The sequence below is a fragment of the Salvelinus sp. IW2-2015 genome, linkage group LG23 (assembly GCF_002910315.2).
Source record: "Salvelinus sp. IW2-2015 linkage group LG23, ASM291031v2, whole genome shotgun sequence".
Lineage (NCBI taxonomy): Eukaryota > Metazoa > Chordata > Actinopteri > Salmoniformes > Salmonidae > Salvelinus > Salvelinus sp. IW2-2015.
The window spans coordinates 29922350-29993320 of NC_036863.1; the positions used below are offsets into that span (position 1 = coordinate 29922350).

The 70971-nt window shown below is 42.8% G+C and overlaps 5 protein-coding genes across 7 annotated transcripts; 1 reads left to right on the top strand and 4 right to left on the bottom strand.

Moving 5' to 3' along the window:
- Positions 1 to 9795: 9795 nt before the first annotated feature.
- LOC111950866 (transgelin-2) lies at positions 9796 to 23089 on the bottom strand. Its single transcript, XM_023968784.2, has 5 exons — positions 22907 to 23089; positions 11091 to 11278; positions 10801 to 10972; positions 10480 to 10582; positions 9796 to 10363 (listed from the first exon to the last, which is right to left on the bottom strand). Exons 2-5 carry the CDS (start codon positions 11268 to 11270, stop codon positions 10210 to 10212), a joined length of 609 nt encoding a protein of 202 aa, XP_023824552.1. The 5' UTR covers positions 11271 to 11278; positions 22907 to 23089; the 3' UTR covers positions 9796 to 10209.
- Positions 23090 to 33842: 10753 nt separating this feature from the next.
- LOC111950683 (tubulin polymerization-promoting protein family member 3) lies at positions 33843 to 37662 on the bottom strand. 2 transcript variants are annotated; one of them, XM_023968472.2, is made up of 4 exons: positions 37563 to 37662; positions 35040 to 35236; positions 34748 to 34901; positions 33843 to 34579 (listed from the first exon to the last, which is right to left on the bottom strand). In XM_023968472.2, the coding sequence occupies exons 2-4, from the start codon at positions 35228 to 35230 to the stop codon at positions 34388 to 34390; spliced, it is 537 nt and encodes a 178-aa protein (XP_023824240.1). In that variant the 5' UTR covers positions 35231 to 35236; positions 37563 to 37662; the 3' UTR covers positions 33843 to 34387. The 2 variants fall into 2 exon arrangements, with proteins under 2 accessions (XP_023824240.1, XP_023824241.1); XM_023968473.3 differs by having other exon boundaries at positions 35040 to 35231; positions 37563 to 37652.
- Positions 37663 to 38072: 410 nt separating this feature from the next.
- LOC111950682 (tripartite motif-containing protein 16) lies at positions 38073 to 43843 on the top strand. Its single transcript, XM_023968471.2, has 8 exons — positions 38073 to 38163; positions 40756 to 41337; positions 41487 to 41582; positions 41820 to 42053; positions 42255 to 42411; positions 42512 to 42568; positions 42677 to 42730; positions 42817 to 43843. The coding sequence occupies exons 2-8, from the start codon at positions 40777 to 40779 to the stop codon at positions 43365 to 43367; spliced, it is 1710 nt and encodes a 569-aa protein (XP_023824239.1). The 5' UTR covers positions 38073 to 38163; positions 40756 to 40776; the 3' UTR covers positions 43368 to 43843.
- A 3726-nt stretch (positions 43844 to 47569) lies between these two features.
- Positions 47570 to 50004, bottom strand: LOC111950994 (zinc finger and SCAN domain-containing protein 23-like). 2 transcript variants are annotated; one of them, XM_023968945.2, is made up of 3 exons: positions 49917 to 50004; positions 48728 to 49407; positions 47570 to 48551 (listed from the first exon to the last, which is right to left on the bottom strand). In XM_023968945.2, exons 2-3 carry the CDS (start codon positions 49390 to 49392, stop codon positions 47663 to 47665), a joined length of 1554 nt encoding a protein of 517 aa, XP_023824713.1. In that variant the 5' UTR covers positions 49393 to 49407; positions 49917 to 50004; the 3' UTR covers positions 47570 to 47662. The 2 variants fall into 2 exon arrangements, with proteins under 2 accessions (XP_023824713.1, XP_023824712.1); XM_023968944.2 differs by lacking the exon at positions 49917 to 50004 and adding an exon at positions 49656 to 49739.
- A 3559-nt stretch (positions 50005 to 53563) lies between these two features.
- LOC111950733 (NF-kappa-B inhibitor alpha) lies at positions 53564 to 56608 on the bottom strand. The gene is made up of 6 exons (XM_023968580.2): positions 55658 to 56608; positions 55451 to 55568; positions 55024 to 55225; positions 54795 to 54883; positions 54368 to 54598; positions 53564 to 54177 (listed from the first exon to the last, which is right to left on the bottom strand). The coding sequence occupies exons 1-6, from the start codon at positions 56146 to 56148 to the stop codon at positions 54136 to 54138; spliced, it is 1173 nt and encodes a 390-aa protein (XP_023824348.1). The 5' UTR covers positions 56149 to 56608; the 3' UTR covers positions 53564 to 54135.
- Between the last annotated feature and the right edge of the window lie 14363 nt (positions 56609 to 70971).

The window sequence follows — 70971 nt, forward strand, 5'->3', positions numbered from 1 at the left end:
GTCTATGACTAGGGTGGCTGGAGTCTTTGACAATTTTTAGGGCCTTCCTCTGACACCGCCTCATATAGAGGTCCTGGATGGCAGGAAGCTTGATATACTGGGCCGTTCACACTCCTCTGTAGTGCCTTGCGGTGGGAGGCCGAGCAGTTGCCATACCAGGCAGTGATGCAACGAGTCAGGATGCTCTCGATGGTGCAGTTGTATAACCTTTTGAGGATCTGAGGACCCATACCAAATCTTTTCAGTCTCCTGAGGGGTAATAGGTTTTGTCGTGCCCTCTTCATGACTGTATTGGTGTGCTTGGACCATGTTAGCTTGTTGGTGATGTGGACACCAAGGAACTTGAAGCTCTCAATCTGCTCCACTACAGCCCCGTCGACGAGAATCGGGGTGTGCTCGGTCCTCTTTTTCCTGTAGTCCACAATCATCTCCTTTGTCTTGATCACGTTGAGGGAGAGGTTGTTGTCCTGGCACCACACGGCCAGGTCTCTGACCTCCTCACTATAGGCTGTCTCCTCATTGTCGATGATCAGGCCTACCACTGTTGTGTCATCTGCAAACTTAATGATGGTGTTGGAGTCGTGCTTGGCTATGTAGTCATGAGTGAACAGGGAGTACAGAAGGGGACTGAGCACGCACCCCTGCGGGGACCCCGTGTTGAGGATGTGCATGGCTGATGTGTTGTTACCTAACCTTACCACCTTTGGGCGGCCTGTCAGGATGTCCAGGATTCAGTTGCAGAGGGAGGTGTTTAGTCCCAGGGTCCTTAGCTTAGTGATGAGCTTTGAAGGCACTATGGTGTTGAACACTGAGCTGTAGTCAATAAATAGCATTCTCACATAGGTGTTCCTTTTGTCCAGATGGGAAAGGGCAGTGTGGAGTGCAATAGAGATTGCATCATCTGTGGATCTGTTGAGGCGGTGTGCAAATTGGGGTTGGTCTAGGGTTTCTGGGATAATGGTGTTGATGTCAATTAATTAATCACATTTATTTGTAAAGCCCTTTCTACATCAGCCAATGTCACAAAGTGCTATACAGAAACCCAGCCTAAAACCCCAAACAGCAAACAATGCAGATGTAGAAGCACGGTGGCTAGGAAAAACTCCCTAGAATGGCTGGAACCTAGGAAGAAAACTAGAGAGGAAAAAGGCTCTGAGGGGTGGCCAGTCCTCTTCTGGCTGTGCCGGGTTGGAGATTATACGAGTACCTGACCAAGATGTTCAAACGTTCATAGATGTCCAGCAGAGTCAAATAATAATAATCACAGTGGTTGTAGAGGGTGCAACAGGTCGGCACCCTATTAAGGGGGCTGAGTCACTGGCTTACTGGTGCTCTTCCATGCCGTCCCAAGGAGGGGCGCCAACCCGGACAGGAAGATCACGTCAGTGACTCAACCCACTCAAGTAACGCACCCCTCCTTGGGACGGCATGGTAGAGCACCAGTAAGCCAGTGACTCAGCCCCCTTAATAGGGTTAGAGGCAGAGAATCCCAGTGGAGAGAGGGGAACCGGCCAGGCAGAGACAGCAAGGGCGGGTCATCGCTCCAATGCCTTTCCGTTCACCTTCACACCCCTGGGCCAGACTACACTCAATCATAGGACCTACTGAAGAGATGAGTCTTCATTACAAACTCAAAGGTCAAGACCGAGTCTGTGTCTCTCACATGGATACCTGAAACCCCCACCTCTTTAAGGAATACCTAGGATAGGATAAAGTAATCCTTCTAACCCCCCCTCCCCCTTAAAAGACTGAGATGCACTATTGTAAAGTGGTTGTTCCACTGGATATCATAAGGTGAATGCACCAATTTGTAAGTCGCTCTGGATAAGAGCGTCTGCTAAATGACTTAAATGTAAAATGTAAATGGATAGACAGGCCATTCCATAAAAATTGAGCTCTATAGGAGAAGGCCCTGCCTCCAGCTGTTTGCTTAGAAATTCTAGGGACAATAAGGAGGCCTGCATCTTGTGACCGTAGCGTACGTGTAGGTATGTACAGCAGGAGCAAATCGTAAAGATTGGTAGGAGCAAGCCCATGTAATGCAGTGTAGAGAGGCTAGCACTGGAGTAATATGATAAAAAAGGTTGGTTCTAGTCAAGATTCTAGGATCCGTGTTTAGCACTAACTGAAGTTTATTTAGTGCTTTATCCGGGTAGCCAGAAAGTAGAGCATTGCAGTAGTCTAATCTAGAAGTGACAAAAGCATGGATTAATTTTCTGCATAATTTTGGACAGAAAGTTTCAGACTTTTGCAATATTACGTAGATGGCGAAAAGCTGTCCTTGAAACAGTCTTGGTATGTTCGTCAAAAGAGAGAGTAATGCCGAGGTCCTTCACAGTTTTATTTGAGGCAACAGTACAGTACAACCATCAAGATTAATTGTCAGATCCAACAGAAGATCTCTTTGTTTCTTGGGACCTAGAACTAGCATATCTGTTTTGTCCGAGTTTAAAAGTAAAACATTTGCCGCCGTCCACTTCCTTATGTCTGAAACAAAGGCTTCCAGGGAGGGCAATTTTGGGGCTTCACCATGTTTCATCGAAATGTACAGTTGTGTACCGTCCACATAGCAGTGAATGTTAACATTATGTTTCCGAATGACATCATCAAGAGGTAAAATAATAGTGAAAACAATAGTGGTCCTAAAACGGAACCTTGAGGAACACCGAAATGTACAGTTGATTTGTCAGTGGACAAACCACCCACAGAGACAAACTGATATCTTTCCGACAGATACCAGGCCAGAACTTGCCCATGTAGACCAATTTGGGTTTCCAATCTCTCCAAAAGAATGTGGTGATTGATGGTATCAAAAGCAGCATTAAGATCTAGAAGCACGAGGACAGATGCAGAGCCTTGGTCTGATGCCATTTAAAGGTAATTTACCACCTTCACGAGTCCAGTCTCAGTGCTATGATGGGGTCTAAAACGAGACTGAAGTGTTTCGTATACGTTGTTTATCTACAGGAAGGCAGCGAGGATGGCATTCCTCTCAACTTTTTCTAGAAATGTTGAGAGGAATGGGAGATTCGATATAGGCCAATAGTTTTTTATATTTTCTGAATCAAGGTTTGGCTTTTCAAGAGAGGCTTTATTACTGCAACTTTTGGTGAGTTTGGTACACATCCGGTGGATAGGGAGGCGTTTATTATGTTCAACATATGAGAGTCAAGCACAGAAAGTAGCTCTTTCAGTAGTTTAGTTGGAACAGGGTCCAGTACGCAGCTTGAAGGGTTAGAGGCCATGACTATTTTCATCAATGTGTCAAGAGATATAGTATTAAAAAACTTGAGTGTTTCCTTTGATCCTAGGTCCTGGCAGTTTTGTGCAGACGCAGGACAACTGAGCTTTGGACAAATACACAGATTTAAAGAGGAGTCCGTAATTTGCTTTCTAATGAAGTTCATGAATTTATCACTGCTGAAGTGAAAGCCATCCTCTCTTGGGGAATGCGYCTTTTTAGTTAGCTTTGCGACAGTATCAAAAAAAACATTTTGGATTGTTCTTATTCTCCTCAATCAAGTTGGAAAAATAGGATGATTGAGTGGCAGTGAGGGCTCTTTGATACTGCACGGTACTGTCTTTCCAAGCTAATCGGAAGACTTCCGGTTTGGTGTAGCTCCATTTCCGTTCCAACTTTCTGGAAGCTTGCTTAAAGGCTCGGGTATTTTCTGTATACCAGGGAGCTAGTTTCTTATGACAAATGTTTTTTTGTTTTTAGGGGTGTGACTGCATCTAGGGTATTACGCCAGGTTAAATTTAGTTCCTCAGTTAGGTGGTTAACCGATTTTTGTACTCTGACGTCCTTGGGTAGGTGGAGGGAGTTTGGAAGGGCATCTAGGAATCTTTGGGTTGTCTGAGAAATTATTGCACGGCTTTTGATGATCCTTGGATGGGGTCTGAGCAGATTATTTGTTGCGATTGCAAACGTAATAAAATGGTGGTCCGATAGTCCAGGATAATGAGGAAAAACATTAAGATCCACAATATTTATTCCACGGGACAAAACTAGGTCCAGAGTATGACCGTGGCAGTGAGTAGGTGCGGAGACATGTTGGACAAAACCCACTGAGTTGATGATGGCTCCGAAAGCCTTTTGGAGTGGGTCTGTGGATTTTTCCATGTGAATATTAGTCATCCAAAATTATATTAATATTATATGTCATGACCATAAGGTTCCGATAGGAATTCAGAGAACTCAGTAAGGAACGCTGTATATGGCCCAGGTTCCCGATTCTTGAAAGCAGCAGCTCTACCTTTTAGCTCAGTGCGGATGTTGCCTGTAATCCTTGGCTTCTGGTTGGGGTATGTACATACAGTCACTGTGGAGACAACGTCATCGATGGACTAATTGATGAAGCCAGTAACTGATGTGATGTACTCCTCAATGACTTCAGAAGAATCCCGGAACAGATTCCAGTCTGTGCTAGCAAAACAGTCCTGTAGCTTAGCATCTGCCTCATCTGACCACTTTTGAATTGAGCGAGTCACTGGTGCATCCAGCTTTAGTTTTTGCTGGTAAACAGGAATTAGGAGGATATAACTATGGTCACATTTACTAAATGGAGGGTGAGGCAGAGCTTTGTATGCATCTCTGTCTGTGGAGTAAAGGTGGTTTAGAGTTTTTTTCCCTCTGGTTGCACATTTAACATGCTGGTAGAAATTAGGTAAAATGGATTGAAGTTTCCCTGCATTAAAGTCCCCGGCCACTAGGAGCGCCTTCTCTGGATGAGAGTTTTCCTGTTTGCTTATACAGCTCATTGAGTGCGGTCCTAGTGCCAGCATCGGTTTGTGGTGGTAAATAGACAGCTACGTCATTCAGCCACGACTCTGTGAAACATAAGATATTACAGTTTTTAATGTCCCGTTGGTAGGATATACGTGCTCGTAGTTTGTCTATTTTATTATCCAATTATTGTACGTTGGCTAATAGGACTGATGGTAAAGGCAGATTACCCACTCGCCGTCGGATCCTTATAAGGCACCCAGACCTACATCCCCGTTATCCCCGTCTCTTTCTCCTGCGAATGACAGGGATGAGGCCTGTAAATCCTTCACGTCCAACTCGTTAAAGAAAAAATCTTCGTCCAGTACGAGGTAATCGCTGTCCTGATGTCTAGAAGCTCTTTTTGGTCATAAGAGATGGTGGCAGAAACATTATGTACAAAATAAGTCACAAATAATGTAAAAAAACACACAATAACACAATTGGTTAGGGGACATAAAAGGTCAGCCATCTCCTCCGGCGCCATTATTATTCTATTTTTAAAATCTTCTCTATACCACCCCTACCATGTCACAACACAACTGATTGGCTCAAACGCATTAAGAAGGAAGGAAATTCCACAAATTAACTTTTAACAAGGCACACCTGTTAATTGAAATGCATTCCAGGTGATTACCTCATGAAGCTGACTGAGAGAATGCCAAGAGTTTGCAAAGGGTGGCTACTTTGAAGAATCTAAAATCTAAAATATATTTTGATTTGTTTTACACTTTTTTGGTTACTACATGATTCCATATGTTATTTCATAGTTTTGATGTCTTCACTATTATTCTACAATGTAGAAAATAGTAAAAAAAATAAAGAAAAACCCTTGAATGAGTAGGTGTGTTCAAACTTTTGACTGGTACTGTACATTTTCAAAAAGTTGCGTTGTTTAGAAGGAGTGCAAGGGCAAATTGCATATTTTCATTAGGGAACGCATACTCTGTGAAGTGTGCATGTGCAATAACTACATGCACACTTCACAGAGTATGCGTTCCCTAATGAAAATATGCAAATAAATGCTAGAACGCGCAAATAGGATCTCACTAGCTCGTACTTGGCTCTGCCCACCACCTTGCTTGTTCTGCCCATTATGATTAATTTGCTCCCATTGGAAACGACAGGCTCTGGTCTATATTGAGTTAGTTATAAATATCTTTGGTTAGGCCCTAAAGCTTAAGCACAAGCACAAGCACTAATGCCAGATAGCCTAAAATAATGAAAGAAAAACCTCAATGTTGCTTATAGATATAAATTGCACAAGGTATTGTTTTCTCTGTATTCAACCCTCCCGCCACCCACCCGCCCTTCATCCACACAATATTTAATGACCCTAAAGCCGCCACCCCACGGGTAACATATGTGTTCTGCTGTGATAGGCTAAAACAAATGCTGATAGTGATCACCAGAGAGAGGAAGGAAGGAAGGAAGGAGGGGAGGAAGGAAGAGATGAAGGAGATGTAGAGGAGGAGCCGACACTGACTGCTTTGCTTACTGTTGTTTGCTGTTTCCCTGGTGACCAAGCCATATCTGATGATGTCATGGGCTGCGAGGGTGTGTGAGAGTGACACTGATATCGTAGACACTGTCTTTGGCTGGGTCATAATATAAGCTTCGTACACTCCACCCAGACCCCTCCCTCTTCAATTACAGTCTTATCCACATACACTTTCAGTCTTCCCACCTTTTTAAAATCCTAATAACACCTCATTACAACTGTACAGGACCCCCGCCTCCATCCCACCTCTACTAATGTCTTCCCAGGCTCCCCACCGCCCTCCCACTGTGAGGCAGGAGCGTTGAGGTCAGTATAATGTTGCTGACATGACATCACAGAGAGAACCAGGAGAACTGACACAATCTTCAAAACGTTGCCACCATACCGCAGTCAGAGAAAGGGTCAGGACATGTATATAGCTGTATATAGCCTCACTATTGTTATTTTACTGCTGCTGTTTAATTATTTGTTACTTTTATTTCTTATTTTTTACTTATCTATTTTTTACTTAACATGTATTTTTCTTAAAACTGCATTGTTGGTTAAGGGTTTGTAAGTCAGCATTTCATGGTAAGGTAAACAGGTAAACCTGTTGCATTCGGTGCATGTGACAAATAAAATTGATTTTGATTTGCATGACTGGAGTGTTTCTCAATCAGACAGAAAACTGAAACATCTCATATATCCTTTCTGTCACCTCACCTCACTTCACCAGTTAGTTCACACCTACTGTTACTTTCTACCGCAGCTAGAGGGAATAGGTCACACCGCTATATGCCTTACTTTGTTTCCATGGTAAACATGTCAAAACATATTTATGTTCGTTAAAGTGTGTGTACTTTGGCTGAAAAATAGATCTCTTCGTCTACGACTAGGGCATAGCATCATATGCTATTCAGAGGTTTAATGGTTTTACAGTGGATCACACTGTGTCCTTTACAGCTATTGTATTAATGGATTATTAGCAGATGTGGTTGACGCCACTGTTTGGCACACAGCTCTGGGACACACCTCCTTTCAGTGGAGGCTGCTGAGGGGAGGATGGCTCAGAATAATGTCTAGAACGGAGTAAATGGAATGGCATCAAACCATGTGATACCATTCTATTTATTCTGCTCCAGCCGTTACCACGAGCTCATCCTCCCCAATTAAGGTGCCACCAACCTCCTGTGCCTCCCTTTCTACATTGTACCTCATCTCACCTTCTATATTCCCTCCTCTTTTCTAGAACCTCTGAGAACACCGTGAACCTTTTATGTAGATTGAAAGGAGAATAGGGGCAGTAGGAAAATGTTCTTTCTTTTTGAACTGTGAGTTGATCCAGTTGGTGTGTGTGTGTGTGTCCAGCCAGGTCAGAGTTGATATGAGGTTAGCTGATATTATTTAGCTGGTCAAAGGTGGTGAGACTGTATTCCCCACACTGTGTTACTGTGTGTATACATGCCATCTCTAAGAAACGGAGAGAAAGAATGAGAGAAAGAAAAAGAGGTGGTCCCTCTCTCTGACCTCCCCCTGCTGTGATCAGTCCTTTTTAGGAAATGTTCTCTGATTCCAGACACTGTACCCCAATGTAGAGAGAGCTATCACTCTTATACATCTCTATTCATTCTCCCTATCTGACACCATGTAGAGAGAGCTATCATTCTTACCATCTCTATTCACTCTCCCTATTGCACACTATGTTAGAGGCTACACTCTTACATCTCTATTCATTCTCCCTATCTGACACCATGTAGAGAGCTATCACTCTTATACATCTCCATTCACTCTCCCTATCTGACACCATGTAGAGAGCTATCACTCTTATAAATCTCCATTCACTCTCCCTATCTGACACCATGTAGAGAGCTATCACTCTTATACATCTCCATTCACTCTCCCTATCTGACACCATGTAGAGAGCTATCACTCTTATACATCTCCATTCACTCTCCCTATCTGACACCATGTATGCCCTAAGTACCCTCATGTTCCAATATCTATATATATTGCACTGCTCCTCTCTTCACCATCTCTTCCATCTCCCTTTCTTTCTCTTTCTCTCCCGGTCTTATCCCACCTAACCTTTCCTGTTCCCAGCCTCCTTTTCTCTGTCCCTTTTCTCTGTTTCTTCCTAACATCATGCTGAACAGCTTAGTCGGCACTCAAGCTGAACACAGTATAAACAAATCCTTGGCAGGAGAGAGAAGGGTAATACTCCTCCACTGAATCCCTCCCCTCACTCCTGTTGTCCTTCGTCCTCTCTCCCTGCCTCACTGTCAGTTATAAAATAATATGTGTGCTGGCAGTCAGGGTTAGTGTACCCTGTTAGAAAGACTTAGTATAAGCAGTTAAAGAATCCAGCCAATACCTCTCCCTTCCACCATACTAGTCTGATTTTCATATTTTGTAATAGTCTTTCCTTATCACATACCTATATCTCCAGGAGTGTGGAGAAAGGGCCCCGCCAAAGATCCCAGAGTTCTCCTGTAATGACCAACCGGCTGCAGCAGGGTCAGATGGCAGAGAGTTGGATTTCATTTAAACTAGGCCTTATCAAATTGTTTTAGTCACATGTACCGAATACAACAGGTGTAGACCTTACAGTGAAATGCTTACTTACGAGCCCCTAAACAGTGCAGTTTCAAAAAATATGGATAATAGGAGAAAAGTATGTTACTATGCTGCATATTAGTTCTGTACTTTTTCATCCGGACTGTACCAATCATTTTGAGAGTAGCCTACATCAACTGTCCTAACCTCAATGTATATACCAGTATATAAATAAACCCCAAAATCCCAGTCTAACTATACTGAAGAAAAATATAAAACACATGCAACAATTTCAAAGATTTTACTAAGTTACAGTTAAAGAAATCAATCAATTTAAATACATTCATTAGGCCCTAATCTATGGATTTCACATGACTGGGCAYAGGCCCAGCCAATCAGAATGAGTTTTTCCCCACAAAAGGTCATTATTACCCACAGAAATACTCCTGTCCAGGTGGCTTGTTTCAGACGATCCCACAGGTAAAGCCAGATGAGGTCCTGGACTGGCATGGTTACACGTGGTCTGTAGTTGAGGCCATACTGCCAAATTCTCTAAAAACAGCATCAGAGGCAGCTTATGGTAGAGAAATTAGTATTAAATTCTGGCAACAGCGCTGGTGGACATTCCTGCAGTCAGCATGACAGTTGCACACGCCCTCAACTTGACATGTGGCATTGTTGTGACAAAACTGCACATTTTAAAGTGGCCATGTCTCCAGCACAAGGTGCACCTGAGTAATGATCATTGTTTAATCAGCTTCTTTATTTGCCACACCTGACAGGTGGATGGATTATCTTGGCAAAGTAGAAATGCTAACAGTGCTGTAAACAAATTGGTGCACAAAATGAGAAATAAGCTTTGAAAATGTCTGGGAGTCCATATTTCAGCTCATGAAACATTGGACCAAAACTTAACAATGTTGAGTTTATATTTCTCATTACAGTCATGGCGCAGTGTAGATCTTTGGTATCAATACATTGTAAAGAATGAGAAGCATTTTTCAAATTAAACTGAACTTTATTTCAGAATCAACATACAAGAAAGAGAGCTCTTGAAAGGTGGCCTAACATCTTTATTATTGACAGCATCTTACTGCATCTTTGCCAGTACAAACCCAACATTGAGACTTATTACCATCAGAGTGCAGTTTTAAAAGCAGTATCTAAATGAAATGTCTGTTTCTTTCTTATGTAGCCATGTTCGGTCGACATATTCAATTTAACATGATTTTAGACTTTGGTCACTAGGTTTGTGTGCAGGAGTATGTTTTATAGTCCCTGTTTTGGTCCAGTTTGGTCTTACATTTTTTTTTGTCTCTCCTGTTTGAGTTAGAGAGCTTCTGTCTTCAGTGACTGGCCCAGAGAGGGAGAAATGTACTGAGGTGTGGGGTGACAGGACATTGTCATGGTTTTAGGGGTTGTTGTTTAGGATCTGCCTGGGTCGCCCATACCCTGTCATGCCAGCCTGAGATGCCCCCTTATTGGTGCCCATCTGCAGGCCGATGACGCTCTTGCCTTCATTCAGCTGGTCCTCTGAGAAATCACGTCTGTTCTCCATCGATTTCCTGCAGACAGACACCGTCATGTACACCACACTACATTTATAGTCACTGTTCATGTAAGCAAACGTTTCCCTTTGAGATCAGTTTAATGACAGGACAAAAATTAGGTTCTGACTCACTTATGGAACCAGTTGGGGTCGCCACGGTAAGTCCCATCGTCCCTGGTGACAGCCAGGTTTCCCAGGGCCATCAGGGTCCTCTGGACAGCAGCCAGGTCTTTCCCTACAGACATTAATACACTTTAGTAGGAGGGACTGCAACTACTGTACAGCATATTCTATGAAACAATGAATGTAGATCCTTTAGACATGGTGAATAAGCAGCATTCGTATTTTAAATGCTCTGTATAGCATGCTAGTTGAACTGAGGATAGAAGTGATTTGTGTATTTGGTGTAATGTGGGAGGGTACAGCTGACGGCAGCTGGCTGGATGTACATACCCTCCCAGAGGTCGACTGTCTGGAACATGTCGGTCTTGGTGATGCCGTACTTCTCAGCCGCGTTGAGGAACTGGGAGATCTGCTCCATCTGTTTGAAGGCCATGCCGGAGCTCTGGATCTTCCTGATGGGCTTGTTCCCACTGGACAGGCTGTTTATCAGCTCACACAGCACCTGGAGAGGGGGAGACAGGGAGAGGGTAAAAGTATTCACTACCTGTGCAAGACTGGCAGACAAATTCAAGCAGACAGCTACATCTACCTCATACAAGGTATGAGAAAGAGACACTCACACATCCGTCCTTGAGCCAGTTCTGCCAGCCGGTCTTGCCTGCCTCGGGTTGGCCCACTCCAGCTCCACACTGGGCGATGATCCACTCGGTCAGCCTCTCCTCCAGATCCTGGTCATACTTTTTATCGATCTTACTCTGCACCTCACGGCTCAGACCGTAGGAGGGACCTTTGTTTGCCATGACTGTTCCTGCAAGGAGAGATATTGTTTCAGATAGGGCAGGCAAACATTGGTGCGTTCTCTTTGTTGTAGGTGGTATTTACCATTCCATACACTTGACTTCTATAGAAGCTAACAAAAAGGTAAAGACAAAGTAAGGCCAATTCTTTTACACTAACCCATAGTGGTAAGATTTATTAGGATCCCCATTAACTGCTGCTTACTTCCTGGGGTCCAAACAATCACAARAAAACAACAGCCTACATAATATACATCATACAAGATATTACTCCTTAAACAGCTTTAAAGATTGATAAACTGTTCAAAGGTAACATTTCTACACATTAAACATGCATTTTCAGAGCTAGGTAAAACCCTAATACATCGGCAGCTTAAAACCATGGCTCACCTGGGTTACAATACAACCAACTGAAAACAATTTGGGCACACCTATTTAAAATGGCAGGTGACCTAATTACCAGGAATAAAATCAGCTGTTTCAGTTAGCCACATCATTACTGCTTAGCCATTATAAATAAATAAATAATTAAACACATGACCACAATTTGCTGTAGAGGTTTGATATGGTGGACAAGTAAATGTAGAACTGTGGAAGTGACTGACTGAATAAATACATACAAAAAACACAACTTGCTCTTAAATAAATAACTTGAAGAAATATATATACTTTGAGTAAATATGATAAACCAGAAATGTCTGTAGGTGAGGAGCAACTTCCTCACATAGAGAATTCCATGAATACTGTGATAGGTTTTCTATATGTGTAACAGTGGCAGTGTAACTATTTTTGGTTTTGTCTTGGCTCAACAGGGACACTTAATAGATGGAACAGCACTCACATTCATGTCCCTGGCCTGCCGACACCCTCAAAACTGGCCCTGAGCCAACACAAATAGCTCCGTAATCAGAGTCTGATGATCTCTTTCTCTGTCTGTGTGTGTGTATGTGTGCAAATATATTTGTCAGGCCCTCTGATCTGGAGTTCAGAACTTATAACAGAGACCCTAAATGCCTACCAACTTGAAGACTACTATGCTAGGGGGGCACATAGTAGTGTGGTCTCCCGAGTGGCGCAGCGGTCGAAGGCACTGCATCTCAGTGCTAGAGGCGTCCTGGGCTGTATCACAACCGGCCATGATCGGGAGTCCCATAGGGCGGCGCACAATTGGCCCAGCGTCGTCTGGGTTAGGGGAGGGTTTGGCCGGGGTAGGCCGTCATTGTGAATAAGGATTTGTTCTTAACTGATTTTGCCTAGTTAAATAAAGGTTAAATAAATAAATAAATAAAAAATTAACATGGCCATAGTACAGACCACAAGATGGAGACTTCAAATCTAGACCTAATTCTTGGACTGTAGAATCGAAAAGTCTCAGCACCTGTGCTGGTATCTTGAATCATAACTATTACTGAACATCTCAGAGCTGAGGGTCAAAGGTTAATGTCATCTCTCTGTGAGCCTGCTGCTTTCATTGGCTCCTAGCTGCTTCCTGTCCTCCCCGGCCACACCCTGCTGTCTACATCCTGTTTGGCTTAGTCCTCCCAGCTGTCTCTCCTCTGTCACTTCCTTCCTTTCTCCCTGGGGTAGCTGTTACAGTTAACCTTCATATACGTACTCACTCTGTTATGTGTTTTGACTCTTCTGCGTATTAGCAAACCCTGTGGCCCAGTCCATACTATGCAACGTCTGTAAATGCACAGAGCATAATGCTAGCTAGATGAGATTGTTGGGCTATATGTCTACATCCGCAATTACCTTATGATCTTACTGTATGTCTCAAAGTGAGGCATACTGAATATCCCCTCTGAACAGGACATTGTTCAACAGATGACTCATGTTGCTGCATGGTGAGTAAAACATATGCGATATTAGTAAGAGATATTATCACGAGCAGCTAGAATTAACAGCAACATTCTCCTCCCCTCTCCTCTTTACTTGCCTCTAAAGTAAACATTCAGGTATCAGTTATCAAACCACATTAATTCATGCTATCACAATAGTATTCAATCAGGTCTTGTGGCTGTATAGCAGTGGAGGCTGCTAAGAGGGGGACGGCTCATAAGAATGGCTAGAATGGATCAAATGGAATGGCGAACACATACAATACCACGTGTTTGATACCATTCTACTCATTCCGCTCCACCCATTACCACAAGCACGTCCTCCCCAATTAAGGTGCCACCAACCTCCTGTGCTGTATAGGGGTATCAACGTGCAAAAGAAAAGGACAAGCAATTTAATACTGGCTTAATACTGTGTTTGGAAAGGAGGTGGAGGCACTGCTTGAGTGCATATGTCAATGTCAGTGTGTGTGTGTAGGAGCATAGTTGTATATGAAGACAGGCCCAATATAACACTGTAGCATGCAGGTACACGTCTGTTTTTTCACAGATCTTGTAAGTGATGTTTGAATTGGCACTGGCAAACCAGACTACAGTGAAACTGGAGAGCACATTCTCTTCCTTAAGCACCTCAATGCTCTGCTTCCTGTTTTTGTGCAGAGTGAGAGAAACATCTGTGAGAGATCCTCTATGATCTCTCTGGCCTTAGCAACGACACACACACAAACACGAAGATTGATTGTGTCTAAAATAGAATCCAAGACAGAATTTCAGATTGGCCATGCTTGCATATTATTTGTGCAATCCATTGTGTTAATAATTCTGTTTTGGCCGGGCCACAACTATCTTGATTCTTTCACAAGAGGTGTTACTCAATATGAGTGGTTGCGTGCACCGCTGTACTGTTTGTGACAGTTGTTAGCATTTATTGATGTTGGTCAGCTCTAACACAGAGAAAGCATTACTTCCTAATCCTAGTTCACTAGCTGTCATCCAGTAGCTAATGACTCCCAGACCAGAGCTATTAGAGCTAATAGCTAATAGTTCCATGTCAGTGTCTCTCCTCACCCAGAGAAAAGCAGAGCAGTGTAGGGTTATTATTACATATGTCATATGGGATGTAGAGGAAGGACCTGTTGTTCTCTTATCTGTCAGCCTAGTTATGTCACAACCAGAGTTTGTAACAGGATGCGACACTCAAATTAGTAGGATATGTTACGTTTGGTCTGGTTACATAAGGTTACTTAAAACTGTAATATGTAACTTTTGGGGTTATATGAGTTATAGATCTGTCATTCTCATTGAAAACAAGTCTAAGAAGTGGTAGACTGGTTCTATGTGCTCTATTTCTATGCTTCCCTTTTTCTAGTTTATTTTTTGCATCTTTTACTTTTGGTTTTGTTCACGAGCTTCAAACAGCTGAAAATACAATATTTTCGGTTATGGAAAAGATATTTCACAGCTGTTTAGATGGTACAATGATTCTCTACACTATACTTGCTAGTTTAGTCACATATACGGAAATTAGGCTAACTATTGTAATTTTAGCAACCAGGAATTGGAGGAGCGATTTCTGCATAGTACATCTTGAAGGCAACAACAAGAGTAGGGTGGTTGGTCAGGGTATAACGCGAATGTCCAGCAACCCAAAGGTTGCGTGTTTAAATCTCATCATTGACAACTTTAGCATTTCAGCTAATTAGCAACTTTGCAACTACTTAGTATGTTAGCTAACCCTTCCCCTAAACTTAACCTCTAGCCTAGCTAACGTTAGCCACTTAGCTAACGTTAGATTTAGCCTCCTAGCCACCTAACTAATGTTAGAGCCACAACAAATTGTAATTCGTAACATATCATAAGAAATGGATCATAGACACCCACAAATTAATACATGCCATACGAAACGTAAAATATCATACTAGTTGGAGTGTCTCGAATTTACATTTACTATGTTACGTCTACCCCTGAGTCCAGTTTGCATTTCCATGTAAAAGCCTTATGAGCACCAACATGTGAAGTTCATAGGAACACATCAAATGTGGTGTCAAATGAAAGCTAAGAGTCTATCTTTTTTACAAATTAAGGCATATATATTGTATATATGTAAATTTTTCTAAACATTTTCCATCCTAAACATTTGGAATAAGCAAAGGCTTTGAATTCTGGTCAAACAGATGGAAAAGTGATCTTAGAAAACATTGAGTATAATTTTTTTAAAGGTATTAGAAATACATCTAAGCAAAATAATGTTGATGTGTTGACCCCTGCAAACTAATACCAACAATTATATTTAGTTTTGCTGAATTCTTTGGCCTTTTGTAAGTTTAAGAAATATTGCCTAATGTCTTGTTATTGCCTGTTACCAAAAACCCAGATATCTTTAAAATGTTTTCTAATTTCTCTCCCTCATGATGAGGGAGGGTGATGAAATTAAACAGAATTAGCAAGTATAGGTAGACCTACTAAATCATTAGTGTTTTTACTGATAACATTTGGTTTATGATTTATTAAGTGATTAAAACACATAATTCTGTTACCAAGAAACAGAATGACTGCAACTTAAATGGCTACAAGGGAAGTTCATAGTAGTCACAAACCGCAGTTGGGTGACCTGCTACTATCAGTATAGGTGATGTTAACTGCAGAGAGAGAGAGACAGAAAACAGTTATGAGCTGAACATAACAGTATTCCACTGGCATACTGTTATGTTCAGCTCATAACTGTTTTCTGTCTCTTTCTGTCATCTGGTGGTCAAAGCAAGAGTGTGAAAACAGTCTGGACAACCCCTCCCTCTTTCCTTCTCTCTTGTCTCTCTCTCTCTCTGCAGTTAACATCACCTATCCTGGCTCTTACTGACACCTACCCATGAGCCCCCTCTCTTTCCATTTACTGTAACCAGTCCTCACTGTAATCACCCTCTCAGCACCGACCGACACCAGGCGTCCATGGAAGTTGAAAAGTAGTGCTAGTTAAAATTTGTTCAGTCCAAATCTGAACCAATCTGTTTCACAAGTTTGGACAGTACATTACAGTAAAGACAATTAGAGTAGAGTATAGATCAGTACATTAGTAGAGTTTAGTACAGTACAGTAGAGCACACTAGAGTAGAGTGCAGTATAATTGACTGTGTTGTAGTGTACTGTACTTTACTGTAGTGTACTGTACTATACTTTGCTGTGCTGTACTCTACTCTACTGTGCTCTACTGTGCTGCACTGTGATGTCCAAACTTGTGAAACATAGATGTCTATGATTGGTACAGGTTTGGTCTTGCTTGGGGGCGGAGCTCATTAGAATAATAGGCAGTGTGTAGAATAATYCCCAAACATGCAATGGATTATTTAAACATTTTCTACCTTTGTGTACTTATTCAGCCACCTAAGCCATACTGTTCACTCTGCTACCGTCCAGCAAACAGTACCGGAGCATCGGCTTTCAGATCAACAGAGATAGCTTCTACCCCAAGCTATAAGAGTGCTAAATAGACATAAAACTGCTAAATACAGTGCCTTCAGAAAGTATTCATACCCCTTGACTTATTCCACATTCTTGTGTTACAGCCTGAATTCAAAATAGATTAAATATATTTTTCTCACCCATCTACACATAATATCCCATAATGACAAAGTGGAAACCTGTTTTGAGAAATGTTTGCCAATGTATTGAACATGAAATTCAGAAATATCTAATTTACATAAATATTCCCACACCTGAGTCAATACTTTGAAGAGGCACTTTTGGCAGCTGTGAGTCTTTCTGGGTAAGTCTCTAAGAGCTTTCTACATCTGTATCTTTGTAGAGACTGGGTGTATTGATACGCCATCCAAAGTGTCATTAATACACCATGCTTAAAAGGATATTCAATGTCTGTTTTTTAAAAATCCATCTACCAATAGGGGACCTTCTTTGCGAGGCATTGGAAAACCTCCCTGGTCTTTGTGGTTGAATCTGTGTTTGAAATGTACTGCTCGATTGAGGGAACTTACAGATAATTGTATGTGTGGGGTACAGAGATGAGGTAGTCATTCAAAAATCATGTTAAACACCATTATTGCACATAGAGTCCATGCAACTTATTATGTGACTTGTTAAGCAAATTTATACTCCTGAACTTATTTATGCTTGCCATAACAAAGGGGTTGAATATTTATTGACTCAAGACCTTTCAGCTTTTCATTTTTAATGAATTTAAAAGCATTTCTAAAAACATAATTCCCACTTTAACATTATTGCGTGACAAAAACATCTCAATGTCAACCATTTTAAATCCAGTCTGTAACACAACAACATGTGGAGAAAGTCAAGGGATGTGAATACTTTAGTCAGGCACAGTAGTGAATTAAATGGTTACCCAGACTATCTGCATTGACTCTATCTGGCTATATGCACTGGCTATATGCACACTCACAAGACTATATATACACACACTATACAGTATACACACTCACTCACACACACTACACTGACACTCTCACACAAAAACCACACACATTCACGTAGTGTATACTACATACGGAGAGACGCGCATACCGACACATGCGAACATACACACATACACACTTTCACACTCATCATATGCTGCTGCTGATCTGTTCTTTATTCTTACTCGTATTATTATCTATCCTGATGCCTAGTCACTTTACCCTGACTTTATGTAAATATCTACCTCAAATACCATATTATTATCTATCCTGATGCCTAGTCAGCTTTTACCCTGACTTTATGTAAATATCTACCTCAAATAGATATTATATCTTCCTGATGCCTAGTATTTACCTGACTTTATGTAATATCTACCTCAAATACCATATTATTATCTATCCTGATGCCTAGTCACTTTACCTGACTTTATGTAAATATCTACCTCAAATACCATATTATTATCTATCCTGATGCCTAGTCACTTTACCCTGACTTTATGTAAATATCTACCTCAAATACCTTATTATTATCTATCCTGATGCCTAGTCCATTACCCTGACTTTATGTAAATATCTACTCAAATACCATATTATTATCTATCCTGATGCCTAGTCACTTTACCCTGACTTTATGTAAATATCTACCTCAAATACCTATATATTATCTATCCTGATGCCTAGTCACTTTACCCTGACTTTATGTAAATATCTACCTCAATACCATATTATTATCTATCCTGATGCCTAGTCACTTTACCCTGACTTTATGTAAATATCTACCTCAAACTATATTATTATCTATCCTGATGCCTAGTCACTTACCCTGATTTTATGTAAATATTACCTGAAATACCTTATTATTATCTATCCTGATGCCTAGTCACTTTACCCTGACTTTATGTAAATATCTACCTCAAATACCTCGTACCCCTGCACATCAATCTGGTACTGGTACTCCCTGTATATAGCTTAATTCTTGTGTATTGTATTCCTCTTATTTATTTATTTTTTACTCTGCATCGTTGGGAAGGGCTCGTAATCAAGCATTTCACGGTACAGTCTGCACCCGTTGTATTCGGCGCATGTGATAAATAACATTTGATTTGATTCAGGATGCATCACCATGAAGACAATGACATTCATAATTATGCATTTCTGTATAGTACAGATCAGGGACCCATGATGTCATTATGTTAATGGGTGTTTATCCACTTCACTTACAGTAGTTCAATAACCAGAATAGATTTTTTCTCAAATTCAAGGTGTCGTATCATAGCTGACACCCAATTCTGTCTGCAGACATCTTTGAATCTTAATTCAGAGTAGATATTTAACAGAGTTTTTGGAAAATGTGATCACATAAAAAACTGAGGGAGAGAAAAATCACTCTTTTACCAAACTGTACATCCGCACTGTTCTTCGAGTAAATGTGTTTTTGTAAAATTTTCTGTGGAAATTGTTAAAAGTAGTCCTTTTGCATAGAGTTGCATGGTTTGTTTAACTTTGCAATCAATGGTTTTTGTTTGGCATACATTTAAAGTGAAAAGTCGGAGTCTCCACGTCATTCTCTTACCATGGAATTGCCCGACAACAACTCTTGTAAATATCATCATAAATACCAGATTCTGCTCTAACCTGAAGGGCTGTTTCTCAATCTGATGATCTGCCTCAGAGCACTGTTTTAGCATGCCCAGAGAGGATCCGCCTTCAGCTCAGTACAGAGTAGTGATGGACATTCCGAGTATTTTCAGTGAGCCGGCTCATTTGTCTCCGTTCAAAAAGAGACGTTAATTTGGCTCCTAACCGGGTTTCGTTCAGTAGCACTTAAACATGTACCTGAAACCATGAAAAAACTGCAAATGTAAAGCCTACATAGTTGCCTGCCATTATGTCAGGTCGTGACGTGAGTTCATATACATTTGTACCTGARCAAATTATTAGATGGCCTGCCATTCTTTTTACACACTCCAAAAATGTGTTATCTGCAGATAATCGTTATCTGGACCTCAAAAAGCTGTAGTAACAGAATGCAAATCAGGGAGCCAAATGAACGACATTTCATGCAATTCGGTTCCCAACGTTCAAAAATAACCGTTTGTTTGCGATTAACGCATCACTAGTACAGGCACACGTCACTGGCTGGATCAGGCCTTCTCAACATGAGTGCTCTTGATTGGCTGATGAGGACTGTTATGGGTTGGCAGGGGCAGTTAGATTACTACAGATACCCCTATCCTTCCCAAACCTCACTCAAACCTTATAGAAAGTTTATAACAGGTTCTATAAACTGTGTGAAACGCCGTGGGTTAAACCTGTGTGCTGCGTCAAAGAACCGGAATACATCCATGTGTGATTGAGAGTTCATAAATCTGTTTACTGCACTTTTCCCCAGGAAGGGAAAAGAGGAAGGAGAGGAGGGCTGCTAGCATAGTCTGCTATTGTATATGCATGGAGTGGGAGGAGGGGGGCAGGATAGAGCTGTTGGCTCCTGACAAGGCCAAGCCTTCTGCTACAGGCACAGACCAGGCTTCTCAAAACAACAGTCTGCCCTTACTCAGCCTGTAAAGCCATTTGTACCTCCTATTACCCAATATGTGCTCTGTGTCCTCATTCAAACATGGCTCAATCATTGCTGTTACAGGTGACTTTATTACAGGGATGTGAAACAGAGTGTGAAAGCTACTGGGGTCACTGCACAAAAGATCCATCATTCAATGTTTCCAAAGCAACTTGTAAATGTCATGTCACAGTGTTTTCAGGGAATACACTTAAACATCCCTCACATATAAGGTTTGACTCCCACACCACAGCTACACTAAGGTCTGGTACCGGCAGATAGACAGGAAATGAAGAGGAACCATGTATTACACAACACTCTCTGACCGCATGTTGAGATAGATAGCCCTTTCTCCATCTCAAAGATACAGTACATACATCATGAGAAAGAAAGCCCCTATATCATTCCATGAATTTGTCTTGCATGGAGCTGCCCYTTTTAAAAAGGGGTGTAGCTAGTGTGTGCAGCCAGGTCACCCGTGATACATATCAGTATTCGACGTCCATCCATGTCTGAGGACGTTGGGAGATGACGTGYAAACCGGCCACTAGGGGCAACAGTGAGCGTTGTTACCGTCAAGTAGGTTTTGGTTTAGCTAGGGTGTTGTGGAAGGGGGTGGTGGATGGGTGTCAGCATCTGCTTCTGATTCCAAAGGTTGCAAGTTTGAATCCGGCGATAMAAAGTTGTTTTTGAGATTTTTGTTCTAAGCCTATCCCAAACCTTAACGCTTACCTTAACCAGTCGGAGTTAATGCCTAACCTTAAGATTTCGGAGTTGATGGCTAAACTTAACCTTAAACACTTCAAAAACACTTCGCAACCTTAAACACTTCGAGCTAGTTGAATGTGTGTGTGTGAGAGTACTGAGAGCAGGACTTGATAAGAAGCAGGATCTGATGATGCAGGATCTGATAGTGAACAGGATCCATATGATAGAGCCTCTCTGGGCAGAGTGAAGTACAAATTGATGCTTAATTTCTGTGTAAGTCTATGGAAGGGGTATGGTTTGTTTAACTTTGCAATCATTGGTTTTTGTTTGACATTCATTTTAAAGTGAAAAATCTGAGTCACAGCATCATTCTGTTATTGTGGAATGAATGAATGAATTAGATATATGCCATGCATAGACGGAGTGAGAGAGGGCAGGATGTGTGTGAGTCAGGGAAGACCATCTTCCTCAGTGAATTTCATAAAAATAATAATATTGAAACATTTAAAAAGTTATCATTTTTAAAACTATGCTAAATATATTCACGTCACCAAATAATGGATTAAAACACACTTTTTTGCAATTAAGGTCTACAGTAGCCTCAACAGCACTCTGTAGGGTACATTGACTTCAATACAAAAGCTAGGAGGCTCATGTTTCTCACCCCCTTCCATAGACTTACACAGAAATTATGACAACTTCAAGGGGACGTCCTCCAACCTATCAGAGCTCTTGCAGCATGAACTGACATGTCCATCCAATCAAAGGATCAGCGAATCAATCTAGTATTGAAAGCAATAGCTACAGCTAGCTAGCACTGCAGTGCATAACATGTGGTGAGTAGTTGCATCAAAGAGAGAGAAAGACAATAGTTGAACAGTTTTGAACAACTTAATGTCTTCAAAAATGAAGGAGAAGCAGAAAAAAAAGAAGGATACTTTCACTTACTTAGCTGGCATATGCAGCTAGCTAGTTTAGCCTACTCAAACACCCGGCTCAAACAGAGGGATGCTATGTTAGCTAGCTGGCAATGACTATCCAACACAACCCTGGGACTCTTCCAAGTCAAGGTAAACTTTTGGTTTTACTAGTTTATGGCCACCAGGCCCGCTGGTGTAATTGCTTACCGACTGTACTGCATAACTGTAGTAGGTTTACTAACTCGTTAGTTCTATTAGCTATGTTGACTATGATTTTACTTTAGCTAATATGGTGACAACGATGTAGGCTGTGTGTAGCGGTTATGAGATGGTTTGTCTTAGAAAGGTTTTTTCGCCTGGTCACATTCATTGAAGTCCACAGGTGAAGGGAAAAGGTGAGAGGAGGAGAGCGCATAAATGTGAGAAGGAATACAACGTGGCTGCCATGAAAGTGATCTGTGTTTACATGTGATCAGGGGTGTATTCATTCCGCTGATTCTGTTGACAAATGTTTAAATGGAAGCAAACGGAAAAAAACGAGGATAAACATACCTGAATTTGTCCAATAGAAACTCTTGTTTGAAACTGTTGGACTAATGGTTACACCCTAGACCAGCTAGATGCAGGCAAGAGTGTACAAGGCAGTATTGAATGTGTCACTGTCTGTCACCTCAAATTTTCTCTCGACATGTGTGCACCTGCTGTATGTTGTAAACTTTCATTCATAAGCTAGGTTGTAGCAACCTCGTGATGGAATTATGGAAAAGTTTAGTATCATGTAGTACCCTAAACTAATCAATGTTACATTGAACTGGGTGAATGGAATATGAATGACAGTCATCTAATGTGCTGTAATAGAAATAAGGCCATACTCATTCATTTTTTTAAATCCTCGCTCATCTTAAACGGCACCGACCGCCACTGGTGTGTGTGTGTGTGTGTGTTTAGAGGTTGAATATAAAAAAGATGAAGGTGTACCCCATGTGAGTATGTCTACAGCCTTTTCGCCCTCTCTCTCATCCATGTAATCCTAAAATAGACTGTCCAAAACTATAGAACGCTGTCAGTAGCAACTTACCAAGCATGCTAGAGAAAGTACTAGACACCATTTTGACAATGTCTGATACACCAGGAAATGTAACAGTATGAATTAGAGACAAATGTGTTAAGAAGGAGCCAGGTATGTACTTACAGTGCTTAGTTGGGAGCAGCTTTAGTTGTTCAGATGCGTGCAAGTGGCTTTGGGCCTGTGTTTCTGTGAGCTGGTGAAAAATAGTTCCTCTCTTCTCCTTTACAACAGAGTACAGAGTCTGCTCTCAGGGAGTGCCGGCTTAAAAAGAACAAACACGTTTGTCTTAAATGACTTCACCACATTCAAGAGAAAAAGTGAGTGAGAGAGAAAGAGGGGCGGAGAGGACAGAAGYGGAGGAGGAAACCACAGCCMTAAAAGGATATGGACTTTTTTCTCTTTTTTTCTCTTTTTTTTTCTATGAGCTTCTAGGACTCTTATTTCATTCTATGACACATCTTTTTATTTTCTCTCTCTTTTCACCCCTGTAAGTGTACCTCCTTATTTGGGAGAAGGACAGGGAGTGAGAGCGCCGCTGCCAAAGGGGTTGGTTTGGTCAGCTTGAGGAATTCTCCAAATATCTCCATCTACCACTTTGTCTAGAGAACAGACGGAGGGAGAGAGAGCGGGAAGGAGGGATGAATGAGGAATAAAGTAGAGAGTACGGTGGTTTAGGGGGACCAGGGGGAGGAAGATGCTTTCAGTAATTAGAGAGCGTAAGGAAGGAGACACTTCTAGGGGAAGTTGACTTTATTGCCTCTATATTAATATTTTGTTATTTGTGGTTTAWGTCTTTCATAAAAGGTAAAAGAAAACATATGGTAGCCATGGAATGTACTTTTGTTCCATGAGAGAAGTACAGTACGATAAGTACGTAAGTGAGGGCTTGAGCAAATGAGAGGAACCATAATGTAAGCCTGTCAGTCAAAGTGCAAATACTGCTGATTTGTTTTGCTTTGTTGYGTGTTTAGTTCCTTATCCTTTTTTGAACGTTTCCCTGGTTCTAAAGAACATAAACCCCAATCACATATAAACACACCCATGCCAGTGGTATATGACAGCATTACAGACACACTCTAATTACTGAAAGCATCAAAGCTGGGACCGAGAGACTGAAAAACACCCTCTATCTCAAGGCCAATAGACTGTTTAACAGCCATCACTAACAATGAGTGGCTGCTGCCAACATACTGACTCAAATCTCTTGCCACTTTAATAATTAATAATTGGATGTAATAAATGTTTCACTAGTCACTTTAAACAATGGCACTTTATATAATGATTACACACCCTACATTACTCATCTCATGTATATACTGTACTCGATACCATCTACTGCATCTTGCCTATGCCGCACGGCCATCGCTCATCCATATATTAATATGTATATATTCTTATCCATCCCTTTACACTTGTGTGTATAAGGTAGTTGTTGTGAAATTGTTCGATTACTTGTTAGATATTACTGCAATGTCGGAACTAGAAGCACAAGAATTTCGCTACACTCGCATTAACATCTGCTAACCATGTTTATGTGACCAATCAAATTTGATTTGACACACAATCACACCCTCAACAGCCTTGGTGGGGCATTCTATAGCTTGAGAGGCCATTGAGGTTAAACATTGACATCACAGAGTGCATCACTGGGAAGAGTCAGCATTAGTATGAAGTAACTGTCTGACCCTAACGGTCATTCCAAGGAAAGTTATTGGGTAATGTTGTATCAGTGCCACATTAGCCTCTAGGCTATTCTGTGTAGAGGTGCCATGTGTGATTTGTCTATATTGTCTATTGTTCTCCATTAAAGGGCACCAGACTGAAATATATCTCTTTAGCCACCAGTCCTTGGGCTACTGAGCTAGTAAAACTACCAAATTGTTTAATGGAAGTCCTTACCCCATCCTAAACTGAATTGGTCCACTGAAGACCCTAATTATTCAGATGAGATATTCCAGCTTTCCTGGGTTGGCTCAGGGCATAGCCTTGATCTATTTACAGTGCATTTGTGAATGTAGCTTATTGCATTGGAAAAACAAAGGTTACTGATGGACATTTGTATGCATTGTTCAGGAAGCCATACTCCTGAGGTACTGACCTGTTGCACCCTCTACAACCACTGTGATTATTATTTGACCCTGCTGGTCATCTATGAATGTTTGAACATCTTGAAGAACAATCTGTTCTTAAATGGCCATGTACTGTTATAATCTCCACCCGGCACAGCCAGAAGAGGACGGGCCACCCCTCAGAGCATGGTTCCTCTTTAGGTTTCTTCCTAGCATCCTGCCTTCCGAGAGAGTTTTTCCTAGCCATCGTMCTTCTACATCTGCATTGCTTTCTGTTTGGGGTTTAATGCTGGGTTTCTGTATAGCACTTTGTGACATCTGCTTATGTAAAAAAGGTTTTATGAATACATTTGATTGATTGATTAAAATGATCCTATATAAGGCAGAGGATGACAGACAGATAGATTGAGGGATGGGGGATGGGGGAAAATGCACAGGTAGAGGAAAGATAAGCAAACAGTGTGTGTGAACATGGCCAGCCAACCTGTGAATGGTCCCAGTGCACACCGATGAGAAATACCACGTGTGTATGAGACCTGAGTCCTTGAGCTGGTGGTAGTAGAGTTCTTCTGCTGAGTTAGCATTTATTCATGACCGTCCATACGTTTAGCAACCAGCAGCACTGGAGCTAAAGTTAATGACTACGTTTAATGATTTCCGTTTTACACTGTATATTATGCTAAATCACAGCAACCTTTTTGCTTTGGTGATGTGAAATTAAACAAAATTAACAGCTGGATTCTGCATTAGTAAGATTATTATTATTATTTTTTTAAATAATACATAGAAAGTGTTTTTTTAAGGAGTATGATCAGTCAACTGCAATGTATGTGTTGGTATTGACTGTGAAGTACTGTTGTATGTGGGAGTGTACACTACATGACCAAAAGTATGTGGACCCCTGCTCGTTGAACATCTCCTTCCAAAATCATGGGCACTAATATGGAGTTGGCCACCCCTTTTCTACTTTAACAGCCTCCACTCTTCTGGGAATGCTTTCCACTAGATGTTGGAATACTGCTGAGGGGACTTGCTTCCATTCAGACACTAGAACATTAGTGAGGTCGGCACTGATGTTGGGTGATTAGGCCTGGCTCACGGTCTGCGTTCCAATTCATTCCAAAGGTGTTCGATGGAGTTGTGGTCAGGGCTCTGTGCAGGCCAGTCAAGTTCTTCCACACCGATCCCGACAAACCATATCTGTATGGACCTCGCTTTCTGCACGAGGGATTTGTCATGCTGAAACAGGAAAGGGCCTTCCCCAAACTGTTGCCACAAAGTTGGAAGCACAGAATTGTCTAGAATGTCACTGTATGCTGTAGCGTTAAGATTTTCCACTGGAACTAAGGGGCCTAGTCTGAACCATGAAAAACAGCCCCAGACCATTATTCTTCTTCCACCAAACTTTACAGTTGGCACTATATATTGGGGCAGGTAGCMTTTCCTGGCGTCCACCAAACCCAGATTTGTCTGTTGGACTGCCAGATGGTGAAGCATGATTCATCACTCCAGAGAATGCGTTTCAACGGCTCCAGAGTCCAATGGCGGCAAGCTTTACACCACTCCAGCCGACCTTTGGCATTGTACATGGTGATCTTAGGCTTGTGTGCGGCTGCTTGGCCATGGAAACTCATGACATGAAGCTCCCAACGAACAGTTCTTGTGCAGACGTTGCTTCCAGAGGCAGTTTGGAACTCTGTAGTGAGTGTTGCAACCAAGGACAGGCGATTTTTACATGTTATACGCTTCAGCACTCGGTGGTCCCGTTCTGTGAGCTTGTGTGGCTTACCACTTCACGGCTGAACCGTTATTGCTCCTAGACGTTTTCACTTCACAATAACTGCACTTACAGCGCCTTCGGAAATTATTCAGACCCCTTGACTTTTTCCACATTTTGTTACGTTACAGCCTTATTGTAAAATGTATAAAACATTTAAAAATCTACACACAATACCTCATAATGACAAAGCGAATGTCACAATTCCAAAAGTGGTGATGAAGGAGTCAGGCGCAGAGAGCAGGGTAGTGAGAAGCAAGTGGATTTAATATTCCAAAAGAATATAACGAGACGGCTACGCCACACATACAAGGGCGCGTCAAGTAACAGTCCAAAACAAACAAGACAAAATCCACATGGAACAGACACCACAAGAAAATACGACACCACAAACAGAAAAACAAGCCCGCACAAAAGTCGGCGGGCCAACTGGGTTTAAATAGCCCACAATGAACCTAAACACAAAACAGGTGCAACAAATCAGACAAAACTAAATGAAACAGAAAAGGGGATCGGTGGCAGCTAGTAGGCCGGAGACGACGACCGCCGAGCGCCGCCCGAACGGGAAGAGGCACCATCTTCGGCGGGATTCGTAACAGCGAAAACAGAAACACCTTATTTACATAAGTATTCAGACACTTTGCAATGAAACTTGAAATAAAGCACAGGTGCATCCTGTTTCCATTGATCATCATTGAGATGTTTCTACAACTTGATTGGAGTCCACCTGTGGTAAATTCAATTTATTGGACATGATTTGGAAAGTCTATATAAAGTCCCACAGTTGACAGTGCATGTCAGAGCAAAAATCAAGCCATGAGGTCGAAGGAATTGTCCGCTCCAAGACAGGATTGTGTCAAGGAACAAATCTGGGGAAGAGTACCAAAAAATGTCTGCAGCATTGAAGGTCCCCAAAAACACTGTGGCCTCCATCATTCTTAAATGGAATACGTTTGGAACCACCAAGGCTCTTCCTAGAGCTGGCCGCCCGGCCAAACTGAGCAATCAGGGGAGAAGGGCCTTGATCAAGGAGATGACCAAGAACCCTCCCATGCCACTGACCACAGCAGAGAGAGAAGAGACGGAGGGAGAGAGGAGGGTTYAGACATTAATGTAGCCTACTGTAACTGATGTTGAATGATGCAAAGTAGCTACTTTAACACGTGTTGATTTGTAATTTTTTGGAAACATATACAGGGATTTCAGTACTGTTTTACAGAGTATAAAGTCCCAGAGTTCATAAACTTTCATAGGCATGATGATGATGAACGCTTTACCTGCTGCTTCCTTCGGGAAGGAGGTCTGGACTCTCACATTGAGATACAGCGCCCCCAAGAGGAACAGAGTGGACACTCATCTGAGACCCAAAGGACACAGACAGCACTGGAAAATGTGGGGAGAAATATCATTTTATAGCCCTAAAATACAATGTGATCTTGCTTATAATATAGAGTAGAAAATCTACAAACACAACATCCATTTAACATGCACAACACGGCAAAAACAGTAATGCAAGTTATTTTCCTTTCTGACACACCCCACTGCCAGCACAATCCCCTAAATCCCTTTCCACACACACTTCCAATCCCAGGTCCCTGGACAGGACACCCAAACTAGGTGTGAAGGCAGGAACCTGCAGGGTCCACTTAGATTATCAGGCAGTGTGTAATGTGTACAGCTACTGTAGCTGTCTGTGTGTATTATTATTATTAGGTCACTGGTGGCAGGTGGACTGATAGCATCAGTGAGGTTGTTGATTATGATCTGTGAGTGGGTTCCTCCTGGTTTTGTCTCAGTCCCAGTGTTCTTGGGTTTCAATTGGACACTGATAATGCCTGATCAAGGGGGGCATAGTTTAGGGGATTGTCCTTCCCCCTTTCCTGTCCTACTCACTCATTCCGAGGGTTCATTCGTGTGGTGACATAAGTAATGAATCTGACAGTGAAGGTGTCATGGTTTGTGTGAATAATGCGCTGGGCAGGTAATCTATCTATTGACATCTTATCCTAGCTCACTGTCGTGATCAGTGTCACCGCATCCAATTCACATCAAAATGGTTCTGAGGGGCACATTGTTCTGAGATTAGAATCTTCTGAAAGCTGGCACAGGCTGCGCTTGAATTAAGATTTCTGGAGGAAAGCTAAAGTTATGGACACCAAGCTCTCTGTGCTATAATCCCCTTACCTTTCCCTGAGAACACAGGACAGAGAGAGGAGTTGATGGACCTGAGGAACTGTTATTATCTTCACTAATCACCTCAGTCACTACCTCTCATGATAATCATATTAGAGAGAGAGGAGGAAATGGAGGAGTTACACTCCCATGTAATATGATCCCTGTGCAAAGTGCTGCTATTCTGGTGAATTGTCTGCAGACTAAACTCATCCGTTTTAGAAGAGTGTACATTACACTTATGAAGAAAATACAGACGTCCATGCTCACATACAGTACCAGTCAAAAGTTTGGACACGCCTACTCATTCAAGGGTTTTTCTTTATTTTACTATGTTGTACATTGTAGAATAATAGTGAAGACATCAAAACTATGCCAAGAAAATGCCAAGACTGTGCAAAGCTGTCATCAAGGCAAAGGGTGGCTACTTTGAAGAATCTCAAATATAAAATATATTTTGATTTGTTTAACACTTTTTTGGTTACTACATGATTCCATTTGTGTTATTTCATAGTTATGAAGTCTTCACTTATTATTCTATAGTGTAGAAAATAGTTAAAATAAAGAAAAACCATTGAATGTGTAGGTGTGTCCAAACTTTTGACTGGTCCTGTAGGTAACTGGGTGGTTAACTGTTGGAACTAAACTGTTGATAAATCTGATCATTTATAAACATTCCTTCCTCCATTGTCCTCCTGCTGTGCAGTCATCCATTTAACTAATGATGTATTTTATAACCCCCAGATCAAAAGCTCCAACACAACTTGATATCAGCTTCATCTAAGCCTGAGAAAAAGGCAGTAAAGATTGTTAATATTCCTCTATCACAGTCCTGTGGTTTTCCAATAACTTATTGCCATATCTGATCACTGATCAGGTAACTGAGAGATCACACCCCATTACTAAATATGAGCCCTAAATATGAGACAAAAATATAAGGCCTGAATATGCTTGCTACCTGGCTGGTTGTGTTGTTTTGGAGAACACAATGCTGCAATGAAAGTGTTTTTGAGTTTATAAGTAGGCTAGTTCTGGTTCATACTCAAGGTTCAATTTCAGGATATTGTGCCTGGTTTCGGGTGTCTTAGGTATAAATATGTGGTTAACACTTGGTATTTCATCATTGAATCATATTCCCAGAACAATATAAAAAGCCTATCATTGACATCTATCTGAAATAAAKACACATTTTTGACACCGTTGATGCTGACATTTTACAGATGTCAGAGAATCACTCAGGCCATTGTGAATCACTCAGGCCATTGTGAATCACTCTGGCCATTGTGAATCACTCAGGCCATTGTGAATCACTCTGGCCATTGTGACATCAGCTGATGTAAGAAGGGTTTTATAAATACATTTGATTGAATTTGATTGATGGTTCTGCCATTATGAGTGTTTGTAAGTGAAACAGAGACAATAATGGAGCAATCAGAGATATTTCTCATCACTGCAATTTATTGTTGGAAAGTTGAAACCATGGCCACACAGGGTACATTCAGTACATGACAGTAGGTGTACAATTCCACTGTGAGTGGGTCGGCAGACACAGCAAGGGTTCAAACTGTAGAACCCAGTTCCTACATTTGAATATAAAAATGAATTTTATCAAACAAAACTATGCTACATTTTATCTCTGGGACCCTCAGGATGACAAATCAGAGCAAGATTACTGAATGTAAGTACATTATTTACCTTCAGCGGTGAATGTATCAAACCAGTTGTCGTGATAAACGTTTTTTGTTGTTGTGCACTCTCCTCAAACAATAGCCTGGTATTTTTTCACTGTAATACATACCTTAAATTGGGACAGTGCAGTTAGATTAACAATAATGTAAGCTTTCTGCCCATATAAGACATGTCTATGTCCTGGGAATTTTGTTTGTTACTGACAACATCATGCTAATCACATTAGCACATGTTACCTCAACCATCCCATGGGGGGGACACGGATTAACTAAAGTTACTTTGGAAAAGTAGTTCACTACATCCAAACTACTTTGTGATGTTAACATAATGTGTAATTTAGCCTATTAAACACAAAAACGATGTTTGAAGTGAGAATTAGGCAGGTCTGAGGCTGAAAACAAAAATACAATTCTTGCCTACTTGCCTACCACCCATATTTAATTTAGCAAAAAAGTAGTGCGTAGTTTCAGTAGTTAGCTACACCGCTAAATGGCAAAGAATTATTATTATTAACTACTGAAAACACTAACAGCATTTGCATTTAGTTCAAATACCACCAAGCTACTGCAAAATGTTGTTTAATTACTAGTTGAGCTACATGAAGTTCACTACTCCCCAACACTGCTGAGTTCATGGCATCTAATTCTCTTCAGCAAGCCACCTGTATCATGTACTTCTACACCGTGGGTCAAAGGGTTGTGTTCATACATGTTCGAATTCAAAACCATTTCCATTTAATGTATTTTAACATTGATTAGTTGAAACCCCAAGTCTGGTAAAACATTTATTAGAGAAATATGCTATTAACAATATGTTTTATCCCACAGGGCATGTTGAGCAGGTGATAGAGCTAATAAGAGCAGAATCTGGGACAAGAACAAAGTTAGAGAGGGAAGGATAGAGACAGAGACTCTACTCATGAAGAGGAGTGAGCTCCTAGTGGTCAGTCAGGGGTGTAGTGGCTCTGGTCGTCACAGGGGAAGCAGCCAGGGGGCAGAGGGCAGGAGGACAGCACGGTGCTGGCCATGTCCTCGTGGTTCCTCTCCTACAGCGTGGCCAGGCTCCGGGTGTTGTGGTACAGGCTGGCGCAGCCTGCCAGTAGGGTCCCAGGGGAGCCTGCATCACTCCACACTGTCAGGGCCAGGCTGTAAACCCCAGAGCGGGGCGTGGTGAAAAGCCCTGACGACACATTGTAGGCCTGCCAAGTTGATGAACACGTGCTAGTAAGCTACGGTGATCTGCTCCCTCACCTAACCCACACACTAACTCCAGCGTGCCAAGGCCACAGAGAACGCTTTTACAGCTATCTACACAGTAGGGGGGTGGAATGATGGTCAGAGATACACAGGGAAAGAGGAGTTGTGAAATGAGTGTAGCTAGAGGAGCTACAGTACTTGGCAGTTAGTCAGAAGCCTATTGAAGTAGTTATGTTGATTCATAGTTTCTACTTTCTACTAGAGCAAGTACAATAGGAGCTGTAGCCAGGTGGTAAAAGTACATCGCTGTATTTATTTATATCTACTTTTGTTTTTAATAGAAAGCAGAGCCACTACTGTTTATGCATTTCCCTTTGTACTTATTGTACTCAGATTGTTTTTATGCACTTCACTAACAGATGTATTTCACTTGATTGTGATTTAGACTGAACTTTACTTTATGGTGACTTCACCTTGTGGTGATTTCCCTCCTACAGTACATGATCCTATTTTAAATTCAAGCTTTGACAGGACAAACAACCCCGATGGAGTTTTGTGTCCTGTGCTGGGTTTACTTTCGCCAGGCTACACATGGATCGTCAATAATCTGATTGTAAAACACACAGATATGCAGGCATAGATAAGACTCTCACCCTTAATGTCAGCCAGTGCAGTCTGGGCTGTCTCTAGGTGTGTCTTTAGTTGGGTCAGAGTAGTGTTGTAATAGTTCTGCAGCTGCCCCACCTGTCTCTGCATCACACCGCAGCCACAGGATGCTGGGTCTGTCATACACTCTGTACACATGCACACACTAACAATCTGTACACACTAACACACATCCTCATTGAGACTCAAACCAGACTATTATAAACACTTACATACAGTATAGACAATTCCTCTGTGTTCTTTGTCTCTCACAGTGTTGTCTCGGGCTGTTCCAGGAGAAGATCCTGTCTACAACACACACAGCAGCACGATACCTGGGAGAGAGGACAGGACGCAACACAGACACATCCTCACACACAAGGCATTTTTTTAAAAGTGCATTCCTAACACAATAGTGAATTGAACTCTTCTGAACTGATCTGAACATTCACGAAAGCACACTCCCACTGAACATGACATAGAATGTCACATGCAAGCAGAGCATCCTTCATCACCTATCCCAGAGGGATGTTCCACCCATAGCAACATGCTACAGAGGACAGTCAACTACAATAAACGCCATTCCATGTGTCTCACCTCACATCTTTCAGCTCAGGTCTCAGATAGACAGGGGGTGACTATGTATTGGGGAGGTCCTCATTCACTTTATAGCCTTCTTGCACCAGTATGGGACTTAATAACAGAGGAAGCAGACTGGCTTGGTAAAGGTATTAGGGACAGATACTGTGTTTTGGGGTGTGCAGTACCCAATGGAATAGTACTAATCCCTGTGACTTTGATATGAATTGATAGAGTTGTGTGTGTGTGTGTGAGTGTGTAACAGAGAGAGAAAAAATAACTCTTTCACATGGTCTGATTTGCTGCTCAGTGATTTATTTGAGCGTTTACATAGTATTTTCCAGCTCTTCAGAACAGAGGGAGACACAGCTAGACTGTACAATGATCAGGAAGGACAGAACAACAGTGTAGTCAGGAGGCTCCRAGTCCTCCAACAGACAGTGTTCCCATCTTCTCAGAGGAGGAGAGGACTCATCTGTCTCTTATTCCATGTGTCCAATCTACAGCACAAGCAAAGGACTATAATGTCCAGATACAGTCTATATATCTTTGAATGTATTCACCATTCATTAATCTATTACATCATCTAATAATGTATTTATGAATTCATCCATTTATATTTCCAATATACAGTTATTATAGCAGAGCAGATGAAGCTATGTACATCAGTTGAGAAGGATGTGGGTGAAAGAAGTGCATAATACCAGGGCATTAGTGTTAGAAGCAACCTCAATGATAAGGCACAATGTGTGTAGTGGTAGGAAGCTGAGTTACTTCCTGTAGTAGTAGGGAGCTGAGTTACTTCCTGTAGTAGTAGGGAGCTGAGTTACTTCCTGTAGTAGTAGGGAGCTGAGTTACTTCCTAGTAGTAGTAGGGAGCTGAGTTACTTCCTGTAGTAGTAGGGAGCTGAGTTACTTCCTGCAGTAGTAGGGAGCTGAGTTACTTCCTGTAGTAGTAGGGAGCTGAGTTACTTCCTGTAGTAATAGGGAGCTGAGTTACTTCCTGTAGTAATAAGTGCGCTGACTGAGGTGTTTAGTAAAGCTGGGAGGGATGGGGTCAGGGGTTGGGCTGGAGCATTTACGAAGGGGGAGTATGTAGATTATTTAAGTACATTTTCTCCCTAAGAAATCATTATTCTTTATCAACTAGTAAAGGTAATATTTCATATTCAGGTTTACTCCCCACTGGAACCGTTACACCTCCCCTCTCCATCCTACCACCCCAACCCCACCCTGTAACTCTGAGGATATATTTTTACATTTTTAAATGTAACCTTTATTTAACTAGGCAAGTCAGTTAAGAATAAATTATTATTTACAATGATGGCCTCCCCTGATACTATGGCATCCAGTGACTAAACAGTCCATCCTCCTGTACCTGTGCAGTTCTCAGTTCTAATTGAAAGTCCAGTATTTAGGGGGGTTTTGGGGTAAATGGTAGGGTCTGAGTAGCTCTCTCTCTGTTTCCTCTATCCTGCCTATGCTTCCTTGACCTTATCCTCATAGGTGCCCTTCCCCTTGTAGGCCCCCACATAGCCACTGGCATCTGGGATCTCCTCTCGCCCAGCCTTGCCCTTCCCTTTGCCAGTCTCGTCAAAACGCTCCTTGTGTGCCCCCGTGAATTTGGTGGTGTTTGTCAGTCTGTCCACCGCCGCTGCCTTGGCCACTTTCTATGAGCAGGAAAAAGAGAGAAGGAAAGAGAGATTAGCATACAAAGCAAGAAGTTACCCACCCCTTACACATATGCAAACACACAGCACACACACGGACACACACTCTTTCTCTCTCTGAGACTGTAATATTATCAGGCAGTGTGCTGCTGACAGGTAGACACTCACGGTGACGCCCGCGTTGGAGGGCTCCTTCCCTGCTATGAGGCCATAGAGCTGCTGCAGCGCCTCCTCCTGGCCCTTCCCTTTAAAACGTTTTGGGGCCAACTCTGACAGGGCCTGGCTGAATTGCTCAAAGGTGATCACACGAGCTGTCTTCGCCCTAAAATACACAGACACAAAATTTTGTATGTCATTCCTGATAAGGTATTCTGAGGTCCTCTGGCCATTTTCCCTCTCACTAGAAAGATGACTGTGGATCTTTCAGTGTGGAGATTTGAAACTGGACGGAGTCTCTCACTTGACTTTAGTGAAGACGATGTCCACGTCGGTGGCGGTGACGTTCTTGCCGTCGATGACCCGGCAGTCCTTGCAGAGTTTGGCAAAGTTCTTGCCATTCATCTCCTTCCCATTAGCCTTGGTGTCCCCATGAATGGCAAACTTCTTGAAGGCCGTCTCCACCTCTGCTTCTGATACTGAGCCCTCTGCCATTCTGTCCTATACAGAGAGGGAGGGGGAGAGAGGGATGATGAGAGCGAGAGATGAGAGAGAAGAGGGGGGGGATGAGAGAGAGAGAGAGAGAGAGAGGAGAGAGAGAGAGAGAGAGAGAGAGAGAGAGAGAGAGAGAGAGAGAGAGAGGAGAGAGCAGAGAGGAGATGAGAGAGAGGTGGGATGATGAGAGAGAGTGTGAAGAGAGAGAGAGAGAGAGAGAGAGAGAGAGAGAGGAGATGATGAGAGAGAGAGAGATAGAGTGGAGATGAGAGAGAGAGGAGAGAGATGATGAGAGGGAGGGGGGAGGTGAGAGAAGAGGAGAGGGGTGATGAGAGAGAGGGGGGTGATGAGAGAGAGAGAGAGAGGGAGAGATGATGAGAGGGAGGGGGTGAGAGAGGGGGGTGATGAGAGAGAGGGGGGTATAGAGAGAGGGGAGGATGATGAGAGGGGGGGGATGATGAGCGAGAGAGAGAGGGAGGATAATGAGAGAGAGAGAGAAGCGAGAGGGATGAGAGAGAGGGTGGATGATGAGATAGAGAGAGAGAGAGAGAGAGAGAGAGAGAGAGAGAGAGAGAGAGGGAGAGAGAGAGAGAGAGAGAGAGAGAGAGAGAGAGAGAGAGAGAGAGAGAGAGAGAGAGAGAGGAGAGAGAGAGAGAGAGAGAGAGAGAGAGAGAGAGAGAGGGAGAGATAGAGAAGTGAATGATGAAAGAGAGAGATGAATGAGAGGAGGGGTACAACATTAAGGATGGGATGTACGAGAAAGGCATACAGTTGGAATGGTTGTTGTTTCTCACAAAAGACCAAAGTGAGCCATGCCAATGCATAAATATTGAAATAAATTGGGAGGACGACGGTCAGACCAAACAGAACAGGAAATGAGGTATTAAGTATTGGGAGAGATTTGGTCGTTAAGGCAAGACATTCAGCACACCATGTCTTCTGGGCATTACTCACATATTCACTTGTTTGTAATGAATCCATTAGCTGGATTGATTCCCTGCCCCGCCAAGAAATGGCTGCTGTGGCGCTGACTTATGGTGAACACACACACCCATATCCACACACCAACACACACACACACACACACACACACACACACACACACACACACACACACACACACACACACACACACACACACACACACACACACACACACACACACACACACACACACACACAACCCAGCACACAACACACACACACACACACACACACACACACACATCTTGAACTGTTACTGTTGTTTCAGCTACTCTCTGGCAGCTACTTAATTAAATAACATTCCATGATGTATCATTCCTGGAGAGCAGCCTGTTGTTGGGGAAAATATCTCAATTATTTTCACTAAATGAGGCTCCAGACTGCTCACGTTCTCTGTTTTATAATGGGTCTTGTCCATTTATGATGGCTAACAAGTTCATGTATTTTATCCAAAACTGGGCCATTGAGCATTTGATATTCAAAATGTAAAGAAATATTATTATATCTTGAAGTAATTTTTTACAGTACAGGAACATTCCACAAGTTAAACACAAATATTATGCAATATAGCCCCATGACATATAATATACACTGAGTGTACAAAACATTAAGAACACATTCTTTTGCCCTCAGAACAGCCCTGAATTCACATGGATTCTACAAGGTGTCGAAAGCCTTCCAACGGGATGCTGGACCATGTTGAGTCCAATGCTTCCCACAATTGTGTCAAGTCGGCTGGAAGTCCTTTTGGGGGGTGGACCATTCTTGATACACACAAGAAACTGTTGAGTGTGAAAAACCCAGCAGCGTTGCAGTTCTTGACACACTCAAACCGGTGCACCTGGCACCTACTGCCATACCCTGTTCAAAGGCACTTAAATATTTTGTCTTGCCCATTCACCCTCTGCATGGCACACATACACAATCCATGTCTTAATTGTCTCTAGGATTAAAAATCTTTCTTTAACCTGTTTCCTCCCCTTCATCTATATTGATTAAAGTGTATTTAACAAGTGACATCAATAAGGGATCATAGCTTTTGCCTGGATCCACCTGGTCAGTTGATGTCATGGAAAGAGCAGGTGTTCCTAATGTTTTGTACACTCAGTGTATATATGTCTACACGTATGTACATTTCAAATAAAGTATAACGACGGAGTCTAGTAAAGATGCCTGAAAGTAAGCACAAAAGAAAAGTAAACCAAAAAGAGGACAGTGAGCACATTAAATGATGTCAAACAAATGGCTTCTCATTTCTATGATTTTCCGTCATGCATTGTGTTTGAACCTCTTCATTTCTGGTCCATAGACTAAGGTACAGGATAACTATAAATATAGACATGTTTACCTTTTAGGTGAAGGGATGCTGAGTGATGATGCTGGGGATGCCCGTGCTAATGCTGTGTGTCCTCTTCCTAGCCCTGCCACTCACACCACCTTCACAATGATGAGAGAGATGGCGAGAGAGGGGAGGGAGATGAAGAACAGAGGGTGGGGAGAGAGAGAGCACAGACCAGCACAAGCCATGACATCATATGCTGCCTGTCACTCTTGGGCGCATGCGTTCGCTCGTTCACTCCCTCTTTCTCCCCCTCCCGGGCTCCTTCCCCCTCCCCTCTCTGTCCTTTGTGATTTGGCTCACAACTGGTGCAACCACGCCCTGTCCTCTGTCTGTTCGCTGTCTGCCTGTCCAGAACAACAAAGAGGGCCTTTGTTTTGACAAACATGAAGAACAACCTATAAATGAGGACAGCACTATACTGTACATAAACAGTAAACATCTAATACTTGTATTTATTTATTTAACCTTTATTCAACTAGGCAAGTCAGTTGAGAACAAATTCTTATTTACAACAACTACCCAGGACGACGCTGGACTAATTAATTGTGCGTCGCCCTATGGGACTCCCAATCACGGTCGGACGTGATGCAGCCTGGATTCAAAGCAGGTACTGCCGTGATGCCTCTTGCACTGAGATACAGTGTCTTTGACCCCTGCGACACTCAGGAGCATATTTAAACTAACATGATACACAAATCCATACGCAGCAATTCTGTTAATTTGTTTCTATTCACTGCCTTTCGCTCTGCATATTATGTTTTTTTAACACTGACTCAATCATAACCCTCACCCCATGTTTGACACATCTTTAACACATGGCCATTACAATTGAACAGTGAAACCCATTCGTTTAATGAGAAAGGATGTTGGATGAAACCCCACCCTCTAGTGGCTAATCTGGTACTGGCACTACGAATATCATGTGGATAATGTTCTGTTCCGTTCTAGAGAGTGGGAATAATCTAGAATAATGTTCTGTTTACAAGATACATATACAGTTGAAGTCGGAAGTTTACATACACTTAGGTTGGAGTCATTAAAACTTGTTTTTCAACCACTCCACAAATTTCTTGGTAACAAACTATAGTTTTGGTAAGTCGGTTAGGACATCTACTTTGTAATTTTTACAACAGTTGTTTACAGACAGATCATTTCACTTATAATTCACTGTATCACAATTCCAGTGGGTCAGAAGTATACATACACTAAGTTGACTGTGCCTTTAAACAGCTTGAAAAACTACAGAAAATGATGTCATGGCTTTAGAAGCTTCTGATAGGCTAATTGATATAATTTGAGTCAATTGGAGGTGTACCTGTAGATGTATTTCAAGGCCTACCTTCAAACTCAGTGCCTCTTTGCTTGACATCATGGGAAAATCAAAAGAAAAAATTGTAGACCTCCACAAGTCTGATTCATCCTTGGGAGAAATTTCCAAACGCCTGAAGGTACCACGTTCATCTGTACAAACAATAGTACGCAAGTATAAACCCCATGGGACCTTGCAGCCATCATACTGCTCAGGAAGGAGACGCGTTCTGTCTCCTAGAGATGAACGTACTGTGGTGTGAAAAGTGCAAATCAATCCCAGAACAACAGCAAAGGACCTTGTGAAGATGCTGGAGGAAACAGGTACAAAAGTATCTATATCCACAGTAAAACGAGTCCTATATTGACATAACCTGAAAGGCCGTCCAGCAAGGAAGAAGCCACTGCTCCCAAACCGCCATAAAAAAGCCAGACTACGGTTTGCAACTGCACATTGGGACAAATTTCGTACTTTTTGGAGAAATACCCTCTGGTCTGATGAAACAAAAATAGAACTGTTTTGCCATAATGACCATCGCTATGTTTGGAGGAAAAAGGGGAGGCTTGCAAGCCGAAGAACACCATCCCAACCGTGAATCACGGGGGTGGGAGCATCATGTTGTGGGGTGCTTTGCTGCAGGAGGGACTGGTGCACTTCACAAAATAGATGGCWTCATGAGGGAGGAAAGCGATGTGGATATATTGAAGCAACATCTCAAGACATCAGTTAGGAAGTTAAAGCTTGGTCACAAATGGGTTTTCCAAATGAACAATGACCCCAGCATTCTTCCAAAGATGTGGCAATATGGCTTAAGGACAACAAAGTCAAGGTATTGGAGTGGCCATCACAAAGCCCTGACCTCAATCCTATAGAAAATGTGTGGGCAGAACTGAAAAAGCATGTGCGAGCAAGGAGGCCTACAAACCTGACTCAGTTACACAAGTTCTGTCAGGAGGAATGGGCAAAAATTCACCCAACTTATTGTGGAAGCTTGTGGAAGGCTACCCAAAACGTTTGACCCAAGTTAAACAATTTAAAGGCAATTCTACCAAATACTAATTGAGTGTATGTAAACTTCTGAACCACTGTGAATGTGATGAAAGAAATAAAAGCTGAAATAAATCATTCTTTCTATTATTGTTCTGACATTTCACATTCTTAAAATAAAGTGGTGATACTAACTGAACTAAGTCAGGGAATTTTTACTAGGATTAAATCTCAGGAATTGTGAATAACTGAGTTTAAATGTATTTGGCTAAGGTGTATGTAAACTTCCGACTTCAACTGTAGATGATTAAACTGTGTGATTCAGAGGGCATGTTTCACCCAGATGGGACAGGCAGAGATTTGACCTTGTCCTTTAGGCTATGTTTACTGTAACTGTGCTGTGTGCGTATAAACATTATGGTGCTGTGTCCTAGATTTGGTGTTCTCAAACCTCTCCTCAGGGACTCCCAGACGTTCCATGTATTTGAACTATTCCACAGCTAGCACAGCTGATTCATATAGTCAACCAATCATCAAGCCCTTGACTAGGTGAATCAGGTGAGTTAGTTCAGGGCTACAACAAAATTGGGAAACATCTGGGGGTCCCAGAGGAGAGGTTTGAGAACCACTGTCCTAGATTTATTTTACAGAGAAGAAGCAGGACAGACTGTTTTGACTGTGGACGTTGTCAGCCACCATTAAACTCTCACTGCTGTTATGTCAACAAAAAAATCTATGTGTCTTTTCATGTATTCTCTGTTTACACTAAAACACAGCCTCACCTTTAAATACCTGTGGAAGGGGACTGGGCTCTGGCTTTACTCTCTTTAAACACAGGTCAGTGGAGAATGATTCTGTGATCAGTCAGTACTTTTCTCCTAACAGGTTATTTCCCTGTCTCAGACAGTCTGACCCAGCAGGACCATGGCTGAGTCTAACTTCCCCCTGCCTCCAGATGGCTACACATGCCTTCTGTGTGCAGACATGCTGCGAGACCCCGTCACCATCTCCTGTGGAGACACCTACTGCCTGGAGTGCATCAAGATCTACTGGGACCAGTACGACCACCTGGGGGTGTACAGCTGCCCCCAGTGCCGGGCCACTTTCAGCCCTCGCCCCGTGCTGAGGCGCAATGTGCCCAACGTGACCCAGGAGCTTGAGCTGCAGCCCTTCCCCTACCTCCAGAGGGATTCCCTGTGTGACTTCTGTGTAGGCCGCCGCAGCAAGGCTGTCAAGTCCTGCCTGATGTGCCTGGCCTACTACTGCGAGACACACGTCAAGCCTCACTACGAGTCGGCCACCTTCAAGAGGCACAAGCTGGTGGATGAGACGGGTCACCTGGACAGGAAAATCTGTCCGCAGCACCAGAAGGGCCTGGAGCTCTTCTGTCGCTCGGACCAGATGTGTATCTGTGTGCTGTGTACCGTCAGGGAGCACCGCAGCCACAACATAATTTCTGCTGAGGAGGAGCGAGCTGAGAAACAGGCAAGACTGCTCTTACACACTGGAACAATCTACCCTCGCTGCTCTACCAGTACATGACAACTGCAATGCTATGGTTGAAATTCATTTGAAACTTCTAAAGACAAAAAGGTCTTATGGTTCCTCTTCCTCTTCTTCTTCTCCTTTAACAGAAAAACCTGGCAGTGACCCAGTCTGAGGTCCAGCACATCATTCAGGAGCGGATGAAGGAACTGCAGGAGTTGAGACACAATGTTGACGTTCTCAAGGTTAGGTCCATTTCCATTTCCTTGGTCAATTTATGGTACTTTTTATGAGACTACATCCCTTTAATTTAGCACCATAGTATCATTCATTATACATGTTGGACCATATATTGCCATAGAGACACTAAATCAATCATTACAATTGTGTTTGCAATGTTTTGTTTTTAATTATATATATATAAATATATATAACACAATGATATTTGTGTAATATGCAGTATCTCCCTCCCCTAACGTCAGAGCAATGCCCAGCGGGTGATATCGGACAGTGATAAGATCTTCAGTGAGATGTTGCAGGCAGTGGAGCGATGGCACGTTGAGGTGAGCCAGCTGACCAAGGCCAACATGCAGGTGGCCATGTCACAGGCTGAGGGATACGTGGAGCGGCTGGAGCAGGAGATCCTGGAGCTGCAGCGCAAAGATGTTGAGCTGCGCCAGATCCTGGACACAGAGGACAACATCCACTTCCTACAGGTAGTGGACTAGAGGGAGGGGGGACTCTGGGCTGTCGGAACAAGGATCAGTACAATATTCAACTAATTATTATGAATCTAGCATTGGCATTACAATGAAAAGCAAGTCTATTCAATTCAAATATGTTATTCTCCTTGTGTCTATTTAATGAAAAATGACTCACTGAAACAGTATTTCATATCTTACTTCGGCACTACGTAGAGTTTCCCCACGCTGTGTGTTCCTCCTGAGCCCACGGTGCCCAAAGTACTAATCAACCCCCAGTTCTCCTTCGGAGAGATCACGAAGACTGCCACCGACATGAAGGAGCATCTAGATGACATCTGTAAGAAGGAGCTGAGCCAAATCTCCAAGCTAGGTTAGTATATTAATGCGACTTAGACGCCTACAACACAGCCTTTGTACAGCAACAATATAGCATTAGATTGTGATAACCAACTGTCATTTTACATTTACAGTAAGTGATACCCCTGTGTACATACTTTCACCAAGAGGTGGAGACAAACAATTCAAAGGTATATATTTATGAAGTTTACATTGGTTTATTATCTGTGAAAAATTATAATTTTTCAGTCTGAATACTCTGATGATATAATCCATATTTTGTTCCGGCACTAATACAGCACCCTCCAGGGCAGATTTTCAGGAACCCAAAACTAGAGCAGACTTCTTGAGATGTGAGTGGTCTGTTCTTGTCTGTTCTTCATACCAACTCAATCATATCATTTTCTGATAACGCCAATAAATATTACTTTTCCCTCAGATTCCTGTCCGCTCACCTTTGACCCCAACACAGCCTACAAAGAACTGGTTCTGTTTGAGGGGAACCACAAAGTAATGCGGAAGAAGACAGTCCAGTTTTACCCGGAACACCCCGAGCGATTCGARGGTTTCTCTCAGGTTCTATGCAGGGAGTCACTGGGTGGGTTCAGGTACTACTGGGAAGCAGAGTGGAGCGGGGAGTTCTCCATCGGAGTGGCCTACAAGAGCATCAGCCGCAAGAGTAAGAACTCTCACAGTCTGCTGGGCTACAACGACAAGTCCTGGAGCCTGCTCTGCTCTGACTCGGGCTACTCCGCATGGCACAACAAGATGGACAAAGACCTGCCAGAGGCCCCACGGGCCACACGGGTTGGAGTGTACCTGGACTACACTGCCAACACGGTGGCCTTCTACTCTGTGTCAGAGGCCATGGAGCTGATCCACAAATTCAAGGCCCAGTTCTCTGAGCCCCTGTATGCAGGCTTTGGAGTGGGTTCTACTGTGTCCCTCTGCCAACTAAAGGAGAACCTCCAACCTTACCGAGCTCAGTGATAACAGACTGAGGGGCATCTACTCAGTGAAAATACAACTATGTAAACTACACATTGCTAATGTTGCACACATTATTATGAAACATTTCAATTTAACACATTTCAATAAAATATAAAACCGTATGAGTGAAGAGTTAAGTATATTGCAAATGATAAAAACAGAAACTATAATCAAATCATTCCTTTGACTTTATTACTGTGACATGTAATCTTAGTCAAAGAAAATTCCTAAATTGGAAATATATCAATGGTTCTCTTTACAAACTGTGCAAGTAAATAAATATGAACATCCTCCAGCTATAGTATCTGATACAAATGTGTATACAGTGCATTCGAAAAGTATTCAGACCCCTTCCCTTTTTCAACATCTTGATACAATATAGCCTTATTCTATATACACACAATACCCCATAATGACAAAGTGAAAACAGGTTGACATTTTTGCAAATTTATTACAAATAAAAAAACAGAAATTGAGCTCAGGTGCATCCTGTTTCCATTTATAKWTTTTTTGATGTTTCTACAACTTGATTGGAGTCCACCTGTGTTAAATTCAATTGATTGGACATGATTTGGAAAGGCACACACCTGTCTATTTAAGGTCCCACAGTTGACAGTGCATGTCAGAGCAAAAAACAAGCCATGAGGTCGAAGGAAATATCCGTAGAGCTCCGAGACAGGATTGTGTCGAAGGTAAATGTCTGGGCAAGAGTACCAAAAATTACTGCAGCAAGAACACAGTGGCCTCCATCATTTTAAAATGAAAGAAGTTTGGAATCACCAAGACTCTTCCTAGAGCTAGCTGACTGGCCGGCCAAACTGAGCAATCGGGAGAGAAGGGCCTTGGTCAGGGAGGTGACTAAGAACCTGATGGTTACTGACAGAGCTCCAGAGTTCCTCTGTGGATATGGGAGAACCTTCTAGAAGGACAACCATCTCTGCAGCATTCCAACAATCAGGCCTTTATGGTAGAGTGGCCAGACGGAAGCCACTCCTCAGTAAAAGGCATATGACAGCCCGCTTGGAGTTTGCCAAAAGGCACCTAAAGGACTCTCAGACCATGAGAAACAAGATTCTCTTGTCTGATGAAACCAAGATTGAAGTCTTTGGCCTGAATGCCAAGTGTCACGTATGGAGGAAACCTGACATCATCCCGAAGGTGAAGCGTGGTGGCAGCATCATCATGCTGCGGGGATGTTTTTCAGCGGCAGGGACTGGGAGACTAGTCAAGATTGAGGGAAAGATGAACGGAGCAAAGTACAGAGATATCCTTGATGAAAACCTGCTCCAGAGTGCTCAGGACCTTAGACTGGGGAGAGTGTTCACCTTCCAACAGGACAACGACCCTAAGTACACAGTCAAGACAACGCAGGAGTGGCTTCAGGAACAAGTCTCTGAAAGAGCTTGAGAGGATCTGCAGAGAAGAATGTGAGAAACTCCCCAAATACAGGTGTGCCAAGCTTATAGCGTCATGCCAAAGAAGACTCAAGGCTCCAATCGCTGCCAAAGGTGCTTCAACAAAGTACTGAGTAAAGGGTCTGAATACTTACAGTAACCAGTCAAAGTTGTCACACCGACTCATTCAAGGGGTTTTCTTTATTTTTACAATTTTCTACATTGTAGAATAATAGTGAAGATATCAAAACTATGAAATAACACATATGGAATCAAGTAGTAACCGGAAAAGTGTGAAACAAATCAAAATATATTTTATATTTGAGATTCTTCAAGTAGCCACCCTTTGCCTTGATGACAGCTTTGCATAACCTTGGCATTCTCTCAACCAGCTTCATGAGGTAGTCACCTGGAATGCATTTCAGTTAACAGGTGTGCCTTGTTTAAAGTTAATTTGTGGAATTTCTTTCAATCTTAATGTGTTTGAGCCAATCAGTTGTGTTGTTACAAGGTAGGGGTGGTATACAGAATATAGCCCTATTTGGTAAAAGACCAAGTCCATATTATGGCAAGAACAGCTCAAATAAGCAAAGAGAAACGACAGTCCATCATTACTTTAAGACACGAAGGTCAATCAATACGGAAAATTTCAAGAACTTTGAAAGTGTCTTCAAGTGCAGTCACAAAAGCCATCAAGCGCTATTATGAAACGATCTCATGAGGACCGCCACAGGAAAGGAAGACCCAGAGTTCCCTCTACTGCAGAGGATAAGTTCATTAGAGTTACCAACCTCAGAAATTGCAACCCAAATAAATGCTTCAGAGTTCAAGTAACAGACACATCTCAACATCAACTTTTCAGAGGAAACTGCATGAAAAGCAGGCCTTCATGGTCGAATTGCTGCAAAGAAACTACTACTAAAGGACACCAAAAAGAAGAAGAGACTTGCTTGGGCCGAGAAACACGACAATGGACATTAGACGGGTAGAAATCTGTCCTTTGGTCTGACGAGTCCAAATGTTAGATTTTTTATTCCAACCGCTGTCTTTGAGATGCAGAGTAGGTGAACAAATGATCTCCGCATGTGTGGTTCCCACTGTGAAGCATGGATGTTACGTTCCCCAGTTTCTGTGTTGTAGTTTGTATTTGAGTGTGTGTGTTTCAGGAGATGGCTTCCTGAAATTCTCCCCAAGTAGCTGATTGGTCGGCCCCAATTGATGATTGGAGAGCTGACTCCGCCCCCTCGTCAAGACGCAGCTGTCTCTAATTACCAATGCCTTCTGAAGCTATAAAAGCCAGTGTTCTGTTGTTCAGAAGAGAGAGATCATAGGCAGGCTGAGATCATTGCAGAAATATTGATTGTGATTTAGAGAGATCATATTTAGTGTTGGTTGTTTATCAGAAAGCGATTTGGTATGTACTGTGTTAGTTTGTTGCATTATCAGATAGAGCTTATTTGATGTCCTTGGTTTCTTAGTTTGTTTGAGTAATTGTTTGTTATTCTGTTTCATTTGTTCCCAGGGGGGAAGGAAGGGGAAGGCACCTAGGGAGTGCTTAGGCAAGAGGCCCGCGGGCATACATATACCTGTAGTATATTCACTGTCTAGGCACACTAGGTAAGACCTGGGTGGACCACCCCCTGTATTTTAGTTAGTGCACCAGGTGGTGTTAAGTAGTGGGTAGGCAGGTTAGATAGAGGGGGAGCCTTGACATTTACTTTCTTTGCTTTGGTTCCGTCCAGCCCCTTTTCCCCATATTACCGTGTAAAGGAATAAAATCCTAGTAAACGGTCTATTCTGCCTTTTGTCGTCCTTTCTCACACCTACAGTCCCATACCTCTTTCACTTCACAGAGTTGAGTTGTAGCAGGGTGTTGCTCTTCATAGAGGCGTGCGTAACAATGGAGTAGGTGTGATGGTGCTTTGTTGGTGACACTGTCTGTGATTTATTTAGAATTCAAGGCACACTTAACCAGCATGTCTACCACAGCATTCTGCAGCGTTACGCCATCCCATCTGGTTTGCGCTTAGTGGGACTATCATTTGTTTTCAACAGGACAATGACCCAACATACCTCCAGGCTGTGTAAGGGCTATTTGACCAAGGAGGAGAGTGAAGGAGTGCTGCATCAGATGACCTGGCCTCCACAATCACCCGACCTCAACCCAATTCAGATGGTTTGGGATGAGTTGTACCGCAGAGTAAAGGAAAAGCAGCCAACAAGTGCTCAGTATATGTCAGAACTCCTTCAAGACTGTGTGTGCAAAGCTGTCATTAAGGCAAAGGGTGGCTACTTTGAAAAATCTAAAATATATTTTGATTTGCTTAACACTTTTGGTTACTACATGATTCCATGTGTTATTTCATAGATTTTATGTCTTAACTATTATTCTACAATGTAGAAAATAGTCAAAAAGAAAAACCCTTGAATGAAGGTGTCCAAGCTTTTGACTGGTACTATGCATAAAACATTGATTCTAAAAATACAGTACACTGTCACAATGTGTTCTGATCTCTGTTCTGAAAATAAGTACTACTGTGATCACAAACAACTAATAAATAATTAAAGATGAACTATCACAATATCAAAATGCATGAAATACCTCTATCTTGGCTCAAGGATATCTACAAAAAAGAATAAATAAAGAACAAGTAATTTGAGCTTGTTTACATGGAAACATGGGAGAGATGTTCCACCAACCAGTTCACCTGTGAAACCCAAAACAGTGTCCTCTTATGGAACACACCAACAGAAAACACTGGTAGTTCTCACAAATAAATCTGCCTACGTAGGACATTTACAGAGAAAGCCACCTGACCAGTCCTACTTCAAGTCCTTGTTGTGTGTCAATTCTCACGAGGCCTCCTCCCAGCCAGGTGAAGTGCTGATAGTTATAGAGTATCAACGTGAGTGAGAGAGGTGACGTGCCCCTGGCCCTGTCCCTGGCTTGCTGTGGGAAACCTGGTGCCTCTTCATGGTGTCTTTGAGTTTGAAGGTCTGTCCACAGTCAGTACATTGAAAGGGTCTCTCCCAGGAGTGGATGCGTGTGTGTTTGTTGAGGGTGCGGCGGTGGCAGAAGGCCTTCCCACACACCCCACAGACGAAGGGCCTCGCTCCCGTGTGAATGTTCCTATGCTCCTCCAGGTTCCTCTGCTGGGCGAAGCAGCAGCCACAGTCTGGGCACTGATGGGAGGGTGAGGGTGATGGCGGGCGAGTGTGGAAGGAGGGTGAAGGAACACCCGAGAGGGTCCCCCAGGTCAACTGTCCATCTTCAGAGATTAGCCTTGTGTACCTGGCAGTAAGGTCAGTCTCGTCACTAGAAGCATTACTCCGCAGTCCGTCTATCACTGGGCTGTCCTGGACATGTGAATGATAGGCGTCAGGAGCTAGGGGTGGGGGTGACTGTGGAGAGGGGATCTGACTGGACACTGTGGGTGTTGGATGCGTGTACATGGTGGAGGAGAGAGGGTTGTTTCTGGGAAGGAAGATGTAAGGTGTGTCCACAGACATGCTTTCATGTTCTGTTGTTCTCACAGACATTTGGATGGGCTCTGGAGGAGCACTCTCCTGATGCCAGTCAGGATCTTCCACTTCCTGCTTACACACAAAGATGGACCCTTCCTCTGGGCCCCTCTTATGCTCGTCCTGCTCCTCCTGATAGCTGGTCATCCCCACGTCAGGAATCTCCAGGCTGAAATGGACAGACTCCAGTTTAACTGTCTCCAGCTGGTTGAGAAATGACTTGGTCAAAGCATCTGGCTGATCACTGGTGCTCTGCATCTTGACACTCCTTTAAATTCAAAAAATGAAATACAATCAAGGGCACTTACATTTCAAGAGATGAAGGTTAATCATAGTGAATCGTTATGATCTGAATGTGACTAAAAAATTAAAAACTTAAGACACTGAGGATGATAGAATAACTGAAGAAACGATAAGCTCAATAGCAGCCACACATTGACCTACCCTTGTTCTTGTGCCTCTGTTGAGCTCTGTGCTGTGTCTGTCTGTGTAGGGGCAGGCGAAGAGACGGTGAAGACCCCAGACCCAAGCAGCTGCTCAGCCATGCTGATTGCTTCCTCCATATCCCTGGGCTGCTGCTTTTGCACCCAGGCACCAGCCTCCTTTGGCAACAGGGACAGAAACTGCTCCATGGCAACACACTGCTCTACTTGTGCAGCAGTCCTTAGGTCAGGCCTAAGCCAGTGCTTAGCAGCTGAGTCAAGCTTCTGCCCCAGCTCTCTGGCTCCCTTTTGGGTGTCGTACCTCAGGGACAGGAAGTCCTGCCTGCTCTTGTCCTCCACAGTCCACATCTGTCCCTGTACCCTGGTCTGGGAGGCATTAGTCAACCCCTGGGGTCTGATCGGTTGACTCTTCTTCTGTGTCTCCTCTTGCAGCAGCCCAGCCAGCCTAGCAACCCAGTCCTCCGGGTCTTTATCTCTCCCTGTTGTCATCCCAGGCCTTCTCTGTTCCTCTTCATCCTGTAGTGAAGACCGGTCAAGGGTTTTGGTTAAACCATCCTTGACCAGCTGGCTGAGGACCTTGGCCTGGATCTCCCCCTGTCTGGTAAGCGCTGTCAGCTGTTGTTTATGCACATCCAGCAGGGACACCAGGAACTCAACCACATTCATATTGATTGCAGGTGCCTATGGTGAGAGCAGTAAAATAAAAAAATAGACTACTGGATCACAAAGGCATATATTACCCCAAAATCATTGCTAGCTAATTATTAGAGTCAAATTTCCAGTAGCTTCACTGCAACTTAACTAGTTAGCAAGGTGGACAACGTTAAGTGGATGATATAAACGTTTTTTTTTTTTAAATGACAGCAAAATGATATTATCTGAAAAGGTATTACACAGAATAGAACATAACTCAAAGTAATAGAAGTTACCTGTGATTGTTAATTACTCGCCGTTGACGTTTCAGTAGCTAGCTAGCTACAAATAATATTTTGACAACAATGGACGAGAGGAATGTTTACAATGTTACACCACACAGGCGTCGTCACAATCAAATGGTACCCCCCGGAAACAATAGAAAACGGGTTACGTAACGTTAACTAGCTAACTGTAGACTAACGTGCACGAAATACAATACGAGTAAAATACCAAAAGAAGCCTTAGCCTCACGGTCAGTAACGTTATTTTTCTACCTGTGGTTTTGGTCAGCTTGATAGTCGGTGAAAGTTGTCTATAGCCTGTCTTGTCAGCTAACGTTAACTTAGCTAGCCTACTGAACTGAGCTAACGTTAGTTAGTTAGCTAACGTTATCCCTCATCCAGAGAACATTTAAATGAGCTAGCTAGCTAGATGTACAGCCTTTTAAACTTTCACAACCTCTTGGATCACGTGTTAGAAACATAGCCAATTAAGGCTGAGTTGGCTATCAACATTTTATTTTCACAGAATGTATTATAAAGTTACACCCAAGTTATCGCCATTGCCCAGTGGCACAATCATTACCAAATGTTTGTAATCATAGAGACTCCAAGAGTGGAACCATGGAAGTGGTGCGGTTATTTACAAACCTACTAGCAGTGCACAGACAGCAGCTACAGGCCCTGACTGTACATGGAGAGATCCAGACTCTATGGTACAGTTACTGGAGAAGGAGGAGCTCAGGAGAATGGAGCCCAATGTGAAGCTGGAGGAAGTGGAGGATCAAGCCTGAGCCCAGTCAGGGCAGAACAGAGGCTACAACAGCAGGGCTTCAGCTCTATGAGGTATGACCCAGAGAGGCCACCCAGGGAGCTGGGGCAAGGGCTGGAGAGTGCTGCCCATTACTGGCTCCGAGGAGGACAGCTGTGGATGTGGTGAGGTGTGTGGCCCTGCAGAGTTTTGTATCCCTCCTGCCCAAAGACGTTGGCGACTGAGTGCTGAAACAGTGCCCCCAGGAGATGGAGGAAACTATCTGCATGGCTAAGGAGTACCTGAACAACACACCTGGGGAGTAGAGCAGTGAGATGGACAACCACTCTGATGGAGAAGGGTACTCTGTAGACCAACAGAGAGAAGGAGCAGCAGGGTACGGAGTGTTTCTTACACTCAAATATGTTGCCTACAAATATTGTGGGTTTATTGGAATGCATTTGTTGATATGTCTATTTCAATTTATTTTCAGACATGCAGAACCTAAAGTTAACTGTGAGAAGATTAAAGTCACAGGACTGTGGCCAAGGTTGTTTCTGAAGAGGATAGACGTGTCCAGTCTGCCAGTACTTTAGTTTCAATATAGATGCCAGACATCTGGATGACATTTACAGTGAGGATAGGAGACTTGATGGGGAAGATGATTTTGCTGAACATGAGGACTGGGTTAAGGAGGAGATAAAATACAATAGCCAGTCTGAGGTAAAGGTTGAGATTGGGTCAGCCTCTGAGATGGGACAGTCTGTTGACATGGCTAGAAATACTGAGAAGGTTGAGAGGGGTCAGCTAAGAAACATAGCAAATCAGATGCCTGTCTCTGGGAGGGTCAAGAGATGTGTATCTGCCCATCATCTCCTCGTCCAGCCCTAACACCGCTGAGAGAGACCCTCTCCTACCTGAAACGTAAAAACAAAGGATCCCCCCCATAGACCAAGCCACTGCTGTCCTGACTGTGGTAAGAACTACAAACAGGCTGACTTTGTCAGTAAACACAGTTGCAGTGCCTTCCCTAAATTCCACTGTCCTGACTGTGACCAAACCTTTACTTCTTAAACATGCCTGACCCACCACCGCAGAATCAATAATACAGTTGTGGGCTGCCCTGAGTGTGGAAAGCAGTTCAGGGACAAGTATAATCAAAAATGTTATGAGGACCCACACAGGTGAGACCCCTTATACATGTACAGACTGCGGGGACGTCTGTTTTCAGCTGAAAGGGCTGCAGGAGAAACAGCAACATCCACACAGGAGAAAGGCCATTCCGCTGCAGTGTGTGTGGGATGGCTTCCATCACAGCCGCAACCTGACAAAACACAAGCTTCTTCACTCCCAGGCGAAGCCCTTCCTCTGTACCCGCTGTGGAAAGATTTTTAACCTCAATGACAAGATGCTGAGGCATCTGAGGACGGTGCACGATGAAAGCATGTTCTCTTGGATGTGGTACAGAGGAAGGGCATCTTCCCCTAACCCTGCCTTGTTAATAATGCTTACATCTCAGATCCTTTCAACTGCTTTAGTCCCAAACCAGCTAACTAAATTACTCCATATGTTCAACAATAAACATTTAACATCAGCCTACTTTAGTGGACATTATTTATTATCCACATTAATCTAGCAACATTTAAGTTACTACACCAGTTTCCCCATGATGAACATTTAAAGAAGCACAAAGACTATTTTGGATCTACAGACTGAGTCCCTGGCAAGTGTGACCAATGAGTGTAGATACTATGATTGTAACGGGCGGCAGGTAGCCTAGTGGTTATAGGTTGCTGGATCAACCCAAAGGTTGCTGGATCAAATCCCTGAGCTATTCTGTTCCACGGGTGCCATGGATGTCGATTAAGGCAGTCAACACACTTGAGTTGTATAACTGACTAGGTATCTTTCCCTAAAGATTGGTCAGAAGCAGCTGAATGGATTGTACAATAGCCTGAGAAACTGTCAAATTCTATGCACAAATTGGTTTACATCCCTGTTAGTGAGCATTTCTCCTTTGCCAGGATAATCCATCCACCTGACAGGTGTGGCATATTAAACAGCATGATCATTACACTTTTCCCCATTGTGCTGGGGACACTAAAAGGCCACTCTAAAATGTGCAGTTTTGTCCCAAAACACAATGCCACATGTCTCAAGTTGAGGGAGCCTGCAATTGGCATGCTGACTGTAGGAATGTCCAGCCGAGCTGTTGTCAAGATAATTTAATGTTAATTTCTCTACCATAAGAGACTTATTTAAATTGACTTATTTCCTCAAATGAACTGTAACTCAGTAAAATCTTTGAAATTGTTGCATTTTGCGTTAATATTTTTGTTCAGTATAATTATGTAGCCTCGGCTCCTGGATGCTGTAACTGCAATCTGTATCGAAGCTGTGCATGGAAGTAACGCTTGGCTACAACTTTGATACAGAATCCATACTGATGAGTGTTCAGGGAAAATAAACAGCAGACACTGCATATCCTCTTAATACTCTATACATTTTACAGTTTTATTACAATAATCATGTAGACATCATGCTCCTGCTGACGAGCAAATACAGAGGCATCCTAGCCTATCAAATCACCAATCAATCCTTTTTCAAAAGAATACAAAAATAAGTCAAAAATACAGAAAGCAAATATACACCAGATTAAACCCTTGTTCTGGAGGGTCTCAGTGTCTGCTTTTTGTAGCTCCGTCTTTAATTTGTGAACTGTACATCAAATGAACTGAATGACATCACTCCAGGGTATTCCAGGGATAGTCATCAGGCCCTGGTTAGAGCACTCATAGTCAGGGACTGATTCATTACTAAATTGTCACATCACATTACCCTCTACCCATGTGATAGGTCAAAAAAATCTCAACTCATATAGACTTGCAGAGGTTCCCAAATGCCGTTAAACGATCATTTATTTAAACTTGAAGCAAAGATGATTTAGCAAAGTGTTGAGTTTGCCCCTATCTTTTCTCCTCCCATCCCTTGTTAACTACTTACCTTGGCATGCATAAACCTCTACCTTATGTACATTCACATCTTCCCCTAACCCTGCCTTGTTAATAATGCTAACATCTCAGATCCTTCTAACTGCTTTAGTCCCAAACCCACATCTCTCATCAATAGCCTTAAAGATAGAGTCCGCAGTAGGGGAAACTGRGCCACGGCTGTTTTTGTTTTGTTGACGAAGCAGAGCTGGGGAGCGTTGGGTCTCGTGGTAAAAATAAATGCACTATATACACACTGCTGTTCTATCTCGCGTCCAATCATGTCCGAGAGAAAAACACAGTTCATTGTTTGCAGTAACTTCTTTGTTGTTGTCATATCGCAAACAGGTGTGGCAGTTTCACCATGAAGGACTCCAGCTTTAAAGTTGGAATCTGTAGTGGTGAAACTGGCAACTAGTTTGACAGAACACAGCTTTTGTTTGGATCATTCTCCCATGCGTAAGGTAGGCAAAACTAGTCTTGGCAAGCTTAGCTCCAGACAAACACTAAAACCATGTGACCCAACTAACATTAGCTTACCCCCTGCACAATGTAAAGGAACTAAATTGACACAGGAACAACTTATCAATTAAATCGAATGACTTAAGTCCTGACTGGGTTGAGAACTGGACCTACTCAGCAGCCTTGCTATATACAATTTACAGACACACAAACCACACACACAAATGCACATCAATCGCTTAGCCCAACAGCAGCGCCATTATTCCATGTGGCTCAGGTTCCATGTTCATTGTTAGTGCACTCGTTGTCCATTGATAACAACGTCATCAAACTCCTACAGGAGGCAAACGCAGAGAACAGCAGAGTTAATATGACTCCAATGTCATGGAGTCATATAAACCCAATAATAACACTTACAGCCATGATGGACACTGTGTGACTTCTGAAATGTCAATACATCTATGACAGACAAATAAAGAAGTTCATATCTGCAGTGCCAACTAACTCCCCCAGACCACCCTCACCTCTTCACTCTCCCTCTCCTCTTCGTCCTGGGCCTGTGTGTCAGAGGCCCCTCCAGCCTTGAGCAGGGCCTGTACCTCCTTGTTGGGCCTGTGCAGGGAGCAGTAGAGGGCTGTGTGGCCTGCATAGGAGGGCTGGTCTACATTGGCTCCCCTATGCAGCAGTAACTGCACCACCCTGGGGCTCTGTGACTCCACGGCCCAGTGGAGAGGGGAACGGCCTGAGCCTGGGTCCTGGGGGGGCAGAAAGGGAGAGAGAGGCAGRGAGTGGATCATCATAACCTTTAAGTGTAATTATCTTGCTCAGCAGGTGAGGGGACCTCTATTGACTTTAATGAATGAAGTGCTGAGGCATGTTGGAACCCAGCAGGCATGGAAGACCCACCCTGTCTATATCAGTCTGATATAGTAACTACTGTGGGCTACTCACCCTCTGGTTAACATCAGCTCCTGCCTCAATCAGCATGCTGATTATGTCCTCCTTGCCCCTCTGTACTGCCAAATGCAGTGCACTCACCCCTAAAAGAGGGAAAGAAAGAGGGAGGGTGACATTACAAATAGAGAAACCTAAAAGGTAAAACAGGGATGATAAAGTTACAGTATGCAAAGTTTCTAACGGTACAACGACAGGCTACACGTCGTCTGGGCGATCTGTGTACCTGAGTAGTTGGTGACGTGTAGATAGTCGGTGCTCTGGCAGTTGGAGGTGATCTCTCGTACACAGTCCTGCCTCAACTCCCTGACAGCCAAGTGCAGCGGTGTGTTCCCTCCTCTCTCCTGGAGCTCAGCACTCGCACCGCCCCACAGCAGCCCCCGCACACACTGGGACTGGTCCACTATGACAGCCAGGTGGAGGGCAGTCTGYCAGAGGAAGTAAGGAGGAGGAAGAAAAGAAGTGGACATTGAAAATAGAGGAAAACACAATAGAGACAAAAAGTCCCCAAAGTAGGAGATTTGAGAGGGCCAAATGAAGAGTGAGGAGAGCAAGAAAATGCAAGTGGACACATGTTAATTACATGTTAATAAACCCTCCAATGATGGTGTGGCTGATCTCAGCTCAGAAGAGCAGTGTGTCCATGTGCTTACCTGTCCCAAGTGGTTCTGGATGTCCAGGTAAGGCACCCAGCTCCTGTCCAGAGCTATCACCCCCAGTAAGTATTGTACGAAGGCCCAGTGCTCGTGGATAAGAGCCAAGTGAAGAGCCCTATGAGCAAAGGAGATGTTTGAGATAACAATGACAAATAGCCAACAAACTGCTGTTCATTATGTGAATAGWAACGAGAGCATACTCACGTGTCTCCATCCTCAGACACAAAGTTCAGTGTGTTGAGCATCTCGTCTCTCCTCTGTCTTTCCTCCTCCAGGCTCGGTGCTGCTTGCCTCCCACAGTCATCGACTGTGTAACTGATAACTGGTTCATTCAGGTGCATGGTCCCCAGCCCCTGTGATATACTCCCCACCGTCTCATCTGTAATTGAGTCCCCTATAGCGGAGTCCAACCTCTCTCCACCACCCAGTGAACTAAAGTCCATAGGGTGCTTGTCAGTGTCATCCAGTGAGGAGTAGGAGGCCGTGTGAGGGGACCTGGGCCCCCAGGTTTTGGATGTCTCATTGCTGAAGGAGTCATCCAGGCTCAGCGCTGTTCCACTCAGACATTCTAGCCCACTGTCGCACCAATCATCCGGTGCAGAAGTACCCAGAGTTTCGTGTTTGTCAAGCCCGAAGCCAAGTATAGGCCGTGCATGCTGCTTTCCAAAATCGCACCTGGGCTGAATACCAGCCATTACGAATACTGTTGCTAGCTAGCTATTCGTTTTTTATAATAGACTCTTTTGCAACAGCTGGTTAAAATCGATTGATTTTAGTAACCAGACAGTTTGCGAAAGCAATGTAGCAGGCTAGCTGTGCTTTCAAGCTGGTAACTGATGTCCAAGCAGTTAGTTAGCTAGCTAGCACGCTAAAGGTGCTAGAGGACCAAGTCTACGAAAACAGCACAGGGCGCTGCATCTAAGCTCTAACTGATATCATCAAAGTTCATCTTCACCTGATAAGGTTTTTCACGGAGTCACGGAGTAAAATAAATWTAAACGTTACCGTGCTAAATTGTTTACAGGTCAAGTCGTCTCGCGAAAGGAGATGTCCTGGGGAATTCCCAAGCCTCTCCAGCCAAGTCTGTTAGAAGGAGTAGGTCCTGTGCGCATGCGTGCAGATCCGATAGGTCCTTTATTACTGTACCACGGATAGAACAATGAGAAAAACATATTTGACTGTACTGCTCTTATAGTGAGATTAAATCAACGTTTATTGGTCGCGTACACAGTTTAGCAGATGTTACACCGGGTGCAGCGAAATGCTTATGTTACTAGCTCCTAACAATACAGTAAAATGTCAAACAAGTACACAAATAATAATAAAAATGTAAAAAACACAACACACACTAAGAATGATATGTACAGCAGTAGATATATTAGTGAGCTATGTCAAGAATCCAGTATATAWGTACATAGTACAAAACCCCACGGCAAAATTAATATAATTGAAGGAACTTTGCGGAATATAAATATCGACTATAGTTCAAAAGTTTGGGGTCACTTAGAAATGTCCTTGTTTTTGAAAGAAAAGCAAATTTTTTGTCCATTAAAATAACATCAAATTGATCAGAAATACAGTGTAGACATTGTTAATGTTGTCAATGACTATTGTGGCTGGAAATTGCAGATTTCTTTTATGGAATATCTACATAGAAATACAGAGGCCCATTATCAGCAACCATCACTCTTGTGTTCCAATGGCATGTTGTGTTATATAATCCAAGCTTATAATTTTAAAAGGCTAATTGATCATTAGAAAACCCTTTTGTAATTATGTTAGCACAACTGTTCTGATTAAAGAAGCAATAAAACTGGCCTTCTTCAGACTAGTTGAGTATCTGGAGCATCAGAATTTGTGGGTTCAATTACAGGCTCAAAATAGCCAGAAACAAAGAACTTTCTTCTGAAACTCGTCAGTCTATTCTTGTTCTGAYAAATGAAGGCTATTCCATGCGAGCAATTGCCAAGAAACTAAAGATCTCGTACAACGCTGTGTACTACTCCCTTCACAGAATAGCGCAAACTGGCTCTAACCAGAATAGAACGAGGAGTGGGAGGCCCTGGTGCACAACTGAGCAAGAGGACAAGTACATTAGAGTGTCTAGTTTGAGAAACAGACGCCTCACAAGTCCTCAACTGGCAGCTTCATTAAATAGTACCCGCAAAACACCAGTCTCAACGTCAAAAGTGAAGAGGCGACTCCGGGATGCTGGCCTTCTAGGCAGAGTTGCACAGAAAAAGCCATATCTCGGAATGGACAATAAAAAGAAAAGATTAAGATGGGCAAAAGAACACAGACACTGGACAGAGGAACTCTGCCTAGAAGGCCAGCATCCCGGAGTCGTCTCTTCACTGTTGACGTTGAGACAGGTGTTTTGTGGGTACTATTTAAAACTTATTCGGGATCGGCGTCCCTTCCATGGGACGGTTGATCTAACGTAGGCTAATGCGATTAGCATGAGGTTGTAAGTAACAAGAACATTTCCCAGGACATACACATGTCTGATATTGGCAGAAAGCTTAAATTCTTGTTGATCTAACTGCACTGTCCAATTTACAGTAGCAATTACAGTGAAAGAATACCATGCTATTGTTTGAGGAGAGTGCACAATTTTGAACATAAAAGTTATTAATAAACAAATTAGGCATATTTGGGCTGTCTTGATTTWAAAAAATTGAACAGAAATGCAATGGTTCATTGGATCACTCTAAAACCTTGCACATACACTGCTGCCATTTAGTGGCCAAAATGTATATTGCACCTGGGCTGGAATAATACATTATGGCCTTTCTCTTGCATTTCAAAGATGAAAAATAATACAAAAGAACGGTTGGTCTTTTCRTTGTATTATCTTTTACCAGATATATTGTGTTATATTCTCCTACATTCCAAGAGAAGCCAGACTTCCAGCAAAAATGTCCCAATTAAAAAACATCAAATAATATGTCTTTGGTCTCTGTCTTTCATAATTTTCCTTCAATTCGCAAGAGGCTGAATGTATCTCACAGGATAAAGCATCTGACAGAGCGAAACAGCGCCCCTCTGTCTCTCTACGTGTATCCCATCTATCTGAAGCGATCTGAACTCCCTTGAAAAAAATGGGAAAAAAGTATAACAAATTTGCCAATCAGCGTTGAGCTAAACCGAGCGAGCTCAACTGTGAATGGTTCTGGCGCACCCAAAAAAATTATCAAGGAAAGACAGTTCGGATTTGGCGTTACTCCTATCAAATCCCATTGAGAGCATATGTCATTGACAGAAAAATCTTGAATTGTTGCAACTCGTTGTGTTGGGCCTTTCCTAATTTAGCCATGGATGGAGATAGGGATTTGGACTTCTGGTTTTACTTAATTCTCTGTACTGGCCAATGATTATAACGGCGATTCTGATCCGACCATTAATCCATACATTGTTGTGCCCCTGGCCTGAGAGGATGGAAGTTCAATATGTAGCTAGAGGTAGAAGGCTAATGTTAACTAACTAACACTGCCCATGAATGAAAGGGCTTGGCTTCCCCAGGGATTTGACCCACGCACCTCTACTGATGGCCTGGAGATATAAGCTGTTTATCAGTCTCTCCGTCTCAGCTTTGATGCACCTGTACTGTCTCCACGTTCTAGATGGTAGTGGGGTGAACAGGCCGTGGCTCTGGTGACTGAGGTCCTTGATGATCTTCTTTGCCTTCCTGTGACACCGGGTGCTGTAGATGTCCTGGAGGGCAGGCAGTGTGCCCCCGATGATGCGTTGGGCTGACCGCACTACTCTCTGGAGATCCCTGCGGTTGCGTGCGGTGCACTTGCTGTAACATGCGGTAATACAGCCTGACAGGATGCTCTTGATGGTGCATCTGTAGAAGTTTGTGAAGGGCCAAGACACATTTCTTCGGCCTCTTGAGGTTGAAGAGGCTCTGTTGTGCTGTCAGTGTGAAGGGACCATTTCATATCCTCAGTGATGTGCACGCAGAGGAACTTAAAGCTTTTGCCCCTCTCCACTGCAGATAATACATTATTAATACAAATTTGGGCATCATTCATCTCAATCAATACATGACTTACTTTACATAACGATTGCTGGGTTTGCTCGGAAAGCCTGCTTTATGTTGCATAGGTGTCTGTCTGTCTTTTGAAGAGCACAATAATCAAAATGGTATTGATCCTTGATATCACCATCAATTCGTTTGATAACATTAACTGTAATAATCACTGAATGAACAAAGATAATTTGCAGTAGAAAATAGCACTTGAAGTCAAATATGCATTTTAGGAGGATACACGGGGTGGCGCCAGAGACCTATATGAAAACCATGTTTTGTTTTCCTCTTTGTCATCTGTAAGCAAAATGATCATTAACAAAGGTTATCAGGGACAAACTAAGCTCTATTTTATAGGATTCATTAGCAACTAATTCGCTGCATGAAATAATGGTATGAGACGTTCCAAAGATAGGCTTCATTTCAGAGAAGTAAAATACATTTCTGAAAAAAGTCCAATGAAATGGAGCGATGAAAGAGGCTACACGACATGTCGTGGTTTTGTGTGAAAAGGATATTCAAAGAAACTGAACAGGAATAACTAAGTGTCAGAGAATTAAGAGGGTTGTTTGAAGGTGAGGTGTGTATGTGTGTGTGCGTGTGTGTGCACGTGCTTGCATGCGTGTGTGAGAGAGAGGCACTTAATTATAATACCTTACCGCACTCTCTCCTCCAGTATCACCATCCAACGGAAGTGAGATAGAGAGAGAGAGAAAACATGGTCAGCCTCCATCCATGTATTGAATTGGAAGGTGGATGTGCTTGTGTGGTGGTATGGAGTTAGAGATGGGAGGGAAGGGGTTAATAAAACACCTGGCTAAGTACATTCATTTCAGCAAGCTAGTGGCCCATGGAAAGGTATGTACTGTGTAGGGATGATGGAGATGGTGGGGTTTAGTTCAGCATAGCACAGTAGCATGTGGCTGTGCCAAAGATGTGCTGCTGCAGATGAACATATGGATGACTAGCATGGGAGCTGAGCTCAGTCTGGGCGTCCTGCTCTGTACAGTATGTGAGGAGGGGCTTCCAGGGGAGGCCCAGGATTTTGGACTGATGGGGGAGGAAGAGGGTGGGAGGAGGTAAAGGAGGTGGAGAGATCACCACTCTACACTACAGCAGCTCGGGTCCGGATCCACAAGGTGGCAAAAGGAAACTTGTGTCCCCTCTAGTTTTATGTCCCTATATAAAAAAAGCAGAGTGACAGGTTGGCACAAAATCTGTATCTCCACTGTGTGTCAGCAAAATGGACAGAGTGTGCCCGGTGTCTGTAGGAGGGCTATGGAAAGCTTAGGTATGACTCCTTTGGGTTTCCATACATAAAAAAAAAWWAAAATTATCATCTGTGGTAGGCTAAATTAATAACATGATACACCTCTGTCTTTAATATTTGATTTTGATTTATAAGGGTGGAGTCAAGTTTACCGTTGTAGCAGCTTCACTCAACATGAGTCACGCCCCACCACTACAGTGTTTAGTTTGTTTCTTAGCTAGCTGTAAAAAGCATTAGCTTTATTAGCCTATTTAGCTAGCTCGGACCTAACAATGGATATCAGAAATGGGCTTCGCCAAAGTACCCAAACAAAGCCAAAGGAGAAGGGGAAACCTGGTTAATGTGTCAGTGGATGTTAAAAGTTGTGACAGCATTGTGAAGTTCTAGTACGAAGTGGACAGTACAGTAGGCCAGGAGGACAGAGGAGAAGAAACTGAGTGTAAAAGACTGTTCTTGGATGCTGTCATTGGTGAAATGTCAGAACGATTCAGAGAACACAACAGCCAACGGGTGGAGGCCGTGTGTGCCCTTGACCCAGAGAGCCATAACTTTCTAGATGTTAAAAAGGTGAAACCACTGCTGGATCTAAGCAAAACAGATTTGGTGGAAGCGTAGTGTGTAGGGCGCTGTCCATGGTGCTGATACAGTGCAGAGGAGATTTCGAACCAACCTGTCACTTCTTGGTCAAAAGCACTCAATGGTCTCTGCATTTAAACGTTTATGTTTATTGTGGTATAGCGGGATATCAGTAGAATTCAATATAATTCCAATGTAAGAACCCAAATGACGCCCCTGGGTAAAGCTACATATGGGTATGTTTCATCATAGAAATAGATACTATTGTGGTTTTCTTGGTAGCCTATTGGTTTGAGTTTCTGTAAATGGAACTGTACTTGTTAGAAACGTGTTTATGGTAGGCTGGCGTTGCTTAAATGATTACGTGGGTCAAATTTGATCCACAAAAGTTACTGAAGTCATGAGCGGCATGATTTTCCATGTTTGAAGCAGGCCTGTGCAAGGCTGCATCTCACTGTAGGAGGTTGCAGGATATGTTTTGGTTATTTCCATCTCCAACTGTGTTTGATTACTGTTAATGTAACTTGCCTAAATATAGATTGTGTCATGCCTTTATCCATCTGATATTTTATTTACTATGCCTACTTGGTGCCACTGTTTTGTTCTGTTCACATTCATTCGTTCACATTTGCAGTTGTGTGGTATTCTAAGCCAAACTGTTGTTCAGTGTTTTTGTTTGCATGCATGAATAACTAGGCTACTACTTTCAGCATTTAGTTTGCATTATTTTGGTAAGACAGTTGTGTGTACGGCTGCATTCAGATAGGCTGTTTGCACAGGAGGTTGGTGTCACCTTAATTGGGGAGGACGAGCTTGTGGTAATGGCTGGAGCGGAATGAGTGGAATGGTATCAATTGCATCAAACACATGGTTTCCATGCGCTTTAGTGTGTAGGACGCTGTCCATTGTGCTGATACAGCGCAGCAGAGATAGGCTACAGATTTCGTGTCAACCTGTCACTTCAAAAGCAATCATTCAATGGTCTCAGAGTCTCAGCATTTTAACTTTATGTTTATTGTGGTATATACGCAGAATTCAATATAATTCCAATGCAAGAACCCCCCCCAAAATTGTGCCCCCTCATCGATTTCAACTGTCCCCCTAAGTCACTTTATTCTGGTGCCGGGTCTGCAGCAGCTCTCTGAAAAGTGCTGACCTGCGCTCTTCTGTGGACATTCTTCAATGCTGGCAGCAGCACAAGAATCCCCTCGTCCATTCACCCCTTCTCCATCCCACCTCAATTTCCCTTTCCCAGCTCAGAGTGGTGATCTCATATACAGTCATTGGATGATCTTATAGGAAAAATAGTGAGGTTAAGTAAGCTCTCTGCCTATCTTAACAGATGTACGAACAGACTTTGGACACACCTACTCATTCAAGGGTTTTTCTTTCTACATTGTAGAATAATAGTGAAGACAAAACTATGAACTATGAAATAACACATATGGAATCATGTAGTAACCAAAAAAGTCTTACACAAATTAAAATATATTTTATATTTGAGATTCTTCAAAGTAGCCACCCTTTGCCTTGATGACAGCTTTGCACACTCTTGGAATTTTCTCAAACAGCTTCACCTGGAATGTCTTGAAGTCTTGAAGGAGTTCCCACATATGCTGAGCACTTGCTGGCTGCTTTTCCTTCACTCTGCGGTCCAACTCATCCCAAACCATCTCAATTAGGTAAAGGTCGGGTGATTGTGGAGGCCAGGTCAACTGACGCAGCACTCCATCACTCTCCTTCTGGTCAAATAGCCCTTACACAGCCTGGAGGTGTGTTTGGTCATTGTCCTGTTGAAAACAAATGATTGTCGAACTAAGCTGTCAGAGCAGCTCACAGATCACTGCACCTGTACATAGCTCATCTGTAAATAGCCCATCCAATCTACCTCATCCCCATACTGTATGTATTTATCTTGCTCCTTTGCACCCCAGTATTTCTACTTGCACATTCATCTTCTGCACATCCTACCATTCCAGTGTTTAATTGCTATATTGTCATTTCTTTCTTTCTTATTTTATTTCACCTTTATTTAACCAATTACTTCGCCACCATGGCCTATTTATTGCCTTACCTCTCTTATCCTACCTCATTTGCACATGCTGTATATAGATTTTTCTCCTGTATTATTGATTGTATGTTTGTTTATTCCATGTATAACTCTGTGTTGTTGTATGTGTCAAACTGCTTAGCTTTATCTTGGCCAGGTCGCAGTTGTAAATGAGAACTTGTTCTCAACTAGCCTACCTGGTTAAATAAAGGTGAAATAAATACATTTTAAACCAGATGGAATGGCGAACCAGATGGAATGGCGTATTGCTACATAATGCTGTGGTAACCATGCTGGTTAAGTGTGCCTTGAATTCTAAATAAATCACAGACAGTGTCATCAGCAAAGCACCCCCAAACCATCACAACTCCTCCTCCGTGCTTCACGCATCTCACAAAGACACAGCGGTTGGAACCAAAAATCGGACATTTTGACTAATCAGACCAAAGGACAGATGTCCACCGATCTAATGTCCATTGCTCATGTTTCTTGGCCCAAGCAAGTCTCTTCTTATTATTGTTGTCCTTTAGTATTGGTTTCTTTGCAGCAATTCGACCATGAAGGCCTGATTCACACAGTCTCTTCTGAACAGTTGATGTTGWGATGTGTCTGTTACTTGAACTCTGTGAAGCATTTATTTGGGCTGCAATTTCTGAGGCTGGTAACTCTAATTAACTTATCCTCTGCAGCAGAGGGAACTCTGGGTCTTCCTTTGCTGTGGCGGTCCTCATGAGAGCCAGTTTCATCATAGCGCTTGATGGTTTTTGCGACTGCACTTTCAAAGTTCTTGACATTTTTCGCATTGACTGACCTTCGTGTCTTAAAGTAATGATGGACTGTCGTTTCTCTTTGCTTATTTGAGCTGTTCTTGCCATAACATGGACTTGGTCTTTTACCAAATAGAGCTATATTCTGTATACCACCCCTACCATGTCACAACACAACTGATTGGCTCAYATGCATTAAGAAGGAAAGAAATTCCACAAATTAACTTTAAACAAGGCACACCTGTTAATTGAAATGCATTCCAGGTGACTACCTCATAAAGCTGGATGAGAGAATGCCAAGAGTGTGCAAAGCTGTCATCAAGGCAAAGGGTGGCTACTTTGAAGAATCTCAAATATAAAATATATTTTGATTTGTTTAACACTTTTTTGGTTACTACATGATTCCATATGTGTTGTTTCATAGTTTTGATGTCTTCACTATTATTCTACAATGTAGAAAATAGTAAAAATAAAGAAAAACCCTTGAATGAGTAGGTGTGTCCAAACTTTTGACTGGTACTGTCACYTTCGTTGTAAGGAGGAAGAGAGGAGGACCAAGGCGCAGCGTGATATMAATACATTCTTCTATTTATTAATAACGAAACGAAGAACACTTAAACAAACTAATCAAAACAACAAAACGAACGTGAAGCTATATATATAAAGTGCAGACACAAGCAACAAATACATAGACAATAACCCACCAAATCCCTAAAGAATATGGCTGCCTAAATATGGTTCCCAATCAGAGACAATGATAAACAGCTGCCTCTAATTGAGAACCAATCTAGGCAACCATAGACATACAAACACCTAGACTAGAAAACACCCCATAAACATACAAAACCCCTAGACTAGACAAAACACATAAATCCCCCATGTCACACCCTGACCTAACCAAAATAATAAAGAAAACAAAGATAACTAAGGCCAGGGCGTGACAGGTACTGTATGTGCTCCTACTGTAACTGACTCTCCGCTGCTCAGGCCTTCTGTGTTRTGAGTCATTTAGGCACTAGCAGACATGAAAATAACTCTCCAGATGTTCCTTAAATCAAGCATGGAGGAAGGGAGACAGCAGGTTATTTAGGGAATTATGACGGTTGTCACGGATCCCTCCGGAACTTTCATCACGCACACCTGCCCCCTATTCCCACTGATTAGTATTTGTATATATGTGATATGTGCCCTTTGGTTTCCATGGTCTTGTCGATTATTGTTACTATGTGCGTGTGAGTACCTGTGCCGTGTGTCTTGGCTTTCGTGCCATTGTGGATTGTGCAGATGATTACGAGTCTCGTCCTGTGTGTTAATCATTGTGCGCGTGTGTATGTATTCGAGGTACTCCTCACTCTTTTGTTTGGGTTTCAACCCTGTGTTTTGTGTACGTGTTTGTTTGGTCTTCGTCCCCATGCCTTTACATGGCACGCCGTAATTTGGGGTATAATTTWAAAAAATATTACTCATTCCTGCGCCTGTCTCCCGAATTTCTTCATACCAACGTGACAACGGTACCTGCAAAAAAATAACTCTCCAGATGTTCCTTAAATCAAGCATGGAGGAAGGGAGACAGCAGGTTATTTAGGGAATCAGGACGGTACCTGTAAAACATTTWWAAAAATTGGGGTGGGGGTATCTATGAGAATCACAGCTGTAGTGTGGTAGGAGTCTTATTGAATAGCTGCCAAGCTGTGTTATCTGTTTACTTGGGGAGCTGGCCTGGTAACAGAATGTTTTAAACCTGCCAATGGCTCTTTCCTCTGGCTCTAAATCATAGCCCTGGGAGATGGACTGCCTGAGGGGGGTGTGCAGCTCCCTGCATCCYCTAGACACACGGATCAGAGAGTAGACCTGGGTCAAGGGCATAGAAATATAATCCATGGACTCTACAATATTTATATGGTCAAGGCACTGAGATAGATGTCTTCCACATGTCATAATAGGAATAGGAGGCAGTCCAGGGATTCAAGCTCTGTATAGCTGTTGGCATATGGTGACAGGAAAATGGTGTTCACATCTTTTATACATAAGGGTACCAGTGTATCATTCGATAATAGAATGCACACCCAAGCAGTTTTAAAAAAACGAAGAATCAGCAGAAACGAGCGATGACTGCTCTGATCATCAAGCTAGTAGTCAATCTCTAAGCACAAAGTAATAAGGGAGACTGTTCTGTGTAGGCTGCACATAGCCCGTCAGTATTAAATACACTGGCAATTTATTTATTCGCTGTAAAGGCTGTATTGGGCTTTCACCAGAAGATTATGTTCACCTAATTAACTAGAGTCATTAAAACTAGACTCATTAAGGAAGAAGGAGTGTGTGTGTGTGTGTGTGTGTGTGTGTGTGTGTGTGTGTGTGTGTGTGTGTGTGTGTGTGTGTGTGTGTGGTGTGTGTGTGTGTGTGGGTGGTGTGTGTGTGTGTGTGTGTGTGTGTGTGTGTGTGTGTGTGTGTGTGTGTGTGTGTGTGTGTGTGTGTGTGTGTGTGTGTGTGTGTGTGTGTGTGTGTGTGTGTGTGTGTGTGTGTGTGTGTGTGTGTGTGTGCAGTATGTATGAGTGTTTGTGTGTTAGAATGGCTGATCATTAGGCAAGATAATGATGTGTGTGTGGGTGTGTTGGTGTGTGTATATGTGTGTGTGTGTGGGGGGGGCTGACCAACTTTTCTGAGCTGACCAACAATGACTGTATTAAGGGGCACTGACCTGTCTAACTGGATGTTTTGTGTCATTGAAGCCACTAATGAACACATGGCTGTTCCTGACTGGAGGTATACAGATGTGCAGTTAGCATGTGCAGCTCCTCCATGTTTTGTCCTGGATTCCCTGTGACGTGAAGTCATGTAGTGATGTCAGAGATGTCAGGGCAATGTGACAAAGATTAACCATCCTTCTCCAGACCATCACTGCGATGAATGTCGAAGCACACCCCTGGCACTCTCTGCCATTCACTGTAACACTCCTTCTTTCTATCCCTCCCCCTGCCTTCTTCTCTCCCTCTCTCTGCCTTCTTTCTTCTCCCTCCCCCTGCCCTTTCTTCCTCCCTCTCTCTGCCTCTTTCCTCCCTCCCCCTGCCTTCTTCTCTCCCTCTCTCTCCTCTTTCTTTCCCTCCCCCTGCTCTTTCTCCCTCTCTCTGCCTCTTTCTCTCCCTCCCCCCTGCCTTCTTCTCTCACTCTCTCTCTTGCCCCTCAAACACCAGCCTTGTGTCTCCACCAGCTTCTCCTTTGCCCTGGCTGTCTCCATCCAACCCTCCTTCCTTCTAAACCTGACAATACAGTTGTCACGCCTTGTCCATGACATGAAGCCTCCAGTGATGATCTATGGCAAGAAGCCTCCAGTGATGATCCATGGCACGAAGCCTCCAGTGAGGAGTCATGGAACGAAGGCCTCCAGTCCGGAGCCTCCAGCGACGGCCTCCAGTCCGGAGCCTCCAGCGACGGCCTCCAGTCCGGAGTCTCCAGCGACGGCCTCCAGTCCGGAGAGTCCAGCGACGGCCTCCAGTCCGGAGCCTCCAGCGAGGGTCCCCAGTCCGGGGTCGGCGGCGAGGGTCCCCGCACCAGAGGTGCCACCAAAGTGGGGGGAGCCAGAGGCGGAGGGGGGTCTACGTCCCGCACCAGAGCCGCCGCCGTAAAGGAAGCCCACCAGGACCCTCCCCTTTAGAGTCAGGTTTTGCGGCCGGAGTCCGCACCTCTAAGAATATTACTCCTGCTTATTATGAAGAAAAAATACATCTGTTTAACTCTGTAAACTAAAGGTGTGTTTAGAATTATTTTTGTTGTATTAATGCTATTTAATCTCTCCTCAGACAAATATTATTCTGTTTGTCCTGTGGGTACCTTTGCCACTGTTCCACCCCTTGTGTATTGCGCTGTCATGGTGTATTTGTAATGGTACTGTCACGCCCTGGCCATAGAGAGGCTTTTATTCTCTATTTTGGTTAGGCCAGGGTGTGACTAGGGTGGGCATTCTAGTTTCTTTATTTCTATGTTTTCTATTTCTCTGTGTTTGGCCGGGTGTGGTCCTCAATCTGAGGCAGCTGTCTATCGTTGTCTCTGATTGAGAACCATACTTAGGTAGCCCTTTTTTCCACCTGTCTTTGTGGGAAGTTGACTTTGTTTAGGGCACATASCCTTTAGCTTCACGGTTTGTTTTTGTAGTGTTTATTGTTTTGTTCGGCGTCATTTTTATAAATAAAATAAAATGTACGCTCACCACGCTGCACCTTGGTCCTCTTTTTCCAATGGCCGTGACAACAGTTTTCTTTTCTTTTCTGTCTTTCATTTTCTTTTTCTCTCAATCTCCCTCTCTCTCATTCTCTCACTAGATGTTAATGACATGTTTCATATGCAATCTTTGGCTGACTTTATAGTCCAATTATCCTCCATGTTGAGCGAAAGCTGACTGATCCTCTTGTGAAGAAGTACCATTTCAGATATCAAACGTTACTAATTTAAAATGTCACACATCTTGGCTAATAATAACACTTCATGGTCTACTCTAAAGTATAAATGACAACCATGACCATCACTCTTTCTACATTCTCTCTGACATAAGGATGTCCACTTAATGGGATAATGGGACATCACTTTATTAGGACCACACCCTAAAACCGATGATTAGATAAGATGATCATGGTTAAATTAGCATTGGAACCACAGAAATGGTTTGAAACCATTAACRGTTCTATCTCAAGATTTAATATTATTTGACCTTTCAAATTACTACCATAGCCAAATGTCTCAATTATCAGAGTGCAAACTCACTTTCCTGGATTGAAATAGAAGATTCCTATCTAAAACCACTTAAGACGTGCCTTATATTTCCCAATCTGTAAAAAAAAGTGATTACGCTAAACTGGAAAAGCAGATTGAATGTTTCAACCATACACTGGCTTAACCTATTGTCTGAACCTGGCCTCCCTGGAGAGATCTACCTTCAGCTAACAAACTGAAGGACTTTAACTCAATCTGGGAAACATTCCTATCCAACATTGCCCTCAGAAACCCCAGACAACGTCAAGTATGGCACCTCCTACCTAATTCACAGCCCTATGCTAACCCGCAGCTTATCCACCAGTCTTYTTTTGTCCGGTCCTGTCCTGTCTTGTCCAGTTCTGTCCTGTCTTGGCCTGTTCCTTCCTTTCCTGTCTTGTGTTTACCCCAACCCTGGTAATTAAACAACCTGTGAATATGTCTGAGTATCTTTAATTGTTTTGTCTTGGTATGTTTGGTTTTGAATATTGTATTGTCTGTTATTTGTGACTTATTAGTCCTTGTAAACTTTCAAGTCATGGTGTGATGTACATGGTATGGTGCACTCAGTTGTGTGAAAACATACCATGCTTATTTTCTTTTAGAAGTTATGGCATACATTTAATTTCCTAACAGAAATGGAATTCTGCAATCAGTCAATGCCATCACACCTGTACTCTTGTACAAAGCACTGATGAAATGTGGGCTATATTGCATGTATGTATTCCATGTACACAGGTATCTGCGGTCAGCACTAAACCTAATGAAGACTTTTGTATATTGTCATCTTTTAAATATTGTCATCTGTATCAGTGCAGCAGGAAACACTGTATGGAGCAGTGAACAGTGAGTCAGTATTCATTTCTGTTGATTGTGGACAATGGTGGTGGTGGTGTGTGACCTCATATGGCCTCTTGGAGCTAATAAAGGTCTCCACTAAGTAATCCACCCCAGTGGAAATCATCTGAGCTGAAGCCAACATATGGTTCCTCAGTTTTATTTCTCCATCACCTGCCCATGCATATTCTATCAGACAGCATGTCATGCGACAGCCTGTTTCATAATGGAGACTTTACTAGATGCAAGGCAAGATGGTGTGTGTTTTTGTTTTATGTAATCCGTTCACTGTAAATCAGATTTCATATTCCATGTACAGTCACGTAAAACGGCTTCCCAATATCCTTATAGCTGGATACACCCCAAAAAATGCTGGGCTGTTTTGATGACCCAGCTGCTGGGTTGCAGGCGTTGGATCACTTACAGCAGTTGGGTTGTTTTCTTTAAAAAGAGAAAGGTTMGGTTGTTGAGGCTGGGTTATTAATGCTGAGTTATTGAGATATGACCCAGCGGTTCAGAACAGAAGACTGGAAGTAGGGGCGTGGCTTTCAGATTGTTACTTTTGGCCAAACATGAGAGTAAATGTTATTCTGGTTAATCTGTTCTGTTATATTGTTAAAGGAAAACTCCATCCAAAAACGTTATTTTGTTATTTGTTTCATTAGTCCATTGTTGATAGTCCCAAAATGTTTTGTTTGTCAGCAATCAAGTTTTCAAGATATATAACTTTCAGAATACAGAAATACAGCCGGTTTTGGCCAGGACTGTTCAGGTTTTGGTCACTAGATGTCCCCATTGCACCTTTTTTGTACCTTTTGTTTTTTCCTTGCTCTATTATTGTTTGCACCTGTGTGTCATTCCCTTGTTAGTATTTAAACCATGTGTGTTCCTCAGTTCTTTGCTCAGTGTTTGTATGTTAGCACCCAGCCCCAGCCTTGTTGTGAACATATATTTCTCTTATTGGATTTTCCAGAGGTTCTCTGGTTTAGTGCTTGTGTATTTTTGAGTAGTCTTTTGAGGTTTGTTTTTCCCTGCTGTTTTTACCACTTTGTGGAGTTTCTTTGTATTTTGGAGGATATCCATTTTGTGCCTCTTGGCTTTATTTTTGGACGTGGTGGATTTATATTCTTTGCCTGAAGATCTTGTCCTTTTATTAAACCACCATCTCTAGTACTGCTGAGTCTGCCTCATCTTCTGGGTTCTGCCGACTATTAGTGACTGTTTCTCTCACCGGGTCCT

Bases quoted from the DNA above. Each gene is read 5' to 3' on its own strand.
- LOC111950866 (XM_023968784.2), bottom strand. From the start codon at position 11,270: ATGGCAAACAAAGGTCCCTCCTACGGTCTGAGCCGTGAGGTGCAGAGT. The intron at 10,973-11,090 runs GTGAGTGTCTCT...CCCCCTCTCCAG, and splicing joins ACTGGCTCAAGGACGGATGT to GTGCTGTGTGAGCTGATAAA. The intron at 10,583-10,800 runs GTATGTACATCC...TAATGTCTGTAG, and splicing joins GACAGTCGACCTCTGGGAGG to GGAAAGACCTGGCTGCTGTC.
- LOC111950683 (XM_023968472.2), bottom strand. From the start codon at position 35,230: ATGGCAGAGGGCTCAGTATCAGAAGCAGAGGTGGAGACGGCCTTCAAG. The intron at 34,902-35,039 runs GTGAGAGACTCC...TGTGTATTTTAG, and splicing joins ATCGTCTTCACTAAAGTCAA to GGCGAAGACAGCTCGTGTGA. The intron at 34,580-34,747 runs GTGAGTGTCTAC...TCCTGCTCATAG, and splicing joins CCTCCAACGCGGGCGTCACC to AAAGTGGCCAAGGCAGCGGC.
- LOC111950994 (XM_023968945.2), bottom strand. From the start codon at position 49,392: ATGAATGTGGTTGAGTTCCTGGTGTCCCTGCTGGATGTGCATAAACAA. The intron at 48,552-48,727 runs GTAGGTCAATGT...TTGAATTTAAAG, and splicing joins ACAGAGGCACAAGAACAAGG to GAGTGTCAAGATGCAGAGCA.
- LOC111950733 (XM_023968580.2), bottom strand. From the start codon at position 56,148: ATGGCTGGTATTCAGCCCAGGTGCGATTTTGGAAAGCAGCATGCACGG. The intron at 54,599-54,794 runs GTGAGTAGCCCA...CTGCCCCCCCAG, and splicing joins GAGCTGATGTTAACCAGAGG to GACCCAGGCTCAGGCCGTTC. The intron at 54,178-54,367 runs GTGAGGGTGGTC...TGCCTCCTGTAG, and splicing joins AGGAGAGGGAGAGTGAAGAG to GAGTTTGATGACGTTGTTAT.